Source organism: Leptodactylus fuscus, chromosome 6, assembly GCF_031893055.1.
Source record: "Leptodactylus fuscus isolate aLepFus1 chromosome 6, aLepFus1.hap2, whole genome shotgun sequence".
Classification (NCBI taxonomy): Eukaryota; Metazoa; Chordata; class Amphibia; order Anura; family Leptodactylidae; genus Leptodactylus; species Leptodactylus fuscus.
The window spans coordinates 71,869,796-71,941,884 of record NC_134270.1 but is presented as its reverse complement, the minus strand read 5'-3'; the positions used below and the strand labels follow the sequence as shown (position 1 = coordinate 71,941,884).

Sequence of the window (72,089 nt, the reverse complement as noted above, 5' to 3'; positions counted from 1 at the left end):
TCAGTTTAATTACAGGCAGGAATTCTGGTAGACAACATCTTAGGACCCCTTTTCCTCCCACCGAGACTCAACGCCAACAACTACCTGGCATTTCTGCAGTATGATTTGCCGGTGTTGCTCGAAGACGTGCCTTTGAACATTGGGGCAAGGATGTGGCTCCAGCAGGATGTAGCACCTCCCCATTTTGGCTGCATCATCCGTGAACACATCAACAACCGATGGGCAAATCAGTCGATCGGACCCACTGGACCTGTGCTGTGGCCCCCTCGCTCGCTGGACTTGAACCCACTTGATTTTTTTTCTTGTGGGGACATGTCAAATCTGTTGTGTACCCAACACGTGTGCCAACCCGCGAAGAGCTTGTGAACCGCATCCAGGCTGCATTCATCGCGGTGAGGGCCATGGCAGCAATTCTTGTAAATAAGTAACAGTGATTAAACTGATTTCCCATAAATGTGCTTTCTCTTCTTCATTTCTCCTTTCACATGGCGCAGCGAGGGATAGGAAACCAACATCTCAGTCTACCTGCAGCGCCACAACGGTGCGTTTCCAGTCACACGTTCATTAATTAAAAAAACGCTTCATATACTGGTTAAAGTCTATCCTTTCATTTTGTGTACTTACTTTCTGGACACCCTGTATATAATTTTTTTTTAATGGGACACTTGGGCAACATATGCCACATAGAGTAGAATATGGTGGGGAACACTCCCATCATATTCTAGTGACAGAATTTAAAAGAAACTAGAAGTGTAAAACAGCCTTAGACAATAGGGATTTCTATAGATTCTAAGGCTAGTTTCACATCTACGTTCAGGTTTCCGTTTTGGAAATCCGCATGGGGCCCACCTCCCCCACAAGTGGAGACCTAATCCCCATAAAAAAGTGGTTACCTTAGGAAGCCCACAGACCCCATAGACTATAATGGGGTCCGTGTGGTTTCCACTTGGTTCCCGCCCAAAAAGTCGGAATTTTCATGTGGAGAGGGGAACAGAATCCCTGAATGTAATACAAGAACTGGTGTGAACCCAACATAACATTTTGTTCTAGAGATCAGTTGTAAAATATTCCAACCCAATTTTGGTATACCACGGGATTTACCATCAGTATACTTTAAGATTTAGATTCCTCACCTCCCATCCACCAGCCTCATTAAACTCTTTCCTCTCTGTAGATTTCAGGAACTCTTCCAGAGTCACCAAGCGATCATGATTTGTGTCCACCTAAGAGGGAAGAACTCCAGTTAAGTATTATTTGCACAAAGTATAATTGTACTAAAACGTACATGCCGCCAATGATATTGTGTAATGAAAGTGCTATTAATGCTGACATTTATCACAAAGTTCTAATCTTCATTCAAAAAAAACCCAAAACCCTGGAATTAGAAAATATACATGATGCCAAATCGAAACTTAAAGGCATATTCAATAAAAAAAATATGGTATCTGTAAGTGGCTGTCAGAATACAGTTGATCACTTGAGGCTCCCTATAATCAGCATCTTCAGCAAAACTGATTGACTGATTTTTAAGGGTGTACGTACCATGGAATGAATAGCTGTAAATGAGAAATCCTGTATGCTGTTTGAATTATTGTATGTTCAAAGTCCTACTAGAGGGACTATTATATCCTACTACTATTATAAATATGGATGTTTGTTCCTCAATCACGCAAAAACGGCTGAATGGATTTGAATGAAATTTGGCACATAGTTTGTAACCTCGGTTAACACTTAGGCTACTTTTGATCCCAGTAAATGACATGGCTTCACGACTGTTATGAATTTATGTTCATATACTATATTACGCTACTCTTATCTCAGCTTCTGATAAAGCCAGGGCTGTTATCTCTAAGTGTAAATACTCAGTTAACCCTCCGGATTGTGTAAATGCATTTGCATATTATCTGATCTGCTCCAGGCAACATGCTGACACACTGACATGGGCAAACACCTGCAATCCAAATTGGCAGTTTGCCAATTTTAAAAATGCCTGGAAAAAGAAAATCTAATTTATTGCAAACAATGAGAGCTATGAAGGTAGCCAGAAGACAACAGAGTTCTCCTCAAGCGGAGCTGAGGGGGATCATCAACGCCAACAACACACTCATTATATGGCGTCCCAGTAAGCTGCTGAGATGCCGGAACAATCATGGGCACAGCGTGAGGAACGAGTTCAGCGGCAGGCCAGCTTGAGAGCTGCTGAAACGCCGGAGCAGGCAGATCATCAATGCCAACAACACGCTCATTATAGGACATCCTAGTGAGCTGTTGAGATGTCAAACCAATCACAGGCACAGTGCGAGAAACAAGTTCAGCAGCAGGCCAGCTTGACAGCTGTCAAAACGCCGGAGCAGGCGGAACATCAACACCAACAACACGATCATTATATGGCGTCCCAGCAAGCTGCTGAGATGCCGGAACGATCACAGGCACAGCGTGAGGAACAAGTTCAGCAGCAGGACAGCTTAAGAGCTGCCGAAACGCTGGAGCAGGCAAACCAACCATCGACGGCAGCAATTTGCTGAATATAGGTGGATCATCAACGCCAACAACCCGCAGATGAAGTCATGGGCAGAGGCTAGTGTAAAATATATAATAAAAAAATAAAGAAAAACTATTAAAAAAAAATTATACATTTATACAACACAAAAGTTGTTTTTTCTTTTTTTTTTTTACAAAGTGCAAAATGTTACATCAACCACAAAAAGTGACTAAAAAGTTAAAACGTTAGTTGCACCAGGATTTCCTTTTTTCAATAGTGAAAATGCATTTTTTCTCCCCCCAATCTCAATCTAGTTTCTTATCAATGGAGCATTAAATGGTACCATTAAAAACACAGACAAAAAAAAAAAAAAAAAAAAAAGGCTCTGGAATGACAGAGTCTCTTCCCCATCCCTTCACCAGTACAGGTAACATCTCCGTACATTTTTCATGACGTGTTCTCTCATACGCAGCCTCTCTTCTTCCATCTCCACCATGTCATCTTCTTCATTCTTCGGATCATAGACTTTCTCCAGCTAAATGTACAATACACAAATTATTATCCACATAATTTATAAAGTCGTACATACAGTGCTGGGCAAAAGTATTGGCACCCCTGCACATCTGTCAGATAATAATCATTTTCTTCCAGAAAATGATTGCAAGCACAAATTCTTTGGTATTATTATCTTCATTTAATTTGTCTTCAATGGAAAACCACAAAAAGAATTGTCAAAAAGCCAAATTGGATATAATTCCACACCAAACATAAAAAAGGGGGTGGACAAAAGTATTGGCACTGTTTGAAAAATCATGTGATGTATCTCTAATTTGTGTAATTAACAGCACCTGTTACTTACCTGAGGCACCTAACAGGTGGTGACAATAACTAAATCACACTTGCAGCCAGATGAAATGGATTAAAGTTGACTCAACCTCTGTCCTGTGTCCTTGTGTGTACCACATTGAGCATGGAGAAAAGAAAGAAGACCAAAGAACTCTCTGAGGACTTGAGAAGCAAAATTGTGAGGAAGCATGAGCAATCTCAAGGCTACAAGTCCATCTCCAAAGACCTGAATGTTCCTGTATCTACCGTGCGCAGTGTCATCAAGAAGTTTAAAGCCTATGGAACTGTGGCTAACCTCCCTAGATGTGGACGGAAAAGAAAAATTGACGAGATATTTCAACGCAAGAATGTGCGGATGGTGGATAAAGAACCTCGACTAACATCTAAACAAGTTCAAGCTGCCCTGCAGTCCAAGGGTACAACAGTGTCAACCCGTACTATCCGTCGGCGTTTGAATGAAAAGGGACTGTATGGTAGGATACCCAGGAAGACCCCACTTCTTACCCAGAGACAAAAAAGCCAGGCTGGAGTTTGCCAAAACTTACCTGAGAAAGCCAAAAACATTTTGGAAGAATGTTCTCTGGTCAGATGAGACAAAAGTAGAGCTTTTTGGGAAAAGGCATCAACATAGAGTTTACAGGAAACAAAAAAAACCCAAAAACTAAGCCTTGTAGAAACTCATTGATGGTTACTGGAAGCGGTTGTTCGCAGTTATTTTGTCTAAAGGTTGTGCTACCATGTATTAGGCTGAGGGTGCCAATACTTTTGTCCGGCCCATTTTTGGAGTTTTGTGTAAAATGATCAATGATTTGACTTTTTTTTTTTCATTCTTTTTTGTATTTTTTCATTGCAAGCCAAATAAATGAAGATATTAATACCAAAGAGTTTGTGATTGCAATCATTTTCTGGAAGAAACTGAGTTATCTGACAGAATTGCAGGGGTGCCAATACTTTTGGCCAACATTGTAATTTATATTATTCTAGTAAAGGATGTAGGAGGGACCCACAAAGACGCCTGCAAGGATCATGGCCTACGTTCTGTACTGGTATTTATTAGCCTACTGTAACTGAACTGTAAAGAGATCCTATGAGATTTGTACATCCCAGAAATACCTCTACTCTTGCTTAGGGGCTATATATGGTATTGCAGATTACTCATGAGTCTAAGGCTGGTCTTACACGACCGTAGTTTAAGACCGCAAATGGTCCTCAATTGAGGGTTTTCAATTGCGGACACATTATATTCAATGCGGCCTCTTACACCACCGGGTATTTTATCCGTGGTGTGCCGGGCCGCAACCATTGTCCGCAATTTATAGAACATGTCCGTAATGGCCGTAATTCACGGCACTGCACGGACTCCTAGAACTCTATGGGCGAGTGCGGCAGTTTACGGGCATCTGCGGAGTCTATGTTGATGATCAGCAACTTGCGGACCGTAAAAGCATTACGGCTGTGTAAGACCAGAGCTGCATATGTAGCTAAATCAGTGTACAGTTTACAGGTGTCTTTTAGAATGATGTCAGAAAGAACATTCAAGACAGATTACCTCCTTAGTAAACAACGCTTCCAGTTCTTGCTCATCCAGTACTCCGTCTCCATTGGTATCTGAAATACAAAGATTAGAAAAATATGGAATTCCACATACCAGTGAGGAATATGCCATGAATGTAGTCCACACAATACATACTATGGACTAGACATAACTGCAAAAGAAGTGTTGTGAGACTTTTTACCATGTAATTTGAAGAAAGTTTTTGGGTTGAAGTCATTGGGGTCCAGGCCATCAGTCTCCTCCCAGACTTCTTTCAGTTGATCCTTACTTCCCTAATAATAAAGAGGAAGCAGAATATACACAGTGAACAATAAGACTGACTAGGTTCTGAAGATCAGGGCTTTACGTAGTATCATGCAAGCATGAAATTCTTAGTCTCAGGAAGAAACCAGAGCTCCTTTCTCTTCTAAAAGAAATTCACAATGTAGGAGTTTCATGAACTAAGTTAGAAGTTAACTGTCTGAACTTTAAGATACTGTAAGTTGACTGAAGAACCGCATGGTGTTTTGGAGAGATTTCACTGTACTTCGCTTTACCAATCTACTCCTGTGCTGAGGCCTCCTTGGTCCCCCAGCCAGTCTAATTGGTCTTAAGTGATGGCATATCATGTCAATAAATTACTACTTCCATAGCCACGTGTTGACATGTTACTACTGGACCAAGAACAGTGACCAGCAGGGGACCAAGATTTTATAGTAAATGATAAACTTTTATAATCCACAGTGGCTAAACCACAACACACCAAAATAGGTAGAGATTTTCTGAGATCCCAGCATCAGGGGGTTGCCCAAGTTTAGAACCGCGCCACCTCTTGTTTATGGGCTATGTCTGTTAAAGTAAATGGGAGTATGCTGCTATACCAGACACAGCTTAAGTGACAAGTGGTGCTGTTTCTGGGGATGGGTGGAAGAATATATATATATATATATATTTTTTTTTTTTTCTCTAAATGCAAACAACCCTGTAAAATTCCTTCGGCTTCTTTCATGGACTTCAGACACACAGGTCATATTGCCCAATGATAGGTCACTTACTGGTACATTAACTTTAGGGTGTTCTCTGTGCTTTTTCTTCATCTCTTCGTAATGTGCTTCCTCCATTTTCCGTTTATCCTCATCCAAAGACTTAAGGTATTCCCGTCGCTCATGTTCCTTCATCATTTCATAACGTTTAAACTCTTCATGGCGAGCTGCATCATAATTCTCCAGATCTTTGGTGGCCTAAAGAAAATAAGAAAGGACTGCATCATCATTTCTCTGCCGGTTCAAAGGATTTGATGTTCTCGTCTAGCCGTAGTACCGATTCTCCTGTGATATTTGTTCAGGCACATTGTACCTTTCTCGGAGTGTATAATTCATTCTGTAATTTCATTTATTTTATTACTAGGTTTCATGTTCCTTTACCAACAATCTCATTAAGATTTCAAAACCTCTGCATCTTTCAGTGGGTGCCACACCATTGATTCCGGCTAAGTTGAAATTTCTTTTCTAGCCCACATAATATCTGTGCTATCATCTCTGTTCGTTTCAGCAATTTTATGTTCTCTACTATCAGGTGGGCAGTCCCTGACTTGTGTTTCAGTCTAGGACCCCCCCACCTGACAGTACAGCCCAAAATTCTAATTGTGCAGGAACCAGTAGAGCAGCACCTATTGCATGATGAAAAGAGTGTAATTTGGTGAATGTGCCAAAAGGTCCCTTTTAGATGGGTTTTCCAGTGTTCTGATACGGATAACGAATCCTTAGTATAGGTTATCAATATTAAAATGGTGGAAGTCCAAAACCAGACCCCCCCCCACACACACACACAATCAGCTGATTGATGAAGCTATAGCGCTGTACATTATATTGTGGCTGTGCTTGGTACTGCAGTTTATTAGCAGCCTCATGATCAGCTGGTATATGCACACTGTATAAAACCATAAGCATGTGGATGTATACACTGTATACATTCCCATTCAAGTAAAGTCTTTTACAAACCCATTGAGACCTTACAAGCCAGGAACTGCTTAAAATGGAATCTGTCAGAAAGAAAAAGGTGTGCCAGATTTGGGGACATTATTTCATAGCTATCAGGATTCTGAGTGTAGGTCAATAATGTCAGAATGCTGCTTTATTAATCTTCCCTGTATTTTGGGCTGTTGATCATGGTAAGAGTCAGATATATTCACAAGATTTTACTCCTCTGCTCTGCCTTCCCTGCATCAAGTTGACAGTTTCTCTCCCTCAGATCTATAGACAGAAATTACTCAAAAGCAATAGGTGGTGTGCAGGAGGAGTACCCAACGCATCTCATGAATGAATCAGAATCCTACTCACAGTCACCAGCAAAACGAAAAGAGCAGCCAAGCAGATTAATGAAGCTGTATTCTAAAACAGTTACTAAATGGCGTTCTCAGAGTGGGCACCATGACCCTGCTGACATCTTAACTTACATACACATAGGTCCAAACATGAAATATCAAATATCTTACTTACAGTTTGAATGAGCAGTTCTAAATCCCGGGCCTCAAAAGTATGTTGGTTCTGAGGGTCCAAATGCTCAAACTGTTTCAGCAACGCAAGGTGGTCAACCTGTACATCTAAGATAGATCAATGACAAACAGTTTCAGAGCACAAGAAAAAAAAAAAAATCAAACAGAACAGAATGTACCTAAAACAGCTTTCCAAATTCTAGATTATAAAAACAAATGTCTGTCTGTCCCCTCTGAACCGATTGACCCAGGGGTAAATTCTGTTTCCCGGAAGGTTTTCATAAAAGGTCCCAACGATGCTGGGAGCTACAGGAGAGCACCATCTGCAGCTACAGTGTCTCAGTCTTCTACTCTATAAATCTTACTAAATTCTCCACTGCCGAAACCACATGCAAGCTAATAGCTTGGGCCTCATTACTGTTGGTCAATCACAGGATTGTTTCCAGAGGATAGAGATATGTATACACTTACCTCAGATCATTAGACCACAGGATTTGTACTCTTTCAAAAGAGGATTCCAGCAAACGCCGACGTGTTAAAACTTAACATTTAATGCATAATTATCCGGAATGTGGTATAAACAATTTAAAGATGGCTATGATTAAGGGGCTGCATTTTAAACCCCGAAACGCGTCAGCCGGACACTTTCTCCTTTTGTCATCATGAGAATTTTTAAATTGTTTGTACCACATTCCGGATAATTATGCATTAAATTCTAAGTTTTAACACTTCGCAGTTTGCTGGAATCATCTTTTGAAAGAGTGGATTGCTAACCTTAGGCTGAAAGGACATTTTCCGGGCAAACTTCCGTTTTTCAAATAGCAACAATGATCCAGTGGTGCATCGAGCCCCTTCAGGGCATACATGTGTAACAATATTGGTCCCAAGATTTGTAGCCATAACATATCCTAAGCGTCAAGATTTATTTTTTAAGACATTTTTTGCATTATTTGCCATTAGCAGGTAGTTCACTTTACTATATAATCCTACATGACAAGGTGCAGTAAAGTAGCTTCCTATATCAACCAGATTGGTACCTCCACATTCAAAAGGAGCCATAGACCGATAACATCTGCCATCAGATTTGTTGCAACTGCCTTACTTTTCTTTCATGCTACTTTAGACAAATCATCCCCATTGCTTAATACGCTTTTTGGACACATATTAAAGTCTTCAGACATAACTCTTTAAGAAGGGTGGCACATGTAGTTTGCCATGTTCAGTGGGATCCTTTGGACACACTTAGTTTGAGCAATTTGGAGAAGACCTTGAGAACTTCTGTTTCAGGCCTCGTTCACATCTGTGTTGGTATTCCATCCAGGGGAATCTGCATGAGGACCCCCCCAAACGGAATACCGAACACAACTGCAAGCGGTGTGCCAGTGAAAGCACACAGACCCCATAGACTATAATGGGGTCCGTGTGCTTGTTGCCAGATCTTCACAGGGATCATGCGGACAGGAAAGTACTTCACAATCTACTTTCCTGTCCGCATGATTCGTGCGGGCTGCGCGTGGAAAGCACATGGACCCCATTATAGTGTATGGGGTCCGTGTGCTTTCACTGCACACCGATTGCAGTTGCGGGGTCTGCAGCTCGAGACACCTTCCTGATCAGGCCCATTCATCCAGGCCTAATTAAGAGCAGTATGCTGATGCACTGTATCAGCATCCCATAGCAGCTAGCCCGTGCGAAAATGCCGGCGGCAGAAAAGGAAGAGGAATTTCCTCTTCCGTTTCTGCCGTGTGAACATACCCTTACTGACATGCCAAGCTTCTGGCTCATTTTACTGCTGCTCCAAAATAAATAAATAAATCTGTCTCCACTGCCCATGTCCCAAAATTCTGTCTCAATTGAAACTTCAATTAAGATTTCATCACTTTAAACTTGGTCTCTTTGCACAAGAGATCTGCACAATGATTGTTCTCTTTGGATTCATAAATGTGTTGTAAAGTTAAACACCTTAAAACCATGCTCATTTTGGTGAATATTTTTTCAAAAGTGTCAAGCCAGTTGTATTTTTCTGTTCTTCTGGTGCACACTGTTCATAAATGTAGTATTTGCTGTACACCATAGACAGAAAAGTGTCAGTCTCACACTGAGCATGTGCATATGGTAAGTTCAGCAGCTGAATTGAGCAGGTCTAAAGCCAAGGGCAGTGGAGGCCTAAAACCACTCTGGCTGTGAGATTTTCATATTGGGCGTGGATTGGCTACCTGGACACCCTTGTAACAAATCCAAACCAGCACATAGGTAGATCTGCACCTTATAACTTGGCAGCGCCAGGTACATTTTCTAGTATATTAAAAAAAACTAACAAAAAAAAACTGCCCTAGGCTCGGATTACAAAGAACAGATGTAAGAACAGTTGTTTGTCCAAAGTTAATTTTTTTTTTAATCCTATGTCCCTATGCATAACCATTTTTAATATCCCAGAGAATTTCACAAAATATTTCCTACAGTTTTGTGTCTGTCACGCTTATGAAGACTCAAGTGTCTCCATGGGGGCTGACTACAAACAAACCTTACGTAGTCTGACCCTGCAGTCATACTCCATTTAACCCATTAACTACCACGATCCCCAATTGGGGACTGGGTACTTTAACTCGCCCACGAACACCATCTGTCATTGAGGAATAGAAACGGGACATGCACGTGCTCCAACAGGATGTCGCCAGTGATAGCGACATCCTTACGCACACAAGGTCATTTTCACGGTGCAGTTCCCATCAAGACCACACTGCATTGAACGCACCAAAATGGGAAAGCAGAGAAAATGCGCAGTGTGCAAGAAAAATGCAAGGAAACAATGTCCTACATGAAATGTTGGGCTGCACATGCAATGCTTTCATATATGGCATCAAAACTAGACAGTATGTGCCATGATTGCCATTTGGGGATTGAACTAAAATTGCAAATTTTGAGAAAGCTGATTAGGCTGAAATCCAAAATATGTGTTTTTCTTACTATTGAGATGTAGACAGACATAAATAAAGCAAAAATTATTGGAAAAAATAAATATATTTTGGCATTTAATGGGTTAATCTGTTCTCTATTTTTAGCTAACATACACTGAAACGGGAGCATAACTTTAAGATCAAAACACTTGTTTATATCCTATACAAGTTAGTATAGCAGCTGAAGATAGAAAATGATAGCAAATTTTTATTCAAAACTATAAAGAAAGTGCACCATTCCTCGATTTACTCTTCTCTTTACTTACTTTCCTCCATGGTTGCATCCATTTTTGCCTTGATCAGCATCCGCAGCCTGGACACCTCCTGCCTCTTCAGCTCATCCAACTTTGTCCTTACATGGTGGCTTACAAAATCAAGCTCCTTGCTGAGCTTACCACTCTGAAGATAGGAACAAAAGAGCCAGTAACCATATATGAATATGTATATGACCAATTCACCCAACCTCTGGCTGCGTCTAGTCTGATTACCTAAAGATAAGAAGCACAAGGTGGTGTCTGCAGCCACTGATTAGCAGCAAAAAATGTGTAGAGTAATAGAAAATATTATCCATTCCAATATCTTTTAGCAATTATTGGTTTTAGGTCTACGGTCAGATTAAGAAAAGATGTGCACAGTTTACTTATCTACTGTAGAGCACAGGAAACTAGTAACATTTCCAAAGCTGCTCTTATCTTTACTGCAATGATCAGTGTTACTTAGAAACCTAACTGCAGTCCCTTATCTTCAGATAATTATTACATTTGTACATAATAAAGATGTACTTTACCCTTCCATGTCGCCAAGTCGACACAGTAATAAGCAAACACACGGTGCAAAGGTAAGCTCTGCAAACATGCCTGACAAATCCATTGCTCAGATACCGGAGCTCACCTTGATGTCATCTGCGTTGGCAGCCTGAAGCTTCTCACGGAAATGGTTGTCTGTTTCCAATACATCAATTACCTCTCGCAGGTAGCGATCATAGTAGAGGCCGGTATCCTGGTGTATGGCAAAAGGTTAAAGGTGTGAGATTGCACTACAATAAAGCAGATGTATTCAGCCGAACAGAGAGGGCACTAAGAGCCCTCACTATACAGCGGTCAAATTAGTTAGAGATTAAAGGGGCTCTATCAGCAAAATCATGCTGCTAGAGCCCCACATATGTGTGAATAGCCCTTAAAAAGGCTATTAAGGCACTGTAAAAGTTATATTAAACTACCCCCCCATTTTAAAATAATAACCTAAAAAAGAATGTGCTCTACTTACCGAACGTGCACGCTGGGCGGGCATTCAGGGTGTGTCTTCATCTTCATCCGGCGCCTCTTCTTCCTCCGATGTCCTCGGGTCCTGTCCTCCTCCGGCGCTCGCGAATGGACTTTGATAAAGAAAAAAAATGACCTGGGCGCATGCACAGTAGCATGCGGCTTCTACTACGGCTACTGCGCATGCGCCCAGGTCATTTTTTTTCTTTATCAAAGTCCTTTCGCGAGCGCCGGAGGAGGACAGGACCCGAGGACATCGGAGGAAGAAGATGAAGACACACCCTGAATGCCCGCCCAGCGTGCACGTTCGGTAAGTAGAGCACATTCTTTTTTAGGTTATTATTTTAAAACGGGGGGGATGTAGTTTAATATAACTTTTACGGTGCCTGAATAGCCTTTTTAAAGGCTATTCACGCATATGTGGGGCTCTATCAGCATGATTTTGCTGATAGAGCCCCTTTAAGTTTTCCTGGACTTCAATATTGATGACCTACAGTTAGGGCCAGAAATATTTGGACAGTGACACAATTTTTGTTATTTTAGCTGTTTACTAAAACATGTTCAGAAATACAATTATATATATAATATGGGCTGAAAGTGCACACTCCCAGCTGCAATATGAGAGTTTCCACATCCAAATCGGAGAAAGGGTTTAGGAATCATAGCTCTGTAATGCATAGCCTCCTCTTTTTCAAGGGACCAAAAGTAATTGGACAATGGACTCTAAGGGCTGCAATTAACTCTGAAGGCGTCTCCCTCGTAAACCTGTAATCACTGAAGTAGTTAAAAGGTCTGGGGTTGATTCCAGGTGTGTGGTTTTGCATTTGGAAGCTGTTGCTGTGACCAGACAACATGCGGTCAAAGGAACTCTCAATTGAGGTGAAGCAGAACATCCTGAGGCTGAAAAAAAAAGAAAAAATCCATCAGAGTGATAGCAGACATGCTTGGAGTAGCAAAATCAAAAGTCGGGTACATTCTAAGAAAAAAGGAATTGACTGGTGAGCTTGGGAACTCAAAAAGGCCTGGGCATCCACGGATGACAACAGTGGTGGATGATCGCCGCATACTTTCTTTGGTCAAGAAGAACCCGTTCACAACATCAACTGAAGTCCAGAACACTCTCAGTGAAGTAGGTGTATCTGTCTCTAAGTCAACAGTAAAGAGAAGACTCCATGAAAGTAAATACAAAGGGTTCACATCTAGATGCAAACCATTCATCAATTCCAAAAATAGACAGGCCAGAGTTAAATTTGCTGAAAAAACACCTCAAGAAGCCAGCTCAGTTCTGGAAAAGTATTCTATGGACAGATGAGACAAAGATCAACCTGTACCAGAATGATGGGAAGAAAAAAGTTTGGAGAAGAAAGGGAACGGCACATGATCCAAGGCACACCACATCCTCTGTAAAACATGGTGGAGGCAACGTGATGGCATGGGCATGCATGGCTTTCAATGGCACTGGGTCACTTGTGTTTATTGATGACATAACAGCAGACAAGACTAGCCGGATGAATTCTGAAGTGTACCGGGATATACTTTCAGCCCAGATTCAGCCAAATGCTGCCAAGTTGATCGGACGGCGCTTCATAGTACAGATGGACAATGACCCCAAGCATACAGCCAAAGCTACTCAGGAGTTCATGAGTGCAAAAAAGTGGAACATTCTGCAATGGCCAAGTCAATCACCAGATCTTAACCCAATTGAGCATGCATTTCACTTGTTCAAATTCAGACTTAAGGCGGAAAGACCCACAAACAAGCAAGCCCTGAAGGCTGCGGCTGTAAAGGCCTGGCAAAGCATTAAGAAGGAGGAAACCCAGCGTTTGGTGATGTCCATGGGTTCCAGACTTAAGGCAGTGATTGCCTCCAAAGGATTCGCAACAAAATATTGAAAATAAAAATATTTTGTTTGGGTTATGTTTATTTGTCCAATTACTTTTGAGCTCCTAAAATGTGGAGTGTTTGTAAAGAAATGTGTACAATTCCTACATTTTCTATCAGATATTTTTGTTTAACCCTTCAAATTAAACGTTACAATCCGCACTTGAATTCTGTTGTAGAGGTTTCATTTCAAAACCAATGTGGTGGCATGCAGAGCCCAACTCGCGAAAATTGTGTCACTGTCCAAATATTTCTGGCCCTAACTGTATGTCTAGGTCTGACACCCTCACAATCAGCTGTGTGAAGAGACTGCAAGCTCTACACTATTTATTATGCACAGAGTCATATATTATATACCACCTATGCTTTGATGTTGCAGCTGAGCCCCATTGTTGTCAAACATGGCCTGTGAAGCACCCCTGCCACTATGAACAGCTAATCGGTTGGGTTGCCAGATGTCACAAACCCACCGAGTGATAGGTCATCTATATTTGTCCCACAAAACCAAGAAAAAGTTATAGCAAACAACTTACTATCTACTTATACATTTCCCAGAGGAATAACAGAGGGATGCCAGAATGCAGAGTTCTGAGAAAAATTGCTCAAGAATTATTAACACAAGGGGAATGAAAGCATTTACAAAATCCAACATGTTGGGAGAGAAGACCAGTCCTCTTTAAGTGCTTGAAATGTGTGCGGCATCAAACTGGCACTCATCCTGTCCAAACACCAGGCTACATCTGTTTGTCCGTAGGCCGAATCAATGACTCACAACAAAGAAACAGATTTCATGCTCATTTTCAGGACCATGAAGAACCCTGGCTACAGGGCCTCAATGAAATCAGTCATTTTCTCTATTAGGCTGCGTTCACATTTGAATCCATCTAAAACCGTGTGCAAAGCAAAAATTTTCATTGACAAAGAAATTAGATGTCTGACAGCCCCCAGAATAGTCAAGGGGGTCTCCAGGGATCTCCCAGAATCGGCATGTCAGATTACAGTTTTTAATTACCAAGAAATGACATGGCATACTAGTCTCTAGCTCAATGGTGACACACATCACGCCGATGCCACAGACAATATACCAACCACACATTACAAAAGAACTTACCGCAGGCTCTGCCGGAGCCTCAGCTTCTTTATTCGGAGGGGCTCTGTCTATTGGTACAGCCAGGCCAAGCCCCAGGAAGGAGCATAGCAGAAGGAACTGGATCTTCATCCTCAGTGTTCTACAAAGCAACAACAGAAAATCCATATATATAATATAATAATATATATATTCCATAAATCAATATTCTCACACCAAAAGTCCTGAAATATTGATAGCCATTTTAAAGTAAGTTATGGTGCTATAGTGATAATAAAGAAACCTTTTTAACATTTTTACTTCCGTGTGTCCCCCTTGACGCATCCCTTTACCTGTGCAGTTGGGGACAGACTTTGGATAGACTCGGCCACCTTATCTTCTAGAAGCTGACAATATAGTCCCTACAGAAGGACTCATCTCAGCTATACAGCCATGGTCCTACAGAGACTCCACTCCTTCCAGTTCGGCAGTAAGGCTACGGGGTATGTCACCGAGTATCCACCAGAACTCAGATCATAAAGTTGCTGAATACAGTGCTATAAATCAAACACCAGGAGGTGTATTTGAGACTTCCAGTGGATGCCATGTGGAATGCTTCAGACGGAGGCCTGTGACAGATGCCATACAGAACATCCATCACCCATAGAACTCCTTGTTAACCTAAACCTACACAACAATCTCTTTTTTTTCTTTAAATGTAGATTCTAAGCCCCACCTAGAGCTCACAATGTACAATTTCCCCACCCCCTATCAGTATTGTCTTTGGAATATGGGATGGAAATCCATGCAAACACGGGAAGAACATACAAACTCCTTGCAGATGACCCCATGACCAACTTTTTATCCAGAATAAGGGAACGGCAATGGGGACCAGGATGGCCCCGAGTTATGCCAATCTCTTCATGGGCCAGTTTGAAAAGTTATGGATTTATGAGAATCATCAATGGGCCAATCACCTTATTTATTTTAGACGGTACATTGACGATTTAATTTTTATTTGGGACGGACCAGCAGCATCTTTTGAACTTTTTACAGATTATCTTAACTCTAACACCTGGGGGATTCATTTGACTGGAAAATCAGATCCCATCTCGATTGAATATCTAGATCTTATATTAACTAATGACCATGGAAAAATTTGCACAAAAACTTTTTTTAAAACTGTCGACTGTAACAGTCTGCTAGATTTTCGTAGCCTCCATTATAGGAGGTGGAAAGAAAATGTTCCTTTTGGACAATTCCGCCGCATCAGACGGAATTGTACTAATGATGCAGATTTTCAGACTCAGAGTATGGTTCTCTCTGATAGGTTTAGAGAAAAAGGCTACCCTAATAAACTGATCAAAGCAGCTTGCTCTAGAGCCAGTCAATTAAAACAAACAGAATGTCTAGTTCCAAAATGTACCTCAACCTCTAAGAACTATGACATAAATTTTATTACAGCTTTTAGCTCGTCCCAGCAACATATAAAGGATATAATTAGTAAATATTGGCCAGTCTTATCTAACGATCCCTTTCTTAAGAAAGTTCTTCCCGCAAAACCAGGTTTTACATTTAGAAGGGCAAGAACTTTGAAAAAGTTTAATAGCCCCTAGTAAACTAAGTTCTTCAAAACCAACTGTCCTGACGACAAACACATTGCCTAAAGGAAGCTTTTGCTGCAATCGTAATAGGTGTAAATGCTGTAAATCCATTAAGAATGGAATTGGTGAAGTTAGCAGCTTTACCACAAACGAAGTCTTTAAATTGAGACATCATTTGGATTGTACATCTACCTTTGTTATTTATTTACTGGAGTGCCCTTGTGGCAGAAAACATCCCAACCCAAGCAGAGAATATAGTTTCCATTAAACTCTTCACATAGCGGTTGTTACTCCTTAGCTGTCACCCAAGGCTCTGCATGACATTCTAGTACTTGACCTCAAAAAATGAAGAGATGGTTCTAGACGTTCACAGGTTTCCATCAATGACAGTTGTACAGGTCAGAATTGTGTGATCTGTGTGTAGAAGAACACCAGTGCTTGTGTAACGGGAGCTGTACAGACAACCCTGCTACGTGGCTACATTTTGGTTTCAGCATGATGTGAACACAGACTGTATGAGTCACAAGAAATATACAGATCTATTTCTCAATGTGGCAGCAAAGGAAATGACGCTTATCTCATATGTTCCAGCACCATTTTTTTTTTTTTTAATTCTTTATTCATAATTTTATAAGAACAGGAGTAAAAACTAGAACTTATACAACAGCCAGAGGGCCACACCTCACAGGGAGGGTCAAAAGGGGCCTACAATGGTAGGCCAAAAAAGGAATATTAAGAGTGGGAAAAAACAGAGAACGAGGAAGGGCCTAAGGTCTAAGGAGGAAAATAAATAAAATTAAAAGGGTTGGGGAGAGGGAGGCAACATGGCAGGAGCACCAGCTCCCGCAGACCAGACTCCAGCAAGGGGTGAGGGAGTGTCTTCAGAGTGATAGCGGACTTATAGGCCACCTCTAAGCGGTCAGTAGCATCAATTTATATTCATGGTAGTCCTCAAAGATTATCCAGTAGTACCACACTTTCACGTGGAGTTGGCTGTGGTCATGAAGCTGGGTTGTCAGGTCTTCCATTAGTTCGACCTTTTGGAACCAAAGTTTGAGAAAGGAAGATTTTAGACGTCTCCACATGGCTGAAGGCAAGCTTGTCCTGCGTTCATCGAGTGTTTGACAATACAGGTCTTGTAAGACGTCATAGGAATGTCACTCAGATGAAGCAGAAAGCACCTCGGGGAGAAAGGAAGGGTATAATCCGTGACACAAGAAGTAATCTTCTACACCTCCCACCAAAAACCAGACAGAAGTGGGCAGAACCTGAATATATGAAACGTGTCCCTTGTGGCCAGTCAGCACAAACACTGATATGGCATTGGTGGGTTCACAGTACCAGCAGGAATGTTATAGCCTCCTGAAAATGGCTACAGATGGACGAACTATGGGCGTGGTGAAAAAGCCAAAACTTTTGAAAGTGGTAATTAAGTCTGTTTCCCAGTAACGTACATAGACCAGAGATCTGGGGTTGACCCCAAAATGGCGTAGCTGGAGGACAGGACGTTTTGCACCTGTCTATCCATGTTGCAAAGCAATTCAAAATCTGTTAATTCAGTTTTCCAATCCACCCATCCAGGCATTGTTGAGAAAGAAATGGAGCAATCTCTAACCACTCGCTCAGAACCACCAGAGAAACCCGTTTTTTTTCCAGCACTACTGTATTAACTAACCCAGGAAATTCCAAAGTCAGGAAATTGTCACCAATCATCACTTTTGCAAGAAAAAAAAAAAAAAAAGAAAAAAAAATACAAAACACAGGAGAAAATCAGCATGGCAGAATAATGTGTGAGCCAAGACTTAGTGGGAGTCAGCACAAAATTGAGATATAAACTAATGATAGTACCTTGTAGGGCTGTCAGCACCGTTTACAGTAATGTGTTTCTTATTTAGGACATTCTTGTAAAAATTATTCTTTTATCTCTATGCAAGGACAATTTTTATAAGAATAGAGCAGCGGTCCTGAATTAAAAAAAAAAAAGATACATAATTCTAAAGTGTGCTGGTAGCCCTACAAGGTACTGTCATTAGTGTAGAACTCAATTTTGTGCTGACAGACTCCCTTTAAACCAGCAGAAGATATGAGAATTGTTAATCCTTGAGATATGCTATGTCAGGGGTGGGCAATTAATTTTTCCATGGGGCCACATGAGAAATTGTGATGGTTCTAGAGGGCCATGCGCACAGCTGCAAATTCAGCTCCACCCACTTATCCACTGACTCCGCCCATTCTCAATCATTTTTCCATGTGCCCCACAAAGTAAAATCCTCCTACAGTCACCCTAACATTATACACCCCACATTATAATGTTTCCCTCCAAATGTCCCACAGTATTAAGTCCCTCTCCTGGTGCCCCAGTATAAACCAGCAGAAACTAGAGGGGACATTAAACTGGGGCAACTAGAGGCAGACATGTCCCCCTCCAGCTACCCCCCATGGTTTAATATCCTCCTCCATCTGCCCCCTAGTTTAATGTCCCCTCTCCATGTGCCTTCAGTTTAACTGCCCCCCTAAATCTGCCCCTAGTTCCCCCTCTTGCTCACACATGCTGTCTCTTCTCTATCATCCAGCAGAACCCATAGCCGGCAGCTTGCAGGAGGGACACAGTCCCGTGTGTCTCCGCCCACTAACGAGTCATAGCCTATCCTGGTGATAGGCTGTGAAGACATCAACACAGGTCCTTGAACATCTGCCCCCTAGTTTAATGTCCCCCCTCCATGTACATTCAGTTTAACTGCCCCCCTACATCTGCCCCTAGTCCTCCGTCTTGCTCACACATGCTGTCTCTTTATCATCCAGCAGCCTCCATTGCTGGCAGCTTGCAGAAAGTACACAGTCCCATGTGGCTCCGCCCACTAGCGAGTGACAGCCTATCCTGGTGATAGGCTGTGATGACATCATCACAGATCCTAACTAGCTATGCGGGCCGGATTGAAGCAGTCAGAGGGCCGGATGTGGCCCGCGGGCCGCGCATTGCCCAGGTCTGGGCTATGCTGAAGTGATATCCAGCCAGTGGTTGTCTTTTTCATGGCCCACATCTGCCATGAAGTGACCTGAGGTATCAGACTTGGGCGACACCTCCTGGCATGAACTGGGAGTCAGCATTTTTATTTTTTTTTGTAAATCGGTCGCTACATATTACAGTAGAACGCAAAAATCACCAACTCACAGAGAACACCATAAAGTTAGCATACATCTTTATTAGTTTAAAAGAACAAACATGATAGGGGGAAACAAAGACTACTTACGTAAAAATACCATCAAAAGTGGACATGAGGGATCAATACTATATAGTACACAACCCAATATAAGCCTCCTCCAAAGTACACAGTACAAAAGCAATGACGAGGCATACAAACATAGGTGCATACAGTATAATAGACTAAGTAAAACAAAGGAGACAGGAAAAGTACATGCAATAAATATGGTATAAAGACCTCATAGAGCCCACAGATGATGGACACGTTGCATTGATCCCTCATGTCTACTTTTGATAGTATTTATAAGTAGTTAGTCTTGGTTTCCCCCTTTATGTTTGTTCCTTTTGATCCAGTCGATTACTAATCTGTCTGTCGTGTATTGCAATAGGTAGTGGCTGATTATTTTCTCACCTATCCACGTTCATGTCCAGGCCAGCCTTCACTGGCTAAATCAGATCAGTTAGATCCAAAGAGAGAGAGTGCTCACAAAAAAGAAGAAAAGAAACGCCGAGCGACACATCCTATAATATGATCACATTAGGTAGAGATACCTATAAAAGGCCACATAGGCCTCTCACCTTATATTTTTATGAGACAGTCACAACAACTAATAGGGCTTTGAATGAGGATCCAATTTAGGGTTTTCTGTGGACATAGCTATAAGTTACAGCTTTGTCCACAGAAAACAGCCTATACCGAATTAATCCATGCACTTGAGAAAAGTATATAAATCCTGAAATGCGTTGTGATTTTAACGAATACAAAGAGAATCCATTACCAACTTAACGCGACTATGAACCCTGCCTGTCCTTCCAATTCCCGGGTTTGCCATCAGGTTTTCCGAAGAGAGAGATGCTATTTCAAGATACTGTCTCCTATGTCTTATCAACAGGGAAAGGAATAAAAGACTCTTAATTTTGCAGCCTTTGATACCCTTTAAATCATCTTTTAGACCTATGCAAGCAGTATATTATTATAAATTTTCCATGTAAAATTGACCTCACTTGGGCAAATAATATGCTTAATTCTATGCATTTGGTATTTTACAGGTTATACAAGTCCCACAAAAGGTAAGCAAGAAGACTGACAGGTTTGAAACATTTAATAAAGAGGCGTGATAATTTGCAATTTAGAAGGAGACATGAAAGTTTAGCAAATCTATGCTCTGGGGCTTGAAAAGCTTTCATGCTAATGCTCTTGTTTCCACACGAATGGGAATGGCACCTTGTATGCGTGCTCGGATATTTTCAGAAATTCCATAAAAGTACACATAGAGGATCATGAATTTGCATGATTTGATTAACCAATTCAACTGAAAAACTAATGACCGATCCTTAGGCTAAGGCCCCCACATTGTGAAATTGCAGATTTTTTTGTTGCAGATTTATTTTTTTAGGTTTATATGGTTATGAGCCAAAGCCAAGAATGGCTACAAAATGAAGTTCTTCCTGCAGCGCTTTGAACAGAAAGTTCACAGAGTTTCTGTTACAATTACCGTATATCTATGGGAAAGCCGCCGTCCAGGAATTACAGATTTCTGCAAGTAGGCCAAGGAAGGTGGGGAAAAAAATAAACCAAACAAATCCCTGACAGCAGTGAGGGAACGTGAGGACAGGTGAGTATTGAGTATGGGTTTTGTTTTTGTTTTTTTACCTTCCCCAGCCTACTGGCAGAAATCTATCATTTCTGGACAAGACCTTTAAATTCTTAGCAATCTGAGACTGCTGGGAATTGAAACAACATATAGAGCAAAATTGCTTTGGGACAGAGTTACCTAGTTAATAAGGTTGAAAAGAAATTAGGTTCATCATGTTCGACCTATAATCCTACGGTATTGATCCAGAGGAAGGTAAAAACCTCTAAAAGGTTAACAACAATTACAATTTCTGGGTATGTTCACACTGCTAATCTGCCTTCAATCTCCACTGAAGCCACACACTGATGAACCCCATCAAGGCATGCAAACCCACAAGAGAAAGTTTAACTTGGGTTTTCTTTTGCAGGTACTACAAGCATTACTTGTCTGATTTTCCAATGCATGTTCTGCAGAAAATTTTGTGGAAACATTATTTCCTGATCCCAAATCTCGCAATAAGACTAAATCCCTAGATCAACCCCTTATCTCCAGACTCTAGTTCACATCAATTATAGTTAGACATAACCAAACGCACGACACCCTCTAAGCCAAGAAGGAGGTTCGCAGAAGACAATACGCAATGTGGCAGGACGTGGCTGAGGCAGGACCACATGTTCTCACCCTGTCACAGACTGTGGCATGAGAATTGTGATGGACTTCCTAGTCACAGGTATCTGCACATACATCTGTAGTACCAGGTATAGCTCAATAATTGTGTCCACTTGATTCTAGTCATTTCTATGGCTTGCAATGTTTTTCCTATCTGTGACAATAGGGTCTGGGCCTACATAGCTGAGGTGCAGGGCAGAGCTGGGGCTCAGTAGCTAAGACAGTCCATCTCATAAGCAAAGTGGAGCTCGGTATGTTATGGGGACCACTGTTACTTCTGGGAAGGGGGGGGTGTTGAGTAAAGCACTGCAGCCCCTTGGGGTGGCTTCCCCCTTTTTGTTAAAGGAGTTCTCCAGGCTCTTATAAATAAAGTTATTTAGATCTCATGCATTATGTCATACTTTCCTGTGTGACTCGTCCATATATACTGTAGAGGGAGCTGGGTATCATATATATATATATATATATATATATATATATATATATATATATTGCCTGCAGATGATATACAATGATAAAGCTCGGCCATTATTCACTACCCCATTGTTAACCCTCATCGTCTCTCCCATCACAATCCCATTCAAACCTTGACAAGTGACGTGTTATGTGACACCATTATGTCACCTGATACTTCCCCAGTCCAGAGAAGACTAACATCTACCCATCCTCTCGTCTTATACGGTTCTATGGGCTCCGGAAAAGACATACCTGCAAACCCGACTCCGCCGCCCGGTGTCTGAGCAGGTGAAACGCCTGTGATGTGTGAGCTTTGCACAGGCTCCACGACACCCTTCCGGCTAGTGACGTACCAACAACAGCACACCAACCCACCAGAAACATGGCGGATCGTCGCTGGCTTATGACGCTCCTCGCGTAAGGAACTCTTGTCCACCAAAAACATGGTTACGGGTTGCGGACCGTTGCCATAGGAACTGTGCTGTCAATGGAAAGCCTCGTAGGACAAATTAGATTTACAAGCGTTCTAGTAACACTTTACGCTTTTTTTTGTCTTTTTTTGCTGTTTAATAAAGAAAGGACAAAGGTTCTAATAAAGAAATATATCTATGTCGCCTTTTTTCATAGTGACATTTACTATTAACTAGTTTTACTCATATTTTTTACGGACAGAACACAGACACATTGGAGTAAATGTATTATCTTATCTATGCCAGAATATATTTATTTACATGTATAATTAATATGCATGGTAACAATTGCACCACAATAAATATGTGAATGGAATTGAACGGGGAATTTGTGAAAAACCTCTTGTGGAACTTGGAATTTGGCCCTAATCAATAAATTCAAAATACAGTGGTACTCTTCTCCAAATTCTGCTTCAAATTCAGCGTCAAAATCTGCTTCAAATTCAGTATCATAATCTGCATAATTTTTTGTCAAGCAAATGAAACTTGCTTCAAATTTTTATTTAATGTAGATTGTGAGCCCCATATAGGGATCACAATGTACATTTTTCCCTATCAGTAAGTCTTTGGAGTATGGGAGGAAATCCACGCAAACATGGGAAGAACCTTGTTGTCCTTGGTAGGATTCGAACCCTGGACTCCAGCTGCTGCAATGCTAACCACTGAGCCACCATGTTGCCCCAATCTGCTTCAAATGTGTGTGAATACCTATTATTATTATTATTATTATTATTAACAACACAATGCAGTCAGTCATGCCACAGTCTTTGGTGCAAAAGAGAAAAAAACAAACACAATATGAGTGCAACATATGTATGCAGCCCAAATTCCCTCATCATATATGCAATATATTCCTGGGGATAGCAAGAGCATTATATTAGGCATTTGAGTTTTTAGTTGTTTTTTTTTTTTAGTTCCTAACCCTAAGTCTTTCACTTTAGGAAATTATATCTGTTATCATTATTATTTATTTATTTATTTATTTATTTATTTATTTATTTATTTTATGTAGCACCATTAATCCCATGGTGCTTTAAATTTGGGGGTTCACATACAGTACACAAAATATACAAACAAATATGATACTATTAATGACTGACCAACAGAGTGGGATAGAGGGCCCTGCCCGCGAGGGCTTACCAGGTCCAGTTTTAGACAAAATGGGGCCCTGGGCAAAATTAAAAGTGGGGCCCCACTAGTACATACAACATAGTCGCACTCTGTTAATTTGATGTGCTGCAGTGGTACTTACAGGGGTGTTCTTAATGTCTTTTAAGTGGTTGTTTGTAAATTTGTTAGTTGTTTTTTTTTTTTTTTGCCTAGGCAAACTGGTAGCTTCTGTGCCTTATCTTTAAATGTCAGGTGCAAAAGCAACAAGGCACATGCCCTTCCCCACACTAAAAAATATTTATATACATACAGAGTTATCAAATAGGACCGCTAAACCAGGACTAAATACTGTCATGTCACCTGCTAACTGCTATACCAGGACTAAATACTGTCATATCATCCACTGACTGCTATACCCGGACTAAATACTGTCACATCACCCACTGACCTCTATACCAGGACTAAATACTGTCACATCACACACTGTTCGCTATACCAGGACTAAATACTGTCACGTCACCCGCTGACCACTATACCAGCACTATATACTGTCACATCACACACTGTTCGCTATACCAGGACTAAATACTGTCACGTCACCTGCTGACTGCTATACCAGGACTAAATACAGTCACGTCACCTGCTGACCACTATACCAGGAATAAATACAGTCACGTCACCTGCTGACCACTATACCAGGAATAAATACTGTCACGTCACCTGCTGACTGCTATTTTCAGCGCTGAAAAATAAAAAGCCTTCCATTGACTTCAATGGGTGCCGCTAGCTTTTTTTTCCACTAGCGGAAAATTCCGCTAGTGGAAAAAAAAAGCTAGTGGAACCCATTGAATTCAATAGGAGGCTTTTTTTCAGGGTGGAAAATTCTGCGCCAAATAATTACATAAATTACGTGTGGCTTATTTTGGTCATTTTTTGGACCTTGCCGCACTTTTTGGAGCTTTTTTTGGAGCGATTTTTTTTGTAAAAACAGCTTAAAAAAATGCAAGGCGATTTTCCCCTCACGTAAAGTGAATGGGCCGCAAAAAAACGCAACACGTTTTTTTCTGCGCATTTTATTGCAAAAAAACACGTGGAAAAAAACGCGCGTTGCTTCTGCGAAACTCTTAATTCCGCAACACTGGCTGCAAACTTCACCTCCCTCCACCCAGGAATGGGAAAACAAAACGCAACAGATAAGGCGCTTCGAAGAACTGTTGAGCTGGTCTAGGAGAACCCACAGCAATTTTCTCAAAATCTGGTCCCCCTGGATCGAATCATTTGACTCATCTGAATAGTTTGTGTTTTGCGGAGTTCCTCAACTGCAAAACCCATCCACTCATGCAGCATACGACCTTTTAATATCCCCCCCCTCCCATCCTTCCCTCCCCCCCCTTTTTTCCACCCCCTCCTTTTTCTCGCTCCTACCTTTCCTTCTCCCCCCCCCTTTTTTGTTCTTAATTTGGGTACTTATTGTATTCATAAGAGCTTCGTGTTAATTTAGAAATGAGACCATCATACCCACAAGATACGAAGCCAAAGTGAGATGCTATTGTTTACAAGATGTTTTGTACTTAAAGAGATTATCTTGACAACTTTGTAGAAACTTTATACATTGTATCTTTGCTTTTTCTGCATCTCTATTTGATAACTCACTGTATCCTGGAATTCATGTTCAATTTTATTTTCCATCTTTTGTTACACTGTTACTGTACAAAAACTTTAATAAAAATGTTAAACAAAAAAAAAAAAAAAAAGAAAAAAACGCGCGTTTTTCACCTCCCAATCACTTCTTATTGCTTTCTTCAGGCGGAAAACGCCTGAAGAAATGTCATGTCATTTCTTTTTCTGCTAGCGGTGAAAAACTGCTAGCAGAAAAAAAAAAGCTACCGGTCTACATAGACCACTATTGTAATGAAGCGGATTTTGAGGCGAAATCCGCCTTCAAAATCGCCTCTTTGCCCCCATGTGAACTAGCCCTAAGACCCGCTCTTCTGGAGAAATATTACTGCCGAAATGGCACCGATATCTCCAGCACAGGGGCACATACCGTGAAAGCTGGCAGTGCAGTGAATCCACTCTTTCTAGCGGTATACCGTATTTTACGGACTATAAGGCGCACTGGACTATAAGCCGCATTGCCCATGAGCGCCTTATAGTCCGTCTCGGTTCATATATAAGGCGCACCGGACTATAAGCCGCAGTCCGGTGCGCATTATATGTTATTGAAAGCGGCGGCAGGCAGACTTTGCCAGCGTCCGCTTAACCCCCCGCGTGCCAGCCGCTTCTATTGGAAGCGCTCGGCAGGTGAGGAGGGGCTCTATCAGGAAAATCATGCTGATAGAGCCCAACCGTAAAAGTTAGATTAAACTAAACCCCCTCCCCCCCCCCCCCCCCCCCGTTTTAAAATAAAAGCCTGAAACAGAATGTGAAACTTACCGAGCGGTGCAGGGTGGGCGGGCATTCAGGCCTCCTCTTCCTCCGATGTTCCGTCCTCCTCCTCCGCCGCTCGCTAACTGAGAATGGCCTGGGCGCATGCGCAGTAGTAGAAGCATTATGATATTGCGCATGCGCCCAGGCCATTAGTTCGCGAGCGCCGGAGGAGTGAATGCCCGCCCGCCCTGCACCGCTCGGTAAGTTTCACGTTCTGTTTCAGGCCGGCGTGACAGCAGGGCTGCCGGACACTTCCCATTCATTTCTATGGGAGCCGGCATGCGAGCGCTCCCCATAGAAATGAATGGACAGACACTTCCCATTCATTTCTATGGGAGCCGGCATGCGAGCGCTCCCCATAGAAATGAATGGGAAGTGTCTGTCCATTCATTTCTATGGGGAGCGCTCGCATGCCGGCTCCCATAGAAATGAATGGGAAGTGTCTGTCCATTCATTTCTATGGGGAGCGCTCGCATGCCGACTCCCATAGAAATGAATAGGAAGTGTCCGGCAGCCCTGCTGTAACGCTGGCATGTACGGCTGTGATACACGCCGGCGTTCCGTAGTGTGAATGCACCCTTACGGTGCCTTTTATGTATGTATGGAAGCGGCACGCAGACTTTGCCGCCGCTTCCATCCATATATAAGGCGCACCGGACTATAAGCCGCACTTACGATTTCTGAGGAAATCGTAGGTTTTTATGGGCGCCTTATAGTCCGGAAAATACGGTAATACCACCCATCTCTGAGGACAATCTATGAGGGAAGAAGGATAGAGACAGAAGGTGATGGTAGAGACTGTTCAGATTGTGATGTGGTGACAGTAGTGTTATTGGAGGTTGTAGGCCTTCCTGAATAGGTGAGTCTTCAGGGCCTTCTTGAAGCCTGTGATTGTGGGGGTCAGTCTTATGTGTCTTGGTAAGGAGTTCCAGAGTATGGGAGATGCACGGGAGAAATCTTGGAGACGGTTGTGTGAGGAGCGGATGAGAGCAGAGCAGAGTAGGAGGTCATTGGAGGATTTGAGGTTACGTGTGGGCAGGTAGCGGGAGATTAGGTCGGAGATATATGGAGGGGACAGGTTGTGGATGGCTTTGTATGTTAATGTTAGTAACTTGAACTCAATTTGCTGGGCAATGGGTAGCCAGTGAAGGGATTGGCAGAGGGGAGCAGCTGATAAAGAATGGGGGCGAGGTGAATTAAGCGAGTATCACAGTTTAAGGTGGACTGGAGGGGTCGAGAGTTTTCGCTGGGAGTCTATGGAGAAGGGTGTTGCAGTAATCTAAGGGGGAGTTTATGAAGGCATGGACTAGCATTTTAGCAGTTTCTGGGATTCGATGGATGATCTTGAGTTGGAGGTGGCAGGAAGTGTTGAGGGTTTAAACGTGTGACTTGAAGGATAGGTCTGAGTCTAGGGTTATCCCAAGGCATTGGACCCGTGGGACAGGGGTAAGTGAGGTTCCGCCGCATATTTTGTCCCTCTTTCTAATCTTCAAAAGTTGGGAGGTATGGGTTAGAAAGGTGTCCGGCTGTGAGCGCCGGTGAGCGTTTTGTGCTCTCCGCGCGAAACCATTTTTTAAAACCGGAAACAGAGTCGGACATGCAGTACTCTGTGTCTGGTTTAAAAAAAAAAAAGTTTTTGCGTCGGACAGCATAAAACGCTCACCGGCGCTCACGGCCGGACCCGATCTGACAGCTTTCCGTCTTCTGCATGCAGAAGACAGAAACTCAGAACTTTCCCCTAGGGGGTATTCCATACCTCCCAGACCCCGGTAAGTAGGGCCCCGCCAAAGTCAATTGCCCAGGGCCCCGCAAAGTCTGGATCCGCCACTGAGTGGGAGTGGCATGTTTGAAGGCGGAAGGGAAAGATCCATTGCTTAGGGATAGGTTGAAGAGATGGGTTAGGGCTGGGGTGATGACTTCAGTGAGTTTGGGGATGAGATGTGACATCCTAGGCCAGGATGTCAGTGACACTAGTATTTTGATAGAGCCAGTTATGGGTGTCATAACATTTAAATTAGGCAAAGACATGGGACACACATAGGTACAAGAAAGCCTTTGAATTACTGCAGTTCAGTTTACTGTTGAAAATATCCCAATATTCATGGCAGAGGTGTAGCTATAGGGGGTGCAGTAGTAGCTGTTGCTCTAGGGCCCTAAGGGAACAACCAAAGATCATTGTGCCACATAAAATAAACCATTATCTTAAACAGCAGAAGGTAGAAGGGCCCCAATATGTTTGTTTTAAAACTATTTTTATTAAGAAGTACAGAGCACTAGATTGCATGACAATTCAGCAAACAAAAAATACAAGGTACAATGCACAACTTTCATTTTGTTTTACAATGCAAATAAACATATCTTAACATAACCATGGAAGCGTATGGGATGGGGCGGAGAGGGGAAGGGTAGCGGGGGTGGGAGGGGGAGAGACAAAACCAGGGGGGAGGACAAACCAATACAAAGGTATGGGCAGGGAAACATCGAGGCAGGAGAAATGAAGAGCGGTAAGCACATCAAGGTTATAAGAGAAGAAAGGAAGATGTATCTCTCAATGGCTGTGTTAAAGGCGGTAACGAAAGTTGTCTCAATGTGAAGTGCCGAGGCTTGGGTGCTGATTCGAAAGCAAATAGCGTACCAAGACCGTGTCTCTTGCTGCTAACCAGGCAGACCAGGTCTTGAGGTATGCTGGTCTGGACATAGTGTTCCAGTGAGCTAGCTCCTCCAGTCTACATATTTCTGAGGCTTTTAGGACCCAGTGAGTGAATGATGGGGGCGAAGTATCTTTCCAGTACAGGGGTATGAGGAGCTTCGCAGCAGCCAATAGGTGCGTCGCCAGATCCCCCCTTTTAGGACGGAAGGTGTCATGGGGCAACCAGAGAAGGATATGTTCAGGAGCTCTGGGGAGGGTGGTTGAACAGATCTTATCTATGGCATCTAACACCGCGGTCCAATATGGTTGTATAAGGGGGCAGTGCCACCATATGTGTGCAAGATCTCCGATTCCAGATGAGCATCTCCAACATGTGTCAGGAACAGTAGAGTCAATGGAGTGGAGCCAGGAAGGGGTCTTGTACCAGCGCGTGGCCAGTTTGTATGAGTTTTCCTGTATCCGGACACATCTGGAGAAACCATGGGCGTTGGCTAGTAATTTGTTTTTGTCCTCCTGCGTCAGCTGGATGTGTAAGTCAGATTCCCAATGAGTCAAGAATCCTGGGCTAGAATCAGCAGTGAGGGAGAGTAGGAATCGGTATAGGCGAGAACATGCGCCTCTGACCTGTAGGAAGTCAGTAGAGAACGCCTCCAGCCACGAAGTACTCTCCGCCGACTGCCACTTCGATAGATAGGATTCACAGGTGGTAGAGAAGTCTATACATTGCAAAAAATTAGTTAAGACAAGGCCTGTTTTCTGCAGAAGCCAAGATGTCGTTGGTGAAGTATCCGGCTCAAAGAAGGAGAATAGGGTGAAGTGACGGAGCCTATTCCAAAACGACGCCGAGATTTCCCGCCGTGGGTCGATTAAGTAAGGGAGAAGGTCCAGCGGGAGGGTAGGCCTTGGGTGAGATAGCAGGGGGGTTGATTTATTCAGATAGGACCAGGCAGATGTTACACTGTATAGGAGAGAGCTGGTTGTAGGCAGAGGTGGCCTAATGCCCCATAATGCTAGCCTGTCAGCTAAAGAGCAAAGATGGCTTTCTAGTCGGATCGCTAAGTTATCACTATCGGCCTTGGGGGAAGTCAGGAGGAGCCAACGCTCCAGTTGATGGGCATAGTAATACGTCTGGACATCGGGTAGCCCGATCCCCCCCTTGTTTGGAGGTTGAATGAGTTGTGAGTGCTTAATTCTTGGGCGCTTTTGGTTCCAAAGGAAGGAAGAAAAGAGGCGTCTAACTTTATCAAGATAGGACCTGGGGAGTTTGATAGGGATCGTGCGTAGCAGGTACAGTAGTTTGGGAAGGATATACGTTTTCAACAAGTTCTTCCGGCCTAACCATGAGATACAGGGGACGTTAAGGTTGTTGAGCTGATCAGTGATCTGCTGGAGAAGGGGGAGGTAGTTTAAAGAGAAAAGGTTAGCCGGGTCGCTGGGAATCCTAACCCCCAGAAACTGGATATCAGACTGGGTCCACTGAAAGGGGGAATCAAGCCGCAACTGGTTAAATAGGGAGAGGTCTAGTGTAATATTCAATACTTCTGACTTGCTAAAATTAATTTTAAAGTTCGATACCCTGCCAAATTCGGCAAAGAGCGAAGTCAACCGTGGTAACGCAGTAAGCGGATTCGACACCAGGACCATTAGGTCGTCGGCAAATGCTGCCGTCTTGTGCTCAAACCCACCCACCGGGATTCCCGCGATCAGTGTGTCCCGCCTAATAGCCTGGATCAAAGTTTCCATAACCAAAATAAAAAGGGAGGGCGACAGGGGGCAACCCTGCCTAGTGCCATTGCTTATCCGAAACGGGCGAGAGAGGGTGCCATTAACCCTAATTTTAGCACTGGGTTGTCTATATAGGGAGAGAATAGCGTTCACAAAGGTATCTGGCATCCCAAATCTATGAAGGGTAGCTACTAGAAAAGTCCAGTTTATCCTGTCGAACGCCTTTTCCGCGTCCGTGCTCAACAGGATAAGTGGGATCTTTTTGAGTCTGGCGTGTTCGATGAGTCTAATCACTCGCCACGTGTTGTCCCTGCCCTGCCTACTCCTGACGAAGCCAGCCTGTTCCTCGCCAATCAACCGGGGAAGTAAAGGGGATAGGCGCAAAGCCAGAGCTTTGGCCCACCATTTCACATCAGCGTTGAGGAGCGAGATAGGTCTGTAGCTACCGCATTGTTTGGGGTCTTTCCCCTCTTTCGGGAGGATGGTGATGAAAGCCTCCAAGGACTGGGGGGGAAGGTGCTGGCCCCGTAGCAGGGAGTTGCAAAGGGAGGTGAAATGGGGAAGGAGAATGTCTTTGAATGTTTTGTAGTAAGAAATCGGCAAGCCATCCGGGCCCGGGCTCTTACCGACTGGTATTGAGGAGAGTACTTTAGATAGTTCTTCCGGAGTGAATGGGCTAGCCAGAAACAGTCTGTCTGCTTCATCCAACCTCGGCAGGGGTAGAGAGTCAAGAAAGGCATTAATTAGGGGAAGGTTTCCGTCGGGGGGAGTGCTAAGGGCGGGAGAGAGAGAATCGTCAATATTATACAGCTTATGATAAAAGTCATGGAAAGCATCAGCGATCTGATCTGTGTCACCGACTACTTCTCCCTTAGCATTAGCTATTTCAGAGATAAATGACTTATCCTTCCGTTTATGGACAAGAGCAGACATGACCTTATTCCCCCTGTCCCCGTGCATATAATGTTTACATTTAGAGGATTGCAAGAGCTTGAGGGATTTGGCATTCAGAAGGTCTTTCACTCTATCCCTCGCTAGTGTGAGCTCCTGGAAGGTAGTCTGTGCCTGCGTGAGCTTGTGGGCTCCTTCTAGTTTTGCTATTTGTGTCAATAGGTCGTCTAGGGCTTTCTGTCTAGTCTTTTTCAGATGCGTGCCGAGGGAGATCAGCTCTCCTCTCACCACCGCCTTGTGAGCCTCCCACAGGATGGGGTCTGAAATGTCCTCTGACGCATTCAAGGAAAAGTATTCCTTTAGGCGTAGTTCGATTTTGCAAGTGTTATTCTGATCAGTAAGTAATGTATCATTTAAGCGCCAGCTCCAGTCCCCTTTCGGGATTTGGTGTAAGCTGAGTGTCAAAAAGATTGGGGCATGGTCAGAGAGCAGAATGTTCCCCACGGTGGAGGAGATAAGGGAGTGTAATGCCTTACGTTGTATAAATAGGTAGTCTAACCTATGATACGAGTTGTGGGTATGTGAGAAGTACGTGTAGTCCTTCACTGCTGGGTGTTGCAGCCGCCAAACGTCGACTAGCTGGAAATCTGAAAGGGCCTTGGTAAGTTTAGAGAGGCGGCGATATGAAATATGCCTAGCTCCGGTGCTATCTATGACTGGGTTTAGTGCCAGATTACAGTCCCCTCCCATCACCAGTGTACCCTCAGTGAACTCCCCCAATGTCTGGATAGTTCCCAGGAGCCAAGGCACCTGTGAGCAATTTGGGGCATACAAGGTTGCAAAAGTATAAATAACTTTACCGATCGAGCCCTTGATAAAAAGGTAACGGCCTTCAGGATCACTGAGTTGAGCAGAGAGCTGAAAGGGCACATTACGTGAAATGGCGATGCTAGTTCCCCTGGAGGCCGATGAATACGTACTATGAAACCATTGACTAAAATAATGTTGAGAGAGGGAAGGCACCCTTCCACACTTAAAATGAGTTTCTTGAAGCATCACTACAGATGTTTGTTGTTTTCTCAAGTAGGCGATAATCTGCGAGCGTTTTTGGGGGACATTAAAGCCCTTCACATTGAAAGAACATACTGTCAGATCGGCAGCCATGAGAGGTATAAAAGAGTAGGTAGTCGCAAACCATTCCTAACCAACCTTTGCAAAATAGCCATACCTGATGTGGGGGGTGTCATATTGACAAACAGGTAAGCGACATAGGCAAAAGCCACATTAACTATGGGAGAGAAGGACAACAGTACAAATACAAATGCAACTACAGGTAAAGGCGTATACGCCTCGTCTTCAACGAGAACAGAGGGGTACATACTACAGGTCCCTTTAGGGTCCGCAAGTATGGCGTTAAGTCAGATAGCATATTAAACGAAGTGGAACACCAACCATCAATGTAAACTCAAAATATCAAGATGGGATAATCCGACATTAATCACAAGGTATAAACTATTTAAGCATAGGATATAAACCAAATGAGAACACAAAATCACAAAGTCTGTATCATGGCCTACCAGGCGCACTTAGGAGCAGAAGCTCTGGGGCCGGAGGGTCGAGCTATGGTGAAAGTGGCCAGCGGCGAAGAGGCAACTACAGCGTCCAATAAGTTCGGCCAACTCTGGAGTAAAACCTGCATAAGTGAAATCAGAAGGGAAAAAAGGAGGGGAGGGGAAAGCAGAACATAGCAGAGGAAAAGGAGACATATGCAGTTCAGTACAACCACTAAGGCCGACGACGCGGAGTAATCAAGATGGCGGGATCAGGGCCTTTCTGGGTGTCAACTTAGACATTTTCTTTTTGATCCTCTGCTGTCTGGGGGACATCTGTTGCCACGGCTGCGGAGCGGGGAGAGGGGGAAGAACATCTATGGAGGATACCACATCCCAGTTGTCGATATCCATATGAGGCAGGTCGTATTGCTCGCAGGCAGCTCTCAGATCTGAAATGGTAGAGATATTTATGCGGCTTCCCGAATAGGAAAAGGATATGCCAAAGGGGAACAGCCATCTGTAAATCAGCTTGCGCTGGCGGAGCCAGTCGGTGAGGGGCCGTAGTTTACGCCTCTTCAGGAGCGTGAGGGGGGACAGGTCTTGATAAATTGAGACCTGGGATCCCTCAAAGGCAAGATCTTCAGCTTCTCTGGCCTTAAGTAGCAATTCCTCTTTGTCTTGAAAGTTCAAGAAGCGGCAAACGATATCCCTTGGTGGATCAGATGGTTTAGGTTTAGGTCTGAGAGCCCGATGTGCTCTCTCTATGATGACAGCGGTAGCTTTGTCGTCACCAAGGAGTGAGGCATAAATCTGGCGCACCGCCCCGGGAATGGCTTCATTGGCTACGGTTTCAGGGACCCCCCGTATACGGACATTATTGCGTCTACCTCTATTCTCCTGGTCTTCCAAAGCTCTGTAGAGGAGGTTAATGTGTTCCTGACAGGCAGAGAAGCTCTGGGTGGCTGCAGAATTATACTCCAGGATGGATGTCTGGACAGACTCGAGGGTCTCCACTCTCTGGCCAATATGTTTAACATCCTGCTCAATGACCGCTAGCGTCTGCATCACTGGAGACAGGGCGGTGGATAAGGCGCCAGATAAGGCTTGTTGCAGGAAGTCTCGGGAAACTGGCAAATCTGCGGGGGAACCTCCCTCTTCTTCACTACCCCCGTCGGAGGCCCTACAGCTAGCAGCAACAGGGTCTTGGTGAAGGGGTAGGGGTCCCTTATTGCAGGAGGGATTTTGTTTCTTCATTAAGTATTTATCAAGTTCTCCCTGAGAGTTAGAAGGTTTTTGGTGAGTTAGGGGATCACGAGGGCGACTACCTCCTACTTTCACCATGATACAGGCCAGTTGGTGTTACACTGTGCTCAGGCGGACCCAGGTTGGATAGGGGGGGAGTGAGTTCAGTAAATCATTTTCACCATGCAGCAGGAGCAGCGTGAAAGTCAAATGGTAGCAGATGTTATGGGGGGGGGGGTCCCCACAACGCTAGGTGAGTCAGGGTGGCCTGTAGCAGGTCTGGTAAATGGTAAATGTCCAGGGGCTCTGGAAGGGGGGGGTGACAATCAGCAGCAAAACATATATTACTCACAGCAGCTGGAGGACACTGGAGCTGGGGATCCCTGCAGCACTCAGAGGAAAATTGCAGGTTCAGGAGACAGCTTGCTCCAGCCAATAGTCCAAGCAGTGTAGTGCAGGCTGCAAGGAGGAGGTTCCAGTTCCTGCACAGTGAGAAAGCAGTGGAGGTCAGGCCCGATGTAGGCCCCAAGATGGCGGCTGCCACACTGGGAGGAAGCACTAGGCCTCAGGTCTGAATCTGGCTGCCGGGGAGATCCAGGCACAGGGTCTCGGCGGTCGGGCGCTCACAGGGTCCAGGGGAGAAGGCTGAAGCGTCCTGGAGGTGCTGCTGGGGTCCCAGGAGGGAAAAAGGGACCAGGGAGAAGGTAGGCCGTGTATCCAAGATGGCGGCCGCGAGTCCCTGCAGAGCAAGCCGCGCACTAGGAGCCGGGAGGCAGGTGAACAGAGCAGCTGAACGGAGCCTCACCGAAGGTACACTGGGGCTGGGGGAAGGCCCCTGAGGCTGCTGCACGTAGTGGAAGCGGCAGATGGAAGGGTAATACCCTGGATTAGGGTCCCCTGTAGCGGAGCTCCTGGTCTGTGCGTCCGCTCGCGGCGCCGGCTAGCCACGCCCCAAGGGCCCCAATATGGATTTTGCACTTGGGGCCAGGAGATTCAAGTTACATCTCTGATTCTTTCCATATTTGGGGCACTATATCCAACATGCACAAATTAGCAAGACTGAATGACTATGTACTGAATATTATATAAGGAGAACATTCTGGGACCTTTTATGTATTTTTGATTAAATATACAGTCATGGCCAAAAGTTTTGAGAATGATACAAATATTAATTTTTACAAAGTCTACTGCTTCAGTTTTCCTAATGGCAATTTGCATATACTCCAGAATGTTATAAAGAGTGATCAGCTTAACAGCAATTACTTGCAAAGTCAATATTTGCCTAGAAAATGAACTTTATCCCCCAAAACACATTTCAACATCATTGTAGCCCTGCCTTAAAAGGACCAGCTAACATCGTTTCAGTGATTGCTCCATTAACACAGGTGTGGGTGTTGATGAGGACAGGGCTAGAGATCAATCTGTCATGATTAAGTAACAATGACACCACTGGACACTTTAAAAGGAGGCTGGTGCTTGGCATCATTGTTTCTCTTCTGTTAACCATGGTTATCTCTAAAGAAACACGTGCAATCATCATTGCACTGCACAAAAATGGCCTAACAGGGAAGAGTATCGCAGCTAGAAAGATTGTACCTCAGTCAACAATCTATCGCATCATCAAGAACTTCAAGGAGAGAGGTTCCATTGTTGGCAAAAAGGCTCCAGGGCGCCCAAGAAAGACCAGCAAGCGCCAGGACCGTCTCTTAAAAGTGTTTCAGCTGCGGGATTGGGCCACCAGCAGTGCAGAGCTTGCTCAGGAATGGCAGCAGGCAGGTGTGAGTGCATCTGCACGCACTGTGAGGCGGAGACTCTTGGAGCCTGGCCTGGTCTCAAGGAGGGCAGCAAAGAAGCCACTTCTCTCCAGAAAAAACATCAGGGACAGACTGATATTCTGCAAAAGGTACAGGGAGTGGACTGCTGAGGACTGGGGTAAAGTCATTTTCTCTGATGAATCCCCTTTTCGATTGTTTGGGACATCTGGAAAACAGCTTATTCAGAGAAGACAAGGTGAGCGCTACCACCAGTCTTGTCTCATGCCAACTGTAAAGCATCCTGAAACCATTCATGTGTGGGGTTGCTTCTCAGCCAAGGGAATCGGCTCTTTCACAGTCTTGCCTAAAAACACAGCCATGAATAAAGAATGGTACCAGAATGTCCTCCAATGTCAACTTCTCCCAACCGTCCAAGAGCAGTTTGGCGATCAACAATGCCTTTTCCAGCATGATGGAGCACCTTGCCATAAAACAAAGGTGATAACTAAATGGCTCAGGGAACAAAACATAGAGATTTTGGGTCCATGGCCTGGAAACTCCCCAGATCTTAATCCCATTGAGAACTTGTGGTCAATCATCAAGAGACGGGTGGACAAACAAAAACCTACAAATTCTGACAAAATACATGCATTGATTGTGCAAGAATGGACTGCTATCAGTCAGGATTTGGTCCAGAAGTTGATTGAGAGCATGCCCGGGAGAATTGCAGAGGTCCTGAAGAAGAAGGGTCAACACTGCAAATATTGACTTGCTGCATTAACTCATTCTAACTGTCAATATAAGCTTTTGTTACTCATAATATGATTGCAATTCTATTTCTGTATGTGATAAAAACATCTGACAAACACACATAAAAACCAGAGGGCAGCAGATCATGCGAAAATATAAGATTTGTGTCATTCTCAAAACTTTTGGCCATGACTGTATACCTCATTCTTTTGAATTCAATTACTGTACATTGCAGGTTTTTGCCATGTCATAGACGTCTGTTGTGTGACCAGGCTAATAATAAGCCAAGCTAACAAAGCTGATTATGAGAATCCCAATTTACTGATGTCCATGCCTATAGGAAGATTACACATGCACCATGTCCCTCCCTCTATGCCAGTCTTCAGAGAGTCTAATTCAAGCATTGCATTCTTCCAATCCTGCTGCTTCAGGACTGCCATCAGGTACCCGACGGCCAGAGACTGCCTGAGTTTTCTCATATATCTGTTCAGACGATCAGTGTTGCTAAAGAAAATCTGTGTGTTGTTTGCAGATGTCTCAGAATACTGGAGGTCGCTATTCATTGTGGGAGATGGAAATGTAAGTAACGTTTTCATTCCATTAGGGTTAATTAGAATTGCATGTCGTAATTAATATTAGTTCTTCCTCAAAGAATTCCAACAGGTCATGTCTTGAGGATTTCCTATAGAGAAAGCACATGCTATTTACGGATTTAGAGTTCGTTCACATGTTGCTGCCATGTTGTCAATTTTTATATTGAAAATCATGTCAAAAGGTAGCAGCTTTGACAAAGTGATTTCAGAAAATCCTAGCAAAAGGTATGATATAGAAACATAAAAGACTGACCACATGGTCCATTCAGACTGCCCTTATATGATTCCTTTTTCTCTTAGGATAGACATATGTTTATTGGAGACATGCTTAAATTCACCTACTGTAGATTTCCCAACCACATCAGCTGGAATTTTGCTCCAAGCTTCAATTGCTCTTTCAGTGAAATAATATTTTTGACATATTTCCTGATATTTTTTTGCTTCGATCTTCCCCCAACTAACTTCAGATTGTCCCCCCCTCGTTTTTGTGGTTAGTGCTTTATTTAAAAAAAATATGCCTCCTGAGCCATATTTATAACTCTAAGGCTGGGTTCACACGATGTCTTTTGGCACGTAATGTGGCACGTAGACGCCGCGGGAGCTTTTGCGGCCCGTATACGCTCCCATTGATTTCAATGGCAGCCGGGACCGTATACACGGCGCTATTTTGCGGCCGTGATTTTGCGGTGGCCGAAAAATAGTGCCACGTATACGGTCCCAGCTCCCATTGAAATCAATGGGAGCGTATACGGGCCGCAAAAGCTCCCGCGGCGTCTACGTGCCACATTACGTGCCAAAATACTCCGTGTGAACCTGGCCTAACATGTGAATAAACCCTTAGTAAAATCATATAAATCACACCTGCAATATTAAAGGAATCCTCATGACATGTTGAGGTTTCTCAAGGGCGGAATTAGAAATCACGGATTGTGATGAAGAAACAGAGAATGCCTAAACTATAGCATCTTACTCTGGTGTTAAGACTTTGACATTTCTAATTGGAGGGAGGTTTCTAGTAAAGAGGGAGATATACCCAAATCCTACCAAATTGGTTCAATGACTCAAAGTGTGCCATGTTTTGCAGGAAGCATTGCTATAGTGTTGGCCAAAAGTATTGGCACCCCTGCAATTCTGTCAGATAAAACTCATTGTCTTCCATAAAATGATTGCAAGCACAAACTCTTTGGTATTAATATCTTCATTTATTTTGCTTGCAGTGAAAAAACACAAAAGAGAATAAAAAAAAAAGTTAATTCATTGATCATTTTACACAAAACTCCAAAAATGGGCCGGACAAAAGTATTGGCACCCTCAGCCTAATACTTGGTAGCACAAACTTTAGAAAAAATAACTGCGAACAACCACTTCCGGTAACCATCAATGAGTTTCTTACAATGCTCTGCTGGAATTTTAGACCATTCTTCTTTGGCAAACTGCTCCAGGTCCCTGAGATGTGAAGGGGGCCTTCTCCAAACTGCCATCAGGAGATCTCTCCACAGGCGTTCTATGGGATTCAGGTCTGGACTCATTGCTGGCCACTTTAGAAGTCTCCAGTGCTTTCTCTCAAACCATTTTCTAGTGCTTTTTGAAGTGTGTTTTGGGTCATTGTCCTGCTGGAAGACCCATGACCTCTGAGGGAGACCCAGCTTTCTCACATTGGGCCCTACATTATGCTGCAAAATTTGTTGGTAGTCTTCAGACTTCATAATGCCATGCACACGGTCAAGCAGTCCAGTGCCAGACGCAGCAAAGCAACCCCAAAACATCAACGAACCTCCGCCATGTTTGACTGTAGGGACCGTGTTCTTTTCTTTGAAGGCCTCTTTTTTTTTCCCTGTAAACTCTATGTTGATACCTTTTCCCAAAAAGCTCTACTTTTGTCTCATCTGACCAGAGAACATTCTTCCAAAACGTTTTTGGCTTTCTCAGGTAAGTTTTGGCAAACTCCAGCCTGGCTTTTTTATGTCTCTGGGTAAGAAGTGGGGTCTTCCTGGGTATCCTACATACAGTCCCTTTTCATTCAGACGCCGACGGATAGTACAGGTTGACACTGTTGTGCCCTCGGACTGCAGGGAAGCTTGAACTTGTTTGGATGTTAGTCGAGGTTCTTTATCCACCATCCGCACAATCTTGCGTTGAAATCTCTCGTCAATTTTTCTTTTCCGTCCACATCTAGGGAGGTTAGCTACGGTGCTATGGGCTTTAAACTTCTTGATGACACTGCGCACGGTAGTCACAGGAACATTCAGGTCTTCGGAGATGGACTTGTAGCCTTGAGATTGCTCATGCTTCCTCACAATTTTGCTTCTCAAGTCCTCAGACAGTTCTTTGGTCTTCTTTCTTTTCTCCATGCTCAATGTGGTACACACAAGGACACAGGTCAGAGGTTGAGTCAACTTTAATCCCTTTCAACTGGCTGCAAGTGTGATTTAGTTATTGCCACCACCTGTTAGGTGCCTCAGGTAAGTAACAGGTGCTGTTAATTACAAAAATTAGAGAAGCATCACGCACATGTACAATATGAGCCTGAAGCTGGGGGTGGTACCTCAACTGTGGAAAACATCTTGCGTGGTACCAGTCCCAAAGAAACCCAACCCAATGGGCTACAATGACTACCGACCTGTAGCACTGACATCACACCTAATGAAGGTCCTAGAGAGACTGGTCCTGACACACCTACGCCCCCTAGTGAGCTCCGCTCTGGACCCCCTCCAGTTTGCCTACCGGCCAGGCATTGGGGTAGATGACGCCATCATCCACCTTCTTCACAGAGCTCTCTCTCACCTGGAGAAACCCGGGAACACTGTGAGAATAATGTTCTTTGATTTCTCCAGTGCGTTCAACACCATTCAGCCAGGGCTACTGAGGGAGAAGCTGAACCTTGGTGGTGTGGACCATCACCTGTCCAACTGGATCCTAGACTACCTGACAAACCGCCCTCAGTATGTGAGAGCTCAGGACTGTGTGTCTGACACTGTGATCTGTAGTACGGGGGCACCTCAAGGTACAGTTCTTGCCCCATTCCTCTTCACACTGTACACTGCTGACTTCAGGCACAACTCATCCAGCTGTTACTTACAGAAGTACTCCGATGACTCTGCTATAGTCGGCCTTATCACTGATGGCGATGATAGGGAATACAGAGACTTAAACCGGGATTTTGTTGAATGGTGCCAGCAGAACCAGCTCAGGATTAATGCTGGGAAGACCAAGGAGATGGTGGTGGACTTTAGTAAACGGAGAGGTGCTCCGACCCCGGTGGAGATCCAAGGAACATGTATTGAGATAGTCAGGACCTATAAGTACCTGGGCGTGCTCCTCAATAATAAACTAGACTGGGCTGATCACCTGGAGGCGCTGCACAGAAAGGGCCACAGCAGACTCTACCTGCTCAGGAGGCTGAGGGCCTTCGGAGTCCAGGGGACACTTCTTAGGGCCTTCTTCAACTCTGTGGTTGCCTCAGCCATCTTTTTCGGTGTGGCCTGCTGGGGAAGCAGTATATCAACCAGGGACAGAAATAGACTTGACAGGCTGATCAGGAGGGCCAGCTCTGTCCTGGGGAGCCCCTTGGACCCAGTACAGGTGGTGGGTGACAGAAGGATACTGTCTGTGGTGACCTCCATGCGGGGGAACAAATCCCACCCCATGTATGGGACCCTGATGGGACTTGGCAGCACTGTAAGCGACCGTCTGCTTCACCCCAAGTGTGAGAAGGAGCGCTATCGCAGGTCCTTCCTTCCAACCGCGACCAGGCTGTATAATCTACATCAGACCAAACGAAGAGCTCTCCGCACAGAGAACTAATGATTATGAGGATGACCATGAGGTCTTCCTCTTTCTCTTCTGTTTTTCCTTAGCTGCCATGGACTCCTAGTATATCTTCTCTTCTCAGCTTATCTGTGTCTACGTCTGTAACATATTACTCTGTATTATCCTGTATCTGTATTACTATGCTGCTGTAACATGCTGAAATTTCCCCAAGGTGGGACTATTAAAGGATTATCTTATCTTATCTTATGATTTTTCAAACAGTGCCAATATTTTTGCCCACCCCCTTTTTATGTTTGGTGTGGAATTATATCCAATTTGGCTTTTTGATTCTTTTTGTGGTTTTCCATTGAAGAAAAATTAAATGGAGATAATAATACCAAAGAATTTGTGCTTGCAATCATTTTCTGGAGGAAAATGAGTATTATCTGACAGAATTGCAGGGGTGCCAATACTTTTGCCCAACACTGTATCTAGGCTCATAAACTTTTCCAGGGTCATGTCTATGTCACATTCAGCAATTAGAATATTAGATGGATTTCTTTTTGAAATCAGACATTGATATTTGTGTTTTAAGCATATTTCTCTGTGGGCTGGCTTCCATAGCAACCCCCCAAAATGTACCAGTTCTACCAAGTGTATACGCAGCTATTCATTGGAGGAACAACTAAACTATCCTTGCAGTTTGTAGCTTTCCTGTTCAGTTGTCCAGGCATTATGGCAGTAGCATAGAGTACTATTAATGGGTTCTCCAGAGTTCTCATTTTTTATTATATCAATGGGGTATCTAGACACCCCCCCCCCCCTCTTAAAGCCCAGTTTGCTTCAGTACTTTGGATTGTAAGGGTCCATTCATGCAAAGTTTTTTTGGCAAGGAATAAATCTGCTTCAGGAATTAGGAAATGTTTTTTTCTTCCAGCACAGTGTATTCTTTTCCACTTGGTTTTTGCAAATTCCGCGCCCAAATCTGTGACGTGGATTTTCCGCCTCCCATTGACTGCATTGGTTTTTACAGGCGGAATCCGCCTGAAGGAAGCTTTTCTGCTAGCTGAACCCATAGAACTCTATGGGGAGGCGTTTTTTCCACATGGATTGTGACATGGATTCAGCGCCAAAATTCTCACCAAAAACTCTGTGTGAATGGACCCTTGGTGACCCATTCGGTGTGTATCTCTATAGCTAAACATAACCTAAACACAAAAAGCTAATTTTTTTTTTCAATTTAACCCAGTTGACACATGGGGTATCATTCACTTTAATTTAGAAATGTTGTAATTTTCACGCATCCATAGCAAATAGAAGAAGAGGTTCGATGCAATCTGTTTGCCATACATGTTTCTTTAGTGTGCTCTTACGATGCATCATTTACAAGAAGCCACAGGCTAAGTCCACTGAGGCTGAGCTGTCCTCGGTTAATGGATAAGCAGCTTTGGTGTTGATCTTAATCCAGGGTGTCTGGGCAGGTGCTCCAGCAATGAATATTGACATAACTGTATTCAGGTTAAATGAATAGCATGATGGATCATCTGCTGAAATTAATGGCGTTCTCCCAGATGAAATTACTGTGCGGCTAAAACTCATTACCAGAGTCAATAGAAAACTATTAGCACAGCAAATAAATGAGAAGCTTGTTGTAATAGATTTTCACAGTTTATTTCAAGAATTTGCAAATTACAAGAGCAAACAGAAGTTTTTTTAAGTCGTTAGAATAAATCCAAAAGGGAAAAATAAAATGCACTAAAAACAGTGTTTTTTTGTTTTTGGGTCAGTGGTCACACATGGGATCCCTGCTGATCAGCAGAATGAAGAGACATTAGCATTCATTTGAGCATCAAGGCCTTCTCACTGCAGTATATGACATGGATATGTCTATAAAGGTTTATGCACAAAGTGTTATTTTATAATCATGGGATACAGGTCAGTATGTTGTCAGTGTGCAGGCAAGGAAACCTCATGCTCTATTCTTCTCCAAGAAATAAACCTAAAGTAGGATGTGCACTAAGGTTTTTTTCCTAAAAATAAAACTGATGTGTGTATGGCCACCTTCATAGTTATAGGTCCATACACAACCCAAGTCCAACTCAAGTTCAGCTTTCACAATAGCTGTGATTGTCCTATCATCTAGAAAAGTCTAAATGTGTGGCTGGTCTGGTACTTCAGCTCAGTCTGCTCATCTGGTTCACTTGATGCATCAAAACATGTATGAATGCCACTCTGTCATTCTGTGGAGATGCCACTCCAGCTTAGGGATGTAACTAAAGGTTATCCCTATGGATGCCAGCCACATTACATTCTCCCTATATCCCTTCTTGACTATATGCCAACTTGACTATATGCCAACTGTGAGCAGAGGGAGGGGGCGTTCCTCCCCGCTCACACAGTACAGCGCTATAGGCGCTGCTGTGGAGAAGGACGTTCCTGACAGACTGTCAGGAACGCCCTTCTGACTGTGAAGAGCTACGGTAACGGCACCGCTAGATCTTCATCCGGGGCATAGATTGGGAAAGCCAACAGTGCGCTGTATTCACCATGAAAGGTCCTCTTTAAATTTGGTGTCTGATGTGCTATTTAAGCTCTGTTATGTCATAAGGGCGGTGTCAGGCAGGGGGTGTGATTCAGAGCTCCAATCAGAGGCAGCCAGTGTCAGAGCTCAGAATCACACCCCTTATTTGCCCCTGCCTTACACCACCATCCTGACAGTACAGAGACTAAACAGCATATCAGGGATAAATGACCAGAATTCGGGAATAACACTGTGCTGACTCCAAACATGTTTAATTCAAACAAGGCACTTTATTGGATTTCAAACACACTATTCCAACTCTTGTGTGGAAGAGTTGGAATAGTGTGTTTGAAATCCAATAAAGTGCGTTGTTTGAATTAAACACGTTTGGAGTCAGCACAGTGTTATTCCCGAATTCTGGTCGTTTATCCCTGTTATACCACCCGGTGTGGGTGTTGGGTTTCCTGCTGCTCATCAGTGCTCCAGTTCATTACTGTCAATACCTCTAAAAGGACTGTTGGAGCGGACAGAATTTGGTCACTTGGTACAATTGTTTGTTCCATGTTTAAACAGCATATCAGGCACCAAAATTAACAGAACTGATTACTCAGGAATGTTGGCACTAGAGAAAAAATTCCAATTGTGCCCCTATTAAAAGTTGAACTGGACTTGTTGGAGGTGGTAAAAGGTCCTCTTTAATACCAGACACAAACAATAAACAGGTGCCGCACTCTTTCTGGGGAAAAGAATACTTTTTTCTTATCCATGCGCAGCCCCATTCCTGCATATGGCCTTTTCTGGTATCCATGTTGTGGCCCCCCCTGGGCTGTCATGAGCTCATTCTGTATATTGTATCTCCAATTTTAAGCATAGAGGATTTTTTTCTTACAGTTTCATACATATGCATGAGCCCTAAGACTATAGCTACAAATAAGCTTTCACTGTTCGACACCTGTTTCAATTTCAGTTTACCATTGGAACTTACACTTTATTTCCACATGACTTCTGTACAAATGTTTTAACCAAAGGTTTCCATTTTGATATGCTGTTATATGACATAATGTTTGTAGGCAAACAGGTTTTTTAACAGGTTAAATCAAAGATGGTCAAACAATAACTATAATCACACCAGAATATTATAAATTAATAGATGTTTAATAAATGAAAAGGTATAATACTTAACTGCAGATTACATATGATTATATTGGGGGGCCCCATTATATATTATGGTCTAATACACACCCATCTTGTTTGATGACATCCATAGGTTGCTGGACTTCTTATTATGTCAGCTGAAGCTAAATAACACAATAGACCATAGAGTTATTTGGTTTCTTTGGAGGAAGGTGAGAGGTTTTCTGGATATGTATGTCTGGTCATAATATGACCATTGATGGTACAGGAATGTGTACACAGGCAGAGGTATGCTATGTATATATGCAGAATAGCAGTAAAATAAGTCATAGTGTAACAGGTAACATCAGTTATAGAAGCACATACATAACATATCCATAGATGGACAGCAAGGGATACATAGAGACTGATCGGTAAGACATTAAAGGGGTTGTCCAGGCAAAATTGGACAACCGCTTTAACTTTTAAACCAGCCGGGGTAGTGAAAAAAACCCAAAACGCATACTCAGCTGTCCCCAATGCTCCTTTTTCCTCCCAGTGCATCACACTTTTTCTGCTCCGACGGCTTCTCCCGAGTGTCTTCCGGAGTTCCACTGAAGCTGCTGATTATCTAAATCAGTTACATGACCGCTGTGGCCAATCAGCATCCTCAGCAGGCCTCCGGAAAAGGACCCGTGATGTCACAGGTAGTGACATCACATGCCATTTGCTGATTGGCCTCAGCGGTCACGTGAGCAGCTTCAATGGAACTCTGTAGAGACCCGTTCAGCAGAAGGACCTGAACGCGTCGGAAGGACACCAGAGCATTGGGGACAGACCAGTATGATTTTTATTTATTTATTTCACTGCCACCGGCTGATTTAAAAGTTAAAAGGGTTGTGCATTTTTGCCTGGACAACCCCTCTAACCCTGTCATATCACATCAATAAGACTGACTGATTTTCAGGAAAAACATGTGCATTGTTAGACGGATTCCCTGAAAATAAACTGATGCCTGGCAATCACCTATAATCAATTGCTCTGTAGTACCACCATAAGGAATATGATACATTACATTGTGTCCTTTGAAATCAATGGTCTGCCCATGTCATGTACAAAGAGAGAGAGATATGCTCTTTGTAGAGGTTCTCATATAAGGTTAATATATGGCAATGGTTCTGATATACGGTATTATGAATAATTATTCTAAACCAGACAAACCCTGCAATTATCTCCAATATAACAAATATTATCTTTTTATATATAGGTCAGAAAATAATTCAGCTGTTGAATCGCCAACCAGGTAATAAATATGTATTGCTTATTCCTAGCATAATCCTTTCTGTCTGTCAATCTATTTCATGAATCTCACATAGGGCAACTTCAGCTGAGAGGTCATTTATCCATCACTTCATATAAGTGATACTACCCTTTTTCAAAACATGTTTGGGTCAGTGGATACATGTTAGTGGTACATGTATAACTGTGGATGCAATGGTGTTAGAAAAACAATATAGTAAACCATTTTAACCCATTTTACCTGATTTGTTTTTTTCCCACCTAGTTTCCCACTAGATCACTCCTCCATGATAACATGAACTAGGTTGAATTACACTACTAAGCAAAGATGCACAAAAAATCCTGTGTGCCAGAAAGAAGTATTGAAGGAGACTTGGGTTTCAAAAAAATCAATGTAAAGGGGTATCCTGGTAACAACAAGGGGTATTCCGGTATCTTGATGATCAGTGGGAGTCCAACCACTGGGACCTCCACCAATCACAAGAACTGTTGTTGTGCACCCAATGTGCGCAGCTGCTCCATTACTTTTAGTTGGAACTTCCAGAGATAGATAGGCAACATACTTCGGCTTCCATCTAGTGGTTCCCATATAATTGAATGTGGATGGGGTTAACTTGTTGTCAACTGAATACCCCTTTAATGTGTAGCTCAGTTATAAACAACTCTTTATAAATGAATGGTGCAGTTAAATATAAGAAACTTTGAAATATAACTTATTAAGGAAATCTGGTTTCTCCTGCTGCTTATCTGCAATCTGACTGTTTGTTTACTTTATATGTCTCCGAATTCAGCCTCAGACATACAATTCTATGGAGCAGGGAGCCATTGAGTAGAATTCTTCTTCCTGCTAGTTCATTGATTTATTGCCTCATTTTGTGTACTATTATGCTCATAGCTACAACCTAGCAGTGTTAACAAGGCAAGGAATAACAGAGTGACAGAAGCCATTATTTGAGTGTGCTTTCTATACCACCCCTCCTTTCTTCACAGACTAATATGGAGAAAGTAACTGCCTAAAAGTGGAGACGTAAAACATATTTCTTTAATAAAATACATTACAAAGCTTTATATTTTCACCTGTACTATACATTTATGAAAAGTTGTTTATAACTGGGAGGTACGCTTTAAAGCCTCATGGGAATGGCTGCAATTTAGATTTCTGTTAGATAGACTGCTTTGTACCCATCCTATACCATGAACTTTCTATTTCATATGGAAGTTTTTTTTTCAGGTTTTCCATGTACATTGTATTAAGTATGTTGTATTATGATGGCATTTTCCCCTATAGGTCTGAGGGTACAGCAATGTTCATGGATCCTTAGGGTAAATTATCCTGTTTATAGCTTTTTAATAAGGAAATGAACCAGTTTTTTCTTGTAAACTGCAGGGGTGTGCTCTTTCCAAACCATATATCTATATTGAACAATAGTTGTTTTTTTTCTCTGATGCAGTAAATTGCAAGATGATGGACATGATGTACGTCAACAAAAATTGGAGATGCAGGTAAAATATGAAAATGTATGTGTTTAGAAAAGTGCGGAGGAATAAGGAATTTTTGTGGGCCCTCTTGAAAATGTTTCTATCTTTGTATATGTCCAGAAGTGGTCCAACAAGTAATTTCAAATTATTCAATTATTATAAGTTTATGGAGTGTTGTACTGGGGTACCTAGGGCCCTCCAGTAAAATTGATTTCAGGGGCCCACTGAAAATATTATCTAACACTTATTCGCAAACTCTTAAAATGTCACCAAGATAAATTAATTTTTTAATATCAGTAGTAGCTCGCTGTCTAGCTATTGCCTCTAATTGTATCTTGGGTTTTGTCAGTAGCCTGATGTTTGGCTCTTGACTTGAACTAGAGATTTGTGCCCACTTAACAGCAGATGTTAGAGAAACACAAGATGCTCCAGGTTGGGGTTGGTTATGGGAGCAGTTTGTTTGCGAAGATGAGGAATGGTTGCCAATATAACTTTTCTTCACAGTAGTAGCTTGCTGTGTGTGTACAGTATATGACAATAAACAGGGTAGTTTCTTGAATAATCTACCCAGTGTGTTATACTCAAAGCCTCCTGTATAATCAGTGTACTTTGCCATGCTAAAATTATTTGGGGGACCATCTGGCTTTGGGGCCCATGTTGGGGATATATCTGTGGTCCATGAACTGTGGGCGCTAGAAAAAAAGCAGCAGTTATTAAATGATGTAAAGAACTGGACTTGTTGGATGTGGTGAAAGTACCTCTTTAAGCCCCAGCTACCCACAAGACCTCTGACGTCAACCATTGACTGAAACATAGAAATGCTAGAATCATAACAAAAAAGTTGACATTAAGTTTTCACCTAAAGCGCAATATTCATGAGAAGAAACAGAGGAGGAAACGCCTGGATCCTTTAATGCTTCAAGCCAATCCAGATATGAAGATAAAGCCACGGAGGTCTCCAAAGCCTGAAGAACAAGTGCTTCTGGTGGAGTCATGCACTGTTTCTAGCATATATGCAGGTATGGGAAGTACAATATGATAAAGACTAAACTTGGCATTGACTGATTCATTTGAAAGTTGGTGGCCTTCCATGCCAAAGCTCTATGCTAGACTTTGCTCTTGGCCTCCATCTAATACAGAACCCCCTTCTATAATTCATTTTTATATGTGATAGAAAAAAATAAAGATGGTTTACAACAATCTGTGCATATCTCCCCAAGGAACAAGTCCAAATGCTTGTGGAATAACATAATTGGCATATTACCTAATCTGCATGTCATTTTTTTAATGTCATAAAAAAGCAGAGTGTTTTTATAAGCTTATAATATTTTCAGGGGTCACCAACCCTTCCATATCAGAGGGAATGCATGCAAGTCCCTGTCACACTCCAGTCATTGGCTCGAGGAATATGAAGGTGGATTCCAAGGTACAGAAGAAGGATATAGAACTACATGGAGGTATACTGTGCAACCAACCTCCTCTTGGCTTTGATCAATCCCCGTTTTATTTTCATTATTATTTCAATACCAAAAACATGAATGATTTGGTCTTTTCCTTCTCGTAGACATTTCTGATGATGATTTGGAGGAAACAGTACTTGAAGACACCAGACCCCTAACAAGCAAGAAAGAACAAATACAAGCCAAATCAAAGCAGAAGACCAAGACTAGGACAGGTATGTGTTACAACTAAGGATATGTTCACAGTACTAGTATTACAGTCCGTTGCTCAGACGTTAATGGTAGTTGAGTGACTGATTTAGACGGAGCCCCCGTATATTGACTATAATGTGAAAACATGACATAAACTTTCTTCTGTCATCTTAGTTTACTTTTGTGATGGAATAAAAGTAATGGATTCCTGCATGCACAACTTTTTCTTGCGTTAGAAAAGCAAAAAACATAATGGAAGAAAGTTTCCATCATATTTTTTTTTACAAGATGGTGACTGCAGACAGACACCAGACAGACAGGGGGGCGCTGTCTGCATCTATTGTTTATTGTCCATTGCCCCATTTTTTTGGGTGCTGCTGAAACACACCATAAAAAAATACTTCATTTTAAAGTGAACAAAATTTCACTAAGGCTGAGTTCACACAGAGTTTTTTGGTCAGGAATTTGGTCAGGAAACATTTGCTTCAGGAAAATTCATGTGGCGTTTTTTGAAGCATTTTTTAGGCATTTCCATCTGAAAAAAATCAATGCAAGTGAATGGGAGGCGGAAAATTCGCCTAGCGTTTTTGCGCCTCCCATTGACTAGTATTGATTTCCTGAGGTGGAATCCACTCGAAGAATGGACATGTCGCTTCTTTTTTCCACTAGTGGAAAAACTGCGGAAAGACTGTTTTTTTTCCCCTAAAAAATCAAAGACAAAAGTTGAAAACAAATAGTAAAGTACAGACTGGAGGAGATTCTCATTGCATCTGTGGAGTAAATTGTAATAGATACATTTGGTGTAAGCACAAAAGATTTCTTAGCACATACATTAAACATAATCTATGAATGCAATGTGAACATACCCTAAGGAAAGCTGACAGGTCCTGTTTATGATGAAACTTTGTCAACTAGTCAGGTCTATAATGTATTAGCAATTATAATAGTACAACATGTTTATATTGTATAATAAATATGTGTACCCTACTCTCGGAGGTTTGGAGGTATGATCTGATAGCGCACTATGATGACATTTCAGCTTTTGCGATAGTAGCAATGTATTTTCCATACTATGAGGGTGGGATATCACTGTGGAAGATGGTTCAGTAGTTTGTATTGGTGCCGTTCCATGAATTAGAACAATGCAGCTGAGAATGAATCATTCCTATTTGACATATAGTTTGGTTATCAGAAGACCTTTGAACCAATGTTGAAAAACTGGCCATAAACACGAATGTATTTTGAGAAAAAAAAATAACGTTGCATGGAAAATCATTTATCAATCTGTTGCGATATACAAATTACCAAAGTGTAACTGTAGTTTAGCTGTAAACTGTAGCTTCCTGGGCACCCAACAGACTAAGAAATACTATGTAACATGAACAAAACTATGAACAACAATCTCTGCACGTTTTCTATGAAACTATGTCTATATATCATTATGGTTTTTTTTACTACTGTATGTCCAGGAAAACATGAACCCAAGGAACCCAAGAAAACATCACCCAAGGTGTTAAAAAGTCGCAGAGCATCAGCTTCCCTCACTCATGACTGTGAGAAGGAGAACACACCACAGAACAAAGGTTGGGTCACTTCATTAGAATATTGGTGCAAACTACAACACAAGAAATAATAATCTTTTGATAATTACATTTTCTACAGTGACAAATATCAGGGTTAAAAGAAACCAGTTCTGTTAAGATTTTAAGAGAGAGGTACATAGATGTTTATTCCCATCTCGCCATTTAAAGAAGCATATATGCTTGGCCTAGACAAGGGATGCCTCTGGCCACCATTCTGTAGGTCAACTATACAACTACAACAAATATTCCCTGACACGTTTTCACAAATTCCTAAAAAAAAATTTTTAATTCAAACTTTATTAATTTTTTCAAAGTACAGAGAACAACAACAGTACCATAGGCAAAATAAGAGAACAGCAGAGAAAATGAGCATAAGACCAAAGACCATGACCATCCATAGAATAACAGCTGTCCATGGTATACGAAAAACAGTCAGGACCAGGCCCAAGCGCAAAGATGCGCTTCAGCATAAAGAGGCCAGAAATAACATCAATATAAAATTTGAAAATAGAGAAAGGTAAAGGAGGGGGTTGAGGCAGACGGGAGGGTAGGAAGGAAAAGGTAAAAAAAAAAAAAAAAAAAAAAAGAGTGAGGGGGGAGGAGGGGGGGAGATGAGTGAAAAGAGCAAAATGAAATGAGTTGCAAACCAGAAAAAACTCCAATATGAAAACAAGTAAAGTCTGCGCAACCATCTGGAAAGAACATGGCAAACGGAGCTATCAACTCTCAGCAGAGGCCGACGCAGCATCCAGGGATTCAGAGCAACTCGGTGGAAGTTGCCAAGTCGCCGGTAACTGTAGCGCCTCTTCCTGCACCGGCATCCAAGAGGGAACAGTGATAGGAGGGATGTTCAGAGCTCCCCATAGGCGCTCCAAGTCCTGAGGCATACGGACCACCAATCTCTTGCCATTGTGAGGAACCGAAAAGCCGAAGGGAAATAACCAGGCATAGTTAAACCCCTTAGCTCGCAGGTAATCCAAAAGTGGCTTCAGCACCCGGCGCTTCTGAAGGGTAGAAGGTGCCAAGTCCTGATACAGCTTCAGCAAGTGTCCCTCATAGGATAAATCAGCTGCATCCCTGGCTGCACGAAGAAGATCCACAGTATGCATATGGGAAAAAAGGGCACACACCACGTCCCGTGGCGGGGCCTCTGCACTAGGTTTGGGGCGAGCAGCTCTCTGGATCCTCTCCAACTTCATTTTTGAAGCGACATCCACACTCACCAATGAGGAGAAGACACTGGCTGCAATAGAGGGAAGCTGTTCTTGCATGTAGGTTTCTGGGAGACCCCGTATACGCAGATTTCTGCGGCGGGAGCGATTATCCAAGTCCTCCAGCGCCAAATAAGTGTAGTTAAAGTGAGCGGCATGGGTATCTAAGCGTTCAGACACGGAGGAAGCCAAATGCTGCAATTCTCCCTGACAGGTCTCCAGCCTATCCACCCGGTGGGTCACATTAGCAAAGTCCTCGCGAAGAGCAGTGAGCTCTTTCAGCACAGGAGCCATAGCATTTGAGAGAGATTGAGACAAAGTCTTTTTTAAATACCCCTTAGAGATAGATGACGAGGAATTATCCTGCAAGGAGCCATCCCCGTCGGAGTCAAGTGGCACTGCACGCTGTCCGCTCAATTCCTCAGGTGCCAACTTCCCTGGAGAAGAAGAAGATCCCGAAGCCTGCTGTTTTTTAAGGAATTTTTGCATTCCCACTGACTGGAGTGGCCTGTCCTTTGGTTCAGGAGAGTCACCAGCCTTACCCCGGCCAATCTTGACCATGGTCACTCAGCTGACAGGTTGAGAGCCTCCTGTGCTGCTGCTGATGGTTTGGTATGCAGCTGAAGAAGCAAACAGGGTTCAGGGGCAGGAGGGAGGAAGTGAATGCCAACAATATGAATGATAATAGCAGCAAGCAGAGATGGAGCAGAGCTGAGTTATGTTGGAAGCATCAGTGAGATGGAAGAAGCAGAGTTGATTGTAGCAGGAGAGCCCTTAGATGATGGGTTCAGGTGGCAGAAACATGCAGGTGATGAAGTAGGGTGTTCAGTCCAGCAGGCAGACAGGAGCAGACAGCAGGCCAGGAGGATGGATGAGCTGGGGAGCTGCTGATGAGGAGAAGGTCCCTGAGGAACTGCAGGTGGATTGTAGAGCAGAGATGGGGTCTCAGCAGCAGGTAACAACTAGTCAAATTCCTAAAATTTTACCAGGATAAATTTATTTTTCAGGAGTAGGTTGATCTCTAACCATTGCCTCTAATTGTATCCTGGGTCCTGTTAGTAGCCAGTAGTCCAGGCAGCAGCAAGATGATCCAGGATTATTGGTTATGGGGGACCCAGCAGTGTTATTGAGAAGATGGGAATCAGAGAGGTACGATGAAGGTCAATGAGTGTACTTAGTCATGCCATGGTGAGTGGGAAGCCCACTTGGCTTGCCTGTGAACCTGTTCACCAGTGGACCATTCTGAGCCTGGCCCACATGCAGGAGTGCCTGTTTATGATGGATTTGGCAGATACAGTTTATTCGTCTGACAGATATCTCATATGGCAGCAAAATCCGTAGTAAACTTGAAAATAAAAATAATGATGTGGATGGTTAAGATTAGTTGGTTCTGTTTATTGCTCCAAAGACATGAACAACAGCTTAAAATGGCTACGCGTTTCGACACTGGGTGGAATTCTTCTTCAGGCCAAGCAGTAGGTGTCCAGCAATAGCCTTTGAATCTGGCTTACCTGTGGACACCTGTACCTCCTGCTTGGCCTGAAGAAGAAACCCACCCGATGTCGAACCGCATAGCCATTTTAAGCTGTTGTTCATGTCCTTGGAGCAATAAACAGAACCAATTCATCTTAACCATACACTTCGTTATTTTTATTTTCAAGTTTATTACGGATTTTGCTGCCATTAGCGCTCTATCATTTCCTGGTTTTTCTATATATCCTTTCCAATTTGCCTTACCAACCACTGTGTGGGACAGTGTCCGGGTAAGAGCTGCAATTGGCCTGGTGGGCTCCTGACTGGAGTCCACTATTTCCACCAGACGGGCGCCAAGTCACCATATTTATACTTCTCTCAGATATCTCATATGTTTCGCCAGGTTTAGAAAAAGACATGATATTGTGGTTCTCTCCCATTGGATTTTTTTATGCAGCTGTTGACATACAACCCCAAGACGTCATCCAAGAAATAACATCAGATAAGATGGTTGCCTTTAAGAATTCCAGTGATGAAGAGAATTCAATGAGTGTAGGGGATCGAACAGTTCCTCCTGCTCCCATCAAACAACGTCATAAAAAGAAGGCACAGAAGACAGGTATATGTCAGTATGTACACATATCCCCTTAAATGGTCACTAACTTTATAGACACTTTAAGCCTCATTTATTAAAGCATGTGATTCTGGACCAAAATATAATGTATTTTTTTTTCTGCCTGAAAAACTTCCTGTCACTGGGTATGTCCCTTCCTTCTAATTTTCTGTTCACTCCCTGTTACTAGGGAAGTTTCATCTTTAAAATCCAGCAGGTCTTTCTTCACAGTCTCTACGTGTTCCTGCAGTTTTCCTTGTTTGTACAAAGTATAGATAGGAGTCATGTCACTGCTCATAAGGAGTGTAAGGAGACTTGATGTAGTTCTATCTACTTATGACTACTTATGTTATTGCTGATACGACGCTAATCATACAAAGCAAGAAGTTTTCCTGATTGCGCTCAGATTTGTTTTTCTGTGTCAGGGATCTTTTAAACTGCATCATAATCTAGATGCAGTGTTCCTGGATCTCAAGTACACTAAAATGTAACTTTTATTTGTTTAATTAAAAAGTTTCAGTGATATCAAGTAAATAAAATACGTTCAAAAAAAGGCATATTTGGTGTGTCTATTCTGCCCACACTCACCCCAGCTTCACTCCTAATATAGCAGTGTAGGTGATTAAACTGAATCCCTTAAATCCCCGCCTACAGACATCAGATGTAGCAAATGTAGCATATATAGCACCACATACAAATGTCAACCACTCAATATTCGATTCACTTGTAGTGGCTAAGGAGGGGAAATGGCATTGCTATACTCCATTTAGAGCTAGTCTCGGGCAACTAGAACACTCAACTATTTTTCTTGTGAGTTACAGTCACCTAGAGACTAGAATACACATGCCACCAAAATCACTGTGGACCAGTATATAAGAAAGCGCCCAAAGTCATACATCCATCACTCCACTTAATTTGTTGTAGCTTGGAGAGGGGGGATGACATTGCTATACTTAAGTTTGGGCTAATCTCGGGCAGTTGGGACCTTTAGCTCTTTTACTTGTAAGCCACAGTCACCCACAGACTCATACACACATGCTAGATAGATCGCTATAATAAGCGTATAGAAAAGGCCTGACGCGTTTCAATTAACTCCAACATGGAGCTAAATCATCAGAGGCTCAATAGGAACGTGCTGTAAATACAGCGCTGTTTAAACGAGCTTCATACACGCTCGGTCGGTCATAGTTTTTGACCGCGCTGGGCGCTCACCAGAGCCGGGTATTTAAACCCCAAAAGCTCCGAACGGAGCTAGTCTCTAGGTGACTGTAACTCACAAGAAAAATAGTTGAGTGTTCTAGTTGCCCGAGACTAGCTCTAAATGGAGTATAGCAATGCCATTTCCCCTCCTTAGCCACTACAAGTGAATCGAATATTGAGTGGTTGACATTTGTATGTGGTGCTATATATGCTACATTTGCTACATCTGATGTCTGTAGGCGGGGATTTAAGGGATTCAGTTTAATCACCTACACTGCTATATTAGGAGTGAAGCTGGGGTGAGTGTGGGCAGAATAGACACACCAAATATGCCTTTTTTTGAACGTATTTTATTTACTTGATATCACTGAAACTTTTTAATTAAACAAATAAAAGTTACATTTTAGTGTACCTAAAATCCCACTTCTATCCCTTGTTACTATTTTTGGTCTGTACACATACCTATTTAAACAAATACTTGATTTTTGTTCCTGGATCTCCTATATTATGTTCACTTGGGCTTTTCTCAGCTATTTCTTTGCTATTTTACAGCTACTCCTGGCACAATTACATATAAAGGAACCAGTAGTATTAGTAATGGATAGGGGCAGACAGTACTGTATTTTTCACACACCCAACCTGAGACAGAAATGCAAAATGTGCTGCAGTCCTAATGGAGCTATTAGTATGTACAGGGCCATTTTAACACAATGGTGGGCCAAGTACAAAAGTTTCCTAAGTGCCCCCTCCCATCACCACCACTTAAACATGCCCGACCTGCACAAGTTGCCCTCTCAGCGGCTCTCAAATAGTATAATTCCCCTTAGATGTCCCTCAAACAGTATAATGTCCTTGCAGTGGTGTCACACATTAACCTGTTCCCCTCAATGAATTCTCAGACATTAACCTGTACCATCACAGTGACACCCCAGACATTATATTATAATGTCCTAATCAGAATGCCCTGACAGTATAATGTCTCCAGTTGCCCCCACAGTATAAAGTCCTTGTCCTGGTACGTCTACAGTTTAATGTCTCCCTAATGGATCTACAGTTTCATGTCCCCCTTTTGGATGCCCCCACAGTTTCATGTTCCCCACCAGTTGCCCCCACAGTTTCATCTCTTCTAGAAGAGACCCAAAGACTGGTACTAGAGCCCAGGAAAGGTATCACTTTTTGTTATGTTTAATCACCTTTCCTGGTGCTCTGGTATTTATACTCTGGGGTCTGAGGAGACACTGTACCAAGGAGTCCCCAGTTACCGTAGGGCCCAGTGCAAGTGCAACATTTGCCCTATAGTTAAAGGGGCCCTGATCATGTATGAAGGCTTATGTAACCAGAAAACAGATTTCCAAGCCAAACACTGAAAATATTTCAACTTCTGATGAAACCTCAGGTACCCTTTAATGCTACTATAAGACAGCTACTATAGGCAAGAGACCTAATATCTAGGGATCCATCCATCTGTAAATCCAGCCTACAATGTCCTATTTATTCTTCAGTGAAATCCAGAAGAAGACAGGATTCAAATGAAGGGGATACCAATGGAATAGAAGACAATGACTTTGATGAAGATTCAGATATCCTTAGTAGTGTTGTATATACAAGACCTATGTCTTCTATGAGCAAGGTAAGTTTAAAGGTAAACGCAATCACTCTATGGTCTGGTACAGTAGCGTAACCTTAAGTGGAGTTCCTTTTTCTTGTAAAACTAGGAAGAAGACTGCCAGATTGCTGCACCCCTTGAAATTGATGATCTGAAAGATTTTGCTTTGCGTCCAGCATCCTGTGGTATGACTTTTCAGTGTCGGATCACAAGGGACAAGAAAGGAGTAGACAGGGGACTCTACCCTACCTACTACCTTCATCTAGAGAGAGATGATGGGAAAAGAGTAAGTAAAGAAATAACTGTGTTTTTCCTATGGTCTTCTATTACTTCATTGAGCACCCAGTCATAGTTACATTACATACACTATTTATAAATATTTTAATAATTCATTTCTGCAAAACCCACTAATTTTTATGGGAATGATGGAACATCTGATGTGTACGGTCATTTCTTAACTCACCTTTGTCAGTAGATGTTAAGAAAAGAAGGATCTATAGCTGCCCAGTCATTGCCAAGGAGAATAAGCTGCCAGAGGTTTTCCTCTACATTCAATATACATGTGCATGTGTATTGGTATAAGGAGGAAGGGGTAGGGGTCAGCAGGAATAGCTTATAGGGGTTGGCCAGTTTCAGACCAATTTTGAGAGTCCAATGTTATTGTTTGTTTAATAAAAAGTTCTACAATTTTCCAATATACTTTCTGCATTAATTCCTCGAGGCTTTCTATATCTCTGCTTTCTGTGTTTCATTCTGCTTACTCCTAGGGAGAACAAATCAGACCATGGCCATGTGATAAGCAGTCCATGGTCATGTGATATATAGTTCATGGTCATGTGATGAGCTTATAGGTGCACAGTTCGTTATAGCCACAGCACAGTAATCAGACATCTGCCTGGTAATGAGCTGTGCACCTGTGTGTCCATCACATGACCATGGACTGTATATCACATGACCATAGACTAATTTTTATGTACTGGGAGCAAATAGAATGAGTGACAGTTAGCAGAGATCTTAAAAACCATGAGGCATTGATATAGAAAGTGTATTTGAATATTGAAGAACTTTTTATTGTACAAACAAATATCATTACCGTCTGACCCCTTCTCCGTCAGCCAACACACATGCACAATTTGACTTCTCTGGTAAGACTCCAATAGCTATAGGTACAATTGATCACCAGTGCAAAGTTCTGAGACCATAGATGTGTATGTGGTCACATTGGCATTTGTATAGCTTGTGGTTTATGATGTTTTCATATATTGCCCTTTATGCGGAGGTTAAGTTACTCTACTATAAAACAAGTAGTGCCCAGTGGAAATAAACTTGTAAGTTCAGTGAGTCTAGTTATTGCCAAAGCCTCCAAGTGTAAGTTGTGATACAATCCACACTCTGCATTCTAATGAAATGGCCCTCACAAAAGTCTGCAAAGATTCCCTTATGGCTAAATACCATGGTGACTTCTCTCTTCTCATTCTTCTGGATCTCTTGGCAGCATTTGACACTGTTGACACTGTTGACCATCAACTCCTCCTCACTATGCTCCGCAAAGTTGGCCTGATGGACACCATGTTCTCCTGGTTCTCCACTTATCTCTCAGACTGCAATTCCAGTGTATCATTTGCGAGCTCTGTTTCCTCCCCTCTTCCTCTTGCGTTTGTGGTGCTTCAGGGCTTGGTCCTAGGCCCCCTGCTCCTCTCTCAACACAGACCCCATTGGACAAACTATCACCAGATTCAGCTTCCAGTACCATCCTTATGCTGATGACACCCAATTATACACATCTTCCCATGACGTCACCCATGTACTAATACAGAACATCAGTGACTGTCTCTCTGCTGTTTCAAGTATCATGTCTTCGCTCTATCTGAAAATGAATCTCTCAAAGACTGAACTACTGCTTTTTCCACCATCTAATAGATCTGACCCTGATATCTCCATTACATTCTCCGGCCTTACTTTAATTTCTAGGTAGAATGCCCGCTGCCTTGGGGTTGCATTTGACTCAGACCTTTCCTTCAGCTCCCATATCCATCTCTACCTCAAAAACCATCTCCAGTATTTACTCTTTCCTTACCACAGATACATTAAAGACACTTATTGTCGCTCTGATTCACTCTCGCCTTGACTACTGTAACTCCTTACTAATCGGTCTTCCCCTCACTAAACTCTCCCCTCTACAATCTTTTCGGAAGGAAGCGGGCAAGATCATCTGTCAGTCTAGACACTACAGCAACACCTCTGGTCTGTACCAGTCGCTACATTGGCTGCCTATGCAATACAGAATACAATATAAACTTATCACCCTCCTCATGCTGCACCTCCCTACATTTTCTCCCTAATCTCTGTCTATCACCCAACCCGTATTCTCTGTTCACTCAATGACCTAAGCCTAACATCCTCTATTATCAGAACCTCCCACTCCCGTATCCAAGACTTTTCCCGAGTTGCACCACTTCTCTGGAATGCTCTACCCTGGACAATCAGATTAACTCACAATTTCTACAGCTTCATGTGCAAACTAAAGACACATCTTTTCAGACAGGCCTATCACATTTCCTAATGTAAACACTTCCGTAGTTAGAATCCCCAAAACAAACTCTTCTCTGTTCACGCTCTCACATTACCCACAGGATATGATGCCGTTTCAGAATAACTTTATATGTCCAGGCTCTATCTGCACGTTAAAGGACACGACTGGTGACGGCTCATAAAGTTTTATATATGTGTAATGAAAATCATCTCTTTCACAGATATGGCTGGACCACTGTATAAGAAATGCTACCTCTGATGCCGCCCCTGCTACCTCTTGTGTCACCCCCTCTACCCCATAGATTGTAAGCTCTTGCGAACAGGGCCCTCAGTCCCATTGTGTGAATTAACTATTTCTTTGTAATGTATTTTTCTTGTCTGTATTGGAACCCTACAAAGTATAAAGTACTGCAGAATATGTTGGCGCTCTACAAATAAAATGTATTATTATTATTTATTTTAAATAGCTTTTCCTTATGGCTGGAAGGAAGAGAAAGAAGAGCAAAACTTCCAATTATCTCATCTCAGTGGATCCCACAGACCTCTCACGAGGGGGTGAAAGTGTGATCGGAAAAGTCAGGTAATTGATAATATATCCACCTTCATTGGGTGAGTAGAGTTGGTTGGAGATTTTCTAGTATTTGATGCTGCTCACTACATGACTATAAGCAGTATATATGCCACATTTCTGTCCTATGGAGGTCACCACAGGAGAAGACCATGCTGCTATGGGGCCCTTGTTTATTCCCATTGCTTTTCCTTTTGGCTGGTGAAAACCTGTGGAAGATGCCAATCTCCAGAGAAAATGGATTGGTAGTAAGTAAAGGAAAGAGGAAGGTCAGGAAATCAATGAAAATACTCTCTGTGCGGAGTTGCAAATCCTGGAATCATATTTGGACTTTTGGGGTGTAAGCTCTGTCTCCTCTTTATGCCACAGATTACCACTGATAATTTGTATGAAATATGTCTGCAAATATCTTTTATATGATAGAAGCTACAGTATATTTATTAGTCACAAGCAGGATTGTAGTCTAGACCTAGTTATTGTTCTGTACATTGTATTTGGAAATAGTACGTTTGTTGTTGAACACATTACTAAAAGCTCATCCAGCTCCTAAAATGCAGGGAGACAGGTAGTTTTTCCTGCTTTTTATTATTTCAGGACTTGCTGAAAATACTACACATTCCAAAATGCAAACCACCAGTCTATGCAGCAATGAAATGCTGGGAGATTTCACCTATGGATTCTTCAATGTATGGTTATACACGGTCCAGTCATATTAATAAGGCCACTGCCTACTTTTGACGTCAACGTTAAATAACTAATCGCAGAAAGCACGTGTCATCAGCCATCTGGGTGTACTCATCATTGTGTAAGGCACGATGGATCAACACAAGTATGCATCTATCCTTGCAGACCGTGTTCACCCCTACATGCGAATTGTTTTTCCTCAGCATTATGGCATCCACCAGCAGGACAATGCGACGTGTCATAAAGCTCGCAGTGTACGTGTGTGGTTCGAGGAGCACCAGGATGAGTTTACCGTACTCCCTTGGCTAGCAAATTCGCTGGACTTGAACCCAATCAAGAATCTGTGGAACCACCTCGATCGTGTTATTTGCGCCACGGATACTCAACCGCGTAACCTAGCGCAGCTGGCCACGGCACTGGAGTCGACATGGCTCAACATCCCAGTGAACATCATCACAACATCCCCTCTCTTCCTTCTCGTCTCGCAGCGGTCCGCTCTGCAAAAGATGGTTATTCTGGATTTTGACAGATGGTCACATTAATGTGACTGGACTGTATAGTTCCTGGATTGTTCTACTTATTGCAATGCAATAAGCACGCCCCCAAATCTAAAAAAAAGTTGGAGTGCTGTGTAAAATATAAAGATAACAAGAATGCAATGATTTAGAATCTCATATAACCATATAATATTTCATTCTCAATACAACACATATCAGAATTTGAAAATTAGACATTGTTCCATTTCATTTGAAAAAAAAAAAAAAAAATTTAGAAATTGATAGCAGTAAAACATCTCATAAAAGTTGGGACAGGGTTATCAAAAGGCTAAAAAAGTAGGTGGTACTAATGAAAATGAACTGGCTCAATTTTCAATACAGTCACATGATAGTATGCAAAAATAGCATGTTAGAGAGACAGTCTCTCAGAAACAAAGATGGTCAGAGGTTCAACAATTTGTTAAAAACTGTGTCTAAAAATTATAAACAATAAACAATTTCAGGAAAATATTCTTTGTACCGTATTAGCCAGTGGATATGAATTATAAAGATTGAGAGTCTTCAGTAGTTGATACCTTTTTAATGGCTAACAAAAAAGATGACAGATTACAAACTTTCGAGAATACTAGGTCTCTTCATCAGGCATGGTATGACACAATTTCTGAAGGCATGCATACTTATACACAAAAAGAGGCACAGGAATGAAGTGTTTGGTGCGGCAAGTGATGAAATGTAGAATGCACACAAATAAATAGATAAGTTAAAAAACAAATTATCAGTCCAAAGGATGACCCAGATGGGCCTCCAACTCACTCCGGAATGAAACACGGACACTATTTGAACCAGTGGCGTAACTAGGAATGGCGGGGCCCCGTGGCGAACTTTTGACATGCTCCCCCCCCCAAACCGACGCCGAAGACCTCGACCGACCCCCTCCTCCGCACTCTATTATGTCCCTTAGTAAGTCCTGCACACAGTATTTTGTCCATTAGTGGCCCCTGCACACAGTATTATCCCCAATAGTGTCCCCTGCACACAGTATTATCCCCCATAGTGGCCCCTGCACACAGTATTATCCCCCATAGTGTCCCCTGCACACAGTATTATCCCCCATAGTGGCCCCTGCACACACAGTATTATGCCCCATAGTGGCCCCTGCACACAGTATTATCCCCCATAGTGGCCCCTGCACACAGTATTATCCCCCATAGTGGCCCCTGCACACAGTATTATCAGTATTATCAGTTATCAGTATTATCAGTATTATCAGTATTTCAGTCCAATAGTGTCCCCTGCACACAGTATTATGTCCCACAGTGGACAACCCATAAACAATTATTATACTCTGGGGTCTTTTCAGACCCCAGAGTATAATAATCGGAGACCCGGGGGAATAAAAACATAAAAAAAATCAGAAACAGTTGCTTACCTGTTCCTCGGCTCCTAGCCTGTCAGCCGCTGCTCTTGTCCTGCTTTAATGACGTCGGACGTCACATGACCCAGGAAGCAGGCCTGGGTCATGTGAAGTCAGAGATGTCAGACACGAATGACGGAGGCCTGGCAGGATCGTGGAGAGGTAAGTAACACTGTTTGTTATGTTCCCTTACCTCTCCCGGTCCGCCGATCATTATACCAGGATCGGCAAGTGAATAGGGCCCGTAACGGCCTATTGAAAAAAAAACAAAACGCAGCGGTAGCGGCTGTCACCGGGCCCCCTAATGGCCCGGGCCCTGTGGCAGCCGCCTCCGCTGCCTCTATGGTAGTTGCGCCACTGCTTTGAACTTCATACAGATACTCCCTGTACAGCATCTCACACAGGCTATGCATCAGTATCATAGTTTATTTAAGAAACTACCAAGTTTATTTTTATATACTGTAGAAAGACTGGCTAAGGTGACATCTAGGTACAGAGTCAGGCCATCTGTATCCTTCCTCTTTAGGCCCTAACTTCTCAAACACACTGCAGGGGCCCCATTCACCATTCATCTTGCAGCTTCTTGCGCAGTGTCGTAACTAAAGTCCTCAGGGCCCTGGTGTGAAATTTATTTATTTATTTATTTATTTTAATGTAGATTGTGAGCCCCATATAGGAAATCACAATGTACATTTTTTTTCCTATCAGTATGTCTTTTTATAGAATGGGAGGAAATCCACGTAAACACTGGGAGAACATACAGACTCCATGCAGATGTTGTTCCTGGTGGGATTCGAACCCAGCACTCCAGCACTCAAGGCTGCCCAGATGCAAAATTTGACAGGGGCTCTCTGCCCCATCCCTACAGCATATCCTTGATAGAGGTGGTTATAGATGCTGCAGCAGTATCTCATAGATTGGAATGGGCACAGTTGCTGTATCCACAACTGCTGTTATTAAGAAGATGTAAAATGTACAGTGCTCAGGATGTAGACCAGTGTTTCTCACCCTCTTCAAGCCAAGGACCTCTCCATTAAAAAAGTTCCAAACAAGTACCACTAATTGACACTATGGTGTCCATCATGTGACAGATTCTGCTCCCAATATCAGGTTGCATATATGTGGTACCTCTGATTCTATGGGAGGAACCTCTGGCAACTTTCAGCTTCTTACCAGCTTTTCACTCATGAAGTCAAAAGCTATCTATCTATTCAGCACAGACTACCCACTGCTTTAGTGGTAGCCACTGTGCCTCAGTTTTGAAGGTGGAGGAGCCTCAGAACCTGAGCATTTCCTAAATCTGGTTCGCAGCCATGGAGTGTACCCCCTGAGACTCAATGGCATACCTCCTGGGCTACTTGTACCACAGGTTGAGAACCACTGATATAGACAATTCTGGTAGTTGTACACTCAACCCAGCCTCTGTCTCCCATGTATACAGTAGTCAATACAAAACCAGTAGCCGAGATTGCCACTCATCTCTGCTGTCTGGAGAGTTCAGCGCAGTGACCTCTACTTGTAGCAGAAATGAGGAGACAGTAGTCGTGTTATTAGTCCTTACCTGACTGCTGTCAAGATGCTGTGGATCCCTGGCCATCTCCAGTTGGCCTTGGTCAATGTACCCTGCCAAGCTCACTGTGTCCACAATCATTACTTCCCTGTTTTTGTTACTGCCTGAGGTCTGCTGCTGTTTCAGCACATATCCTTGACTCACAGAAATAAAAAGATCACAAATTCAACATGAGCCAACAGTGCGGTGCTGCTGCAAAAAAGGCTAATAAAATTCTGGGATGTATTAAGACAAGCATTGAATCTAGATCAAGAGAGGTCATTTTTCCGCTGTACTCTTCCCTGGTCAGACCACACCTGGAATACTGTGTACAGTTCTGGGCGCCTCAATTCAAGAAAGACATCGATATATTGGAGCAAGTCCAGAGAAGAGCAACCAAAATGGTGGAAGGTCTGCAAACCATGTGCTATGAGGAGCGGCTAAAAGAACTGGGATTGTTTAGTTTGCAGAAGAGAAGGCTGAGGGGAGATTTAATAGCAGTCTACAAATATCTGAAAGGTAGTTACAGTGCAGAGGGATCTACCCTATTCTCATTAGCACAAGGAAGTACAAGAAGCAATGGGATGAAACTAAAGGGAAAGAGATACAGATTAGACATTAGGAAAAACTTTCTGACAGTGAGGGTAGTGAGAGAGTGGAATAGGCTGCCACGGGAGGTGGTGGGCGCTCCATCAATGGAAATCTTCAAGCGGAATCTGGATAAACATATAGCTGGGATGATTTAGGAAAACCTGCACTCGCAGGGGGTTGGACCCGATGGCCCTTGAGGTCCCTTCCAACTCTACCATAAGAAGATAAGATAAAAGGGCCCTAGCTCAATGCAAGTGCCAGGCATCAGGCCACTGACAGGACCCCAGGACAGAAAAAGAAGCAAGGACTACGCTGCACACTATTACTGAAAAATAAATTTATGTTGGTGACATTTTAGAAATTTGCGAAAGAGTATCAGGTAATATTTGCACGTAGCTGTATAGTGGGCCCTAGGCACCTTAGTCCAACACTGATCTACAGTACATAATATCCTCAAAAGATTCAGAGAATCTGGTTATATCCATGTGCACAAATGACTGACAATCAATTTTGGATGTTCATGATCCATGAGCCTTCAGACAGCAATGTATTAAAACATGAATGAACTGGTAATGCAGATCAATGCATAGGCTCAGGAATACTTCCAGAAATTATTATGTGTGAACACAGTTTGCTGTGCAATCCACAAATGCAAGTAAGAGCTGTATTGTGCAAAGAGGAACCCATATACTGTATCAACTCAGCCAGATTTGTCCAAGGGAAAAATGGAAAACTGTGGTAAGATGAATAAACATTCTACATTTTTTATAGAAATCATGGACATCGTGCCCTGCAGACTCGAGGAGAGGGACCATCCAACGTATTATCAGCTCATAGTTCAAAAAGCCTGAATGGCAAGGAGAGCTTGATGGGCAAGTCTTGAAATAAACTATGAATATATATAGAGGTTTTGGAACAACATATTGTCCCATTCAGCCAATGTCTTTTTCAAGGAAGGTCTTGCATATTTCAATAAGACAGCAGAAAAGCACATAAATCATCCATCACAATAGCATGCCCTCGCAGAAGAAGAGTACGGTGGTATCCTGTGATACCTCCATGCCAAATCTTTCACAAACATAAAATATTTAGCAAATTATGAAATTAAAAACTCAAAGACGACCCAGGACTAATGTGCAGTTAGAATCCTACATCAGACAAGAATGAGACAACATTCATCTCCCAAAACTTCAGCAATTGGTCTTTTCACTTTCCAGATGTTTACAGATTGTTGTAGAAAGAGGGGACGCTACACAATGGTAGACATGGTCATGTCCCATCCTTTTCAGATGTGTTGCTATCTCTTTCTCAATCAGTACATTTTTTCAAATGAAATAGAAAAATGTCTTCCAACTTCTGATATGTGTTCTACGTTCTACTGTGAATAAAATATGGTTATCATATATGAAAATCAATGCTTTCTTGTTTTCTTTACATTGTACACAGAATCCCAACTTTTTTTGTAATTAGGATTGTAGAATCTTCGAATCTAGATCCAAAATTTCTATTTCTCATAGGTCAAATATGCTTGGAACCAAGTTCACAGTATTTGACAGTGGGGTGAATCCTGACAAGCAGCCCTTTGTTCAAGAGAGGGAATCCCTCCGGCAGGAATTGGTGTCTGTATCCTATGTAAGTGATAAGAACAAGAACATTTTATTTGAAAAAGAGAACTAGATAAGTGAGTCAGTCCTCCTAATTTCCATAATTTGTCAACCCACAATATGTACATCTAGTTGGTGCTTTACATATTCATTTATTATCTAATTATATCAATAGCTTTAAGAAAGAAAAAAAGAGACGGTGAGAGACATGAAACAAATGTCAGAAAAAGCAGTAGCCTTTATAATAAACTAGAAAAACACTTTTAAAATATTTAAAGGGAGTCTATCATTGCCATTTTGCATTTTTAAATAAGCCTATCTTAATGTAGCCTTTAGAAAGGCTATTCTATGCATACCTCTCCTTTTCTGATCCTTGCAGCCATTTTCCAGAAAAAAACACTTTTATTTGTATGCTAATTAGTCTTCAGGGAGCAAAAGGCACGTTCCCCTGTGCTCTGAGCACCACCGTGTCATCAACCTGGATGTTTGTTCACCGCCCCCTTCTTGCTTGAAGTTCCCTCCTGCTACTCCTCTTCACTGCTTCCATGGGCAGTTAGCCCTGTTGGCGCAATAAAATCTTGCGCATGCGATGTACGTGCTGACAGGTCTAGGAAGCAATGAAGAAGAGTAGCAAGAGGGAACTTCAAGCAAGAAGGGGGCGGTGAACAAACATCCAGGTTGATGACATGGTGGTGTTCGCCCCCTGTGCAGCCTGAAGACTAATTAGCATATGAATAAAAGCATTTTTTTCCTGGAAAACGGCTGCAAGGATCAGAAAAGGAGAGCTTCTGCAGGTTCTGTATTGCATTTGATAACCAAAACTGTCTCAGTACTCTATCACCCTCATGTCTGTCTGTCTTTCTGTCTTTGTGAGATCAAACATGACAGTCAGAAAAGCAAGGCGGCAGTCATGAATGAATGATCGTTCATGTGCCTACCTGAAGATAGTCATATATTAATTGTCTGTCTGTAGGGATGCAGGGGGACCATCCTTCATTTATGTCTACTACCCTGCTTCTCTGTCATGTCTGATCTCAAATAGACAGACCAGAGCAGAATCATGCATATGGTGTGAAAAGGAGAGGCGGGCTGCGGACATCATTCACACAAGAGCGGCGACTTAAAATCTGGAGGGTATCATAACTGAAGGGAGAGAAAAAGAGGCTGGCAGTGCCTGATCACTGATACAGGAATGGCTGTGGGACTGTGAAGCGGCCTCTCCTGGGGGTAACAGACACTTGAGGGTACAGAGGGAGGCAGGTAGATCACAGCCTGCAAACTGGAGGCGGCAGCACCACCCACTTAGGGACTCTACATTCTGACTGCCAACAGCAGTGAAGGAAAGAGGAGAGAGCATCCCAAATGCATACCTACCAACTTTTGAAGAACCGAAAGAGGGACAAAATTAGCACGCCGCAGCAAATTTAGCCCCACCCACTTTTGTTTTGACTCCTCCCATTCTCATTATTTTTTCATGTGCCCGCACACAGTATAATCCTCCTATAGTCACCCATAAATTATATGTCCCCCCTCTATCTCTCCCCAAGTTTCATATACACCCTTCATCTGCCCCCAGTTTCATGTCCCCCTCCATCTCTGCCCCCAGTTTCATGTCCCCTCCATCTCTGCCCACAGATTCATGTCCCCCATCTCTGCTCCCAGTTTCATGTCCCTCCATCTCTGTCCCCAGATTCATGTCCCCTCCATCTCTGCCCCCAGATTCATGTCCCTATATCTCTGCCCCCAGATTCATGTCCTCTCCATCTCTGCCCCCATATTCATGTCCCTCCATCTCTGCCCCCAGATTCATGTCCCCTCCATCTCTTCCCCCAGATTCATGTCCCCACATCTCTGCCCCCAGATTCATGTCCTCTCCATCTCTGCCCCCAGTTTCATGTCCTCTCCATCTCTGTCCCCAGTTTCATGTCCCCTCCATCTCTGCCCCCAAATTCATGTCCCCATCACTTCCCCCAGTTTCATGTCCCTCCATTTCTGTCCCCAGATTCATATCCCCCATCTCTGCCCCCAGATTCATGTCCCCTCCATCTCTGCCCCCAGATTCATGTCCCTCCATCTCTGCCCCCAGATTCATGTCCTCTCCATCTCTGCCCCAGTGTCATGTCCCCCCATCTCTGCCCCCAGATTCATGTCCTCTCCATCTCTGCCCCCAGATTCATGTCCCCACATCTCTGCCCCCAGTGTCATGCTGTCCTCTCCTTCATCTGCCCCCAGTTTCACGTTCCACCTCAGTGTACACATTACACTTACCTTCTCCTCGCTCCCCCGCCGCTCTCTCCACGCCTCTCTCTCTCGCACACAGTTGTAGTCGCAATGTGACGTCATCACATCGCATCTACACAGCCAGTAGCCGGCGTGCAGCAGCGAAGCAAGGAGCTGAGCTGTGACAGCTCCTTGCTTTAGCCGCGTATGTGTTCAACTCAGATCTGCATCCTCTGGACGCAGATCTGAGTTGAAATCGGGATGTACCTCCCTCCAACCGGGACCATGGGACACGTCACCGAAATCGTGAATGTCCCGCGGAATTCGGGAGGGTTGGGAGGTATGCAAATGTAGCCCCACTGTGGGACTTCATCATCTTTTCATATGGTAGATACAGGCCTGATAAGTAAGTGTATGATGAGGAAGTCTCACAGTTGATCTACACATGGGATTCTCTCTGCTCTTTCCTTCACTGATGGTGGCAAAATTATTTTTGTTAAACTACACCCCTAACTCCATCCATATCTCCTATGACTCCATTCAGTATGTTATGCCCCCATGTCATAAAGTGCTCCCTGAGTGGCTCCACATAGTAAAATGCAGACTCACACAATATAAGGCTCCCCTAGTGCTCCGGCACAGTATAATGCCTGCTACATCTCTCTGCAGGTGCTTTGCTGGTCTTTGCATACTGAGATATGATCTTGGAACCAGTAGACTTCAGTAATTATAGGAACATGATATGATCTCTTCTATTAATACCTACAATATTAACTGGTTATTAACATAATTGTCAGCACTGTTAAATCAACCTTGAAGTGCTCTTTACCCTGTGTCCATTACAGATTATGCTTTAATATCAAAGGTTGAAAATAAGAATGGAAAAAAACCTGTTGAAATGTGCTGAACACACATCAAACTGGTGAAATATTACATTTTTACACCATTGAGAGTCAGCGTTTAATCTTTTGCTCTTATCTTTCAAATAGGAAACCAATGTCTTGGGATTCAGAGGACCCCGGAAAATGTCTGTTGTTATTCCTGGGATGAACCAGGACTGTGAGAGAGTATGCATAAGGCCACGCAATGTAAGTCACATAAGAGATCACTATTGGAGTTGTATTATAGCCCTGCTACACGTATGTAACTAGACATTATAACTTGTGATATAGATTGACACAGCGTAAGGTCATCTTTAATGAACTTACAGTTTACCCAAATTTGACATTGGCAACATGGCAATGAGACATGTCTTGAGTTAGATCACTTTCCATAACTTCAATAGATTTTAATGGTGAGGAATATGCTTGTGTGGCCATCCTACAAGTCGTAAACTGGGTAGGGACTACAGATGTGTTTGCCTAGAGAGAGTTTGAAAATGGATGGCTTGTAGCCTTGAGAGCATTCTACACTAAGTTATAAGCCATTTTGACTTGTGCAGAGTATACTATATATTATATACTTTTATGTTCTCACTTCTCTGTGTGAAGGAACATGAGACCCTCCTAGCTCGGTTTCAGAATGGAAATATGGAGAATATTTCAGTTCTCCACAATAAAGCCCCATCATGGAATGAGGAGACTCAGTCCTATGTTCTGAACTTTCATGGACGTGTTACCCAGGCATCTGTGAAGAACTTCCAGATAATAAATGCTGATGACCGTAAGTTCATACTTAGAATAGTTAAACATTGGATACAATCTTGATTCTAAATGACCTCTCATGTTAAAAGCAAGACCTTAAAGAGGTTATCAATGTTCCAAAAATTATCTGCAAATACATCCACAGCATCACCAAATACTCACTCTTCCCTTGTGCAGACCTTGGACCTTGCTTGGCTTTATTTTACTTGCTGCTTCTTTTATCACTGTTATTTAGTGATATGTGGACTAACTACATTTCCCATGATTCATCTGCCTGCTCTCACTCTCTGAGTTTGCTGCTCGCAGGTGGGCGGGGGGGAGGAAGTAAGTTTGTAAACAAATATCACAGCATCATGTGACCTCAGATGTGGGAGTGATTAATTTCCTGCAATTTTATTGTAGGGGGAGAGTGGAGAAGGGAGGGGTACACAGAGGGTGAGGGTAGGCAGATGAATCATGGGACATGTCGTTTGTGCAGTGATTCACCGCATCTAATTAACAGTGATACAAGGAACAACAAGTAAAATAAAGCCAAGCAAAGGCTGCACAAAGAGTGAGGATTTAGCACTGCATTGGATGTATTTTGCATATAATTTTTGGAAGCTGGATAACCCCTTTAAAGGCTGCATCTGAAAAATGAGCCTTTTATAACGCATGTCTTTTCTGATACAGCTGAGCACATTGTCATGCAGTTTGGCCGTGTCGCAGAGGATGTTTTCACCATGGACTTCAGTTATCCACTGTGCGCCCTACAAGCGTTTTCCATCTGCCTGTCCAGCTTTGACAGCAAACTTGCCTGCGAGTAGAGCCTAGCCCAAACAAGAAGCTAAGCTGTTGATGCACATGGAAGTTAAAGAGAACCTGTCAGTTCACCTGACATACATTTTACTAAGTACTTATATACCCCATAAATTAAAAAAAATTTCTGGGGCATATCTGCATTGTGCAATTTCTGTTATTTCTTGAGGAATTTTATGAATTAAAGTGAGTCAATACATAGTATGGCATTGTCCACTTTTTGCTATGGCTATGTGGGACACACCCAATTAACAACTCAGATGTCTATGTATTTATCCAAGATGTATAACAGAGGAATGGCACTACACAGAGTCATAGGATAAGATGTTCCAAAATTGTTATTTTATGCAGAATGCCAATATTTTCTAATACAGACATATAAGAAGAGTGAACAAGAAGACTTCTAGTTTTCCCTTTTTTTTTTTTCTAAAAGGTTGTTTCTGACCCCTGCCATGATCTCACATGCTCAGAATCTTTCTAATAAACCTTGTAATATACTTATCTCTGTCCAGCTCTGTTCAAACTATGCTGATCACAGGGGTCCCCAAACAATTCTTTTTTTTATCATCACTGTGCAATGAATAAAAGTCATGCGTAGATACTACAACACATCTCGAATGGTACTACAATCATGTGACATTAAACTTGTGAATTGGAACATCATCATTCCAGCGATATGCCAGCAGCATGTGCCTATGACCAGCAGTTTGGGAATGCCATAGGCTTTTTATGGTAAATATATTATGAAATATTTTTAAGATTGTGAGTGTGTAAAAATATTTTCAAGGTTGAAAACATCCTTTAAAGAGGACATTTCTTTACCTCCACCAACTCCAGCACGTTCCATCCATCAATAGAACTATCTCCAGGCACAGTTTTCTCTCTATCCCCCACTGTTCCAAGTAGGAAGTGCTGTTAGTTTTGGTGTCTGATTTGTTAATTAGATTCAAATCAAATCAAAAAGGCTTTATTGGCACATCCAAGTATACATTTGGCATTGCCAAAGCAAAGAGAGTGGTTGGTATGGCGGGGGAAGGGGGGTGTTGTGAGGGTGGGGTTGGCGGGAGGGAGGGGATGGGGCGGACGTGGAGTGGATGGATGGATGGGAGGGTGGGTGGTTTGGGGTACAGTAGATTTCTCTTGTCAAGTGAGTAGTCTCAGGGAGGACCGGGCAAGGAGCAAGATTCTGAATACTACCCATGCAGAGGAGAAGCAAGGCGCTCCAAATCACTCCTCATTTTCTGCTTTGGCCCAAGACCACCCACTTGACAGTAGAGAGCCTAATTATATC

General features: G+C 42.9%; 2 protein-coding genes across 2 annotated transcripts in view; one reads left to right on the top strand and one right to left on the bottom strand.

Annotated features, from left to right (window-relative positions):
* NUCB1 (nucleobindin 1) overlaps positions 1-22,413 on the bottom strand; it is a 30,433-nt gene extending 8,020 nt beyond the window's left edge. The window contains exons 1-10 of the mRNA XM_075280244.1: positions 22,283-22,413; positions 14,568-14,685; positions 11,205-11,312; positions 10,580-10,712; positions 7,361-7,464; positions 5,918-6,103; positions 5,065-5,155; positions 4,878-4,936; positions 2,925-3,017; positions 1,134-1,223 (exon numbers count right to left, since the gene is read on the bottom strand). Of these exons, the coding sequence (XP_075136345.1) occupies positions 1,134-1,223; positions 2,925-3,017; positions 4,878-4,936; positions 5,065-5,155; positions 5,918-6,103; positions 7,361-7,464; positions 10,580-10,712; positions 11,205-11,312; positions 14,568-14,675 (972 nt within the window). The 5' untranslated portion in view covers positions 14,676-14,685; positions 22,283-22,413. The remainder of the gene's footprint in view (positions 1-1,133; positions 1,224-2,924; positions 3,018-4,877; positions 4,937-5,064; positions 5,156-5,917; positions 6,104-7,360; positions 7,465-10,579; positions 10,713-11,204; positions 11,313-14,567; positions 14,686-22,282) is intronic.
* A 14,599-nt stretch (positions 22,414-37,012) lies between these two features.
* LOC142210788 (tubby protein homolog) lies at positions 37,013-71,185 on the top strand. Its single transcript, XM_075280210.1, has 15 exons — positions 37,013-37,184; positions 45,850-45,885; positions 47,333-47,384; positions 48,226-48,379; positions 48,695-48,817; positions 48,925-49,035; positions 50,482-50,595; positions 53,737-53,898; positions 56,595-56,722; positions 56,808-56,984; positions 59,698-59,810; positions 66,051-66,165; positions 69,347-69,445; positions 69,848-70,019; positions 70,673-71,185. Exons 1-15 carry the CDS (start codon positions 37,138-37,140, stop codon positions 70,804-70,806), a joined length of 1,737 nt encoding a protein of 578 aa, XP_075136311.1. The 5' UTR covers positions 37,013-37,137; the 3' UTR covers positions 70,807-71,185.
* Positions 71,186-72,089: the final 904 nt, after the last annotated feature.

Bases quoted from the DNA above. Each gene is read 5' to 3' on its own strand.
- LOC142210788 (XM_075280210.1), top strand. From the start codon at position 37,138: ATGTCTCAGAATACTGGAGGTCGCTATTCATTGTGGGAGATGGAAAT. The intron at 45,886-47,332 runs GTAATAAATATG...TCTCTGATGCAG, and splicing joins GCTGTTGAATCGCCAACCAG to TAAATTGCAAGATGATGGAC. The intron at 56,985-59,697 runs GTAAGTAAAGAA...TATTTTAAATAG, and splicing joins AGAGAGATGATGGGAAAAGA to CTTTTCCTTATGGCTGGAAG.